Source organism: Lygodium microphyllum, chromosome 9, assembly GCF_053477565.2.
Source record: "Lygodium microphyllum isolate KBCC chromosome 9, Lygodium_microphyllum_v1.1.10, whole genome shotgun sequence".
In the NCBI taxonomy this organism is placed as follows: Eukaryota; Viridiplantae; Streptophyta; class Polypodiopsida; order Schizaeales; family Lygodiaceae; genus Lygodium; species Lygodium microphyllum.
Window position 1 is genome coordinate 93800663 of NC_141143.1, and position 72089 is coordinate 93872751.

Genomic DNA, 72089 nt, shown 5'->3' on the forward strand with positions numbered 1-72089 from the left:
AGATATAGTGAATCAAAGGGGTGTAATTATGTGATTTGAATTGGTATAGATTTTTCTTTGCAGAATCTAAGTGTAGGATGTATTAAGAGAAAGAGAGATATTCACTTTCAATTAGAGGATGAATATGTACTAATATTCAAAAGAACTATGGAAAGGGATGATGCAATAAGATATAAGATGCAACAAGAAAGAAATGCAAGGAAAGAAAATGTGGACCTTTGGATTGATGGGTGCATTTATCCACATGATCCACTCACTTAAAGGCCACCACAATTTGAAAGGCTTACATCATTTATAAAATTTATTTGCGAAGGCAATGAAAGATTGTATGGATACACATGTAGACTTGTCACATAAGGATTAGCAAGGGTTCATCAAGCCTTGATAAATATGCAGACAAGATTATAAGGGAATACACAATCTTTGATGGCGAATAATAGATTATTGGATGAGAAGGATAGGGAGAACCAAAGCCTACAACAAGTAATGTCTGTCATTGAAGATACTATGCATACTACACACATGCAGAATATAGAGTTACAGTTTAAAGTTATGGACTTGAGGGAAGGAGAATCGAAACATAAAGAGGAAGCTTGCAAAAAATTTGGAGATTGGGCCCACATAAAAAACCAAAGAAGCACGTCGGTGCATCCGATCAGTTAAACTAATTCACTAATTAACCAAAGAAAGTGGACAATATCATAGACGGATATATGCTCAATCTGCTACTATGAGAAATGTGTTCCGTTATACAGAGAATGATACTGTTGCCAAAGTCTTAAACAAAGATATAGTAAAAAAAAACATTGAAAAATCATAAATTCAGGGACATTGTAGATGGTGTTGTAAGTGAACATCTTAGGGATGTAAGCAACTTGTTTACTGCTACAGATGCTCAAGGATTAGTGATAAGATGGGAATGAGTTTTGAATCATATAGTATGCTCTTCCAACAATTGGATACATGTTTTAAGCAAGTCTTCAAAACTAAGTGAGTAATGCCTCTACTAAAACCATTTCCCATGAAGAAGGCTTGAAAACAACTAAATCAGAAAGTTTTAGAAGTAATTGGTGAGTCTACGCATCTGAAATACACACATATATTGAAGTATGGTTCCAAAGAAGTTTCCTTTGTATTGAATGCATCCAACAACTTTGTCTTGGATATATGTATGATTTAGATTGTTGTGGTCAAGTTTTACAATATATCTATGGAAGAATGTAGAGGTAAGCTTAAGTTTTTTCTCAAACATGATGAGAGAGATTATCAAGGGGCAAAAAATTAAACGTGTAAATATAACACTTATGAATCGAGCATTGTATCCCAACATCGATAAAAATCATCATTTATACTTCAGTATGCAATTAGAGAACGTAATTTAGTGGGTTGTAATATTTGAAGTACCACACTACAAGATACAGGCCTCATATCGATGTTTAAAGTGATGAAAATATTCACAAAAAAAATTGCCCCCGTCGTCGCTAAACACGTCGGTATTAGCAACACCATAGATCCATCGCTATCAGCGTTACTATTAACATCGCTAATTAAGTTGTTATTTACATTGCATTTGCGATGCAAATAACAACGCAAATAGCGATGACAATAGCGATGTGTGCAATAAATTTGTAATGCTAATAGTGATGGTTACATATATATATTTTTTGTGGTAGGATAGCTTGCACGTGTGCTATATTTGGGCCATGCAAAAGGGTTACAGTAAAGTGTAGAATGGTCGTCAAAATGAATGCAAAGTGTACTTAAATCCACAAGTCTGATACATAAAATAAATACAAGATCGCTTAATGAAAGCGCTCATGGAATCATTGTAAGATACAAAGGATGATAATAACATAGTGAATAGAAAATGCTTACATAAATCATAGGACAAAAAAAGAAGAGGATGTGCACTCCACGAATCCAAGTGCGAGCTATAGATCCTCACCATTCGAAAGTTTATCCCGTCACAAAGGAGCATCGAACAGACTCTGTAAAAAAAGAAACAACTACACATCGGTCCACCATACAATAATGCATTTTAATTAAATTAGTAACTACGGACAAGAAAGATGAGTGACTTACTAAGCTGCCGTATGCATATAATCTATCGATCAATGCATTGAGACTATGTCTCTTTGCATATCGAGTCTCTCGGCCAGTGGGATCATAGTTTGTAATGGAATGCTACAAAGAAAACAAAATACAACTATTAGAAACATGATTGTAAGTACGAGCAATGTTGCAAAAAAATAAGCGAGAAGAACAAAAGAAAAACTTACAAAGTCCTCCAGATAAGTCTTGTGACTGCTACTCCCAAGATGATGGACCACTCCTGCCTCTAGTCGTGCCTTCGCTACCTCGTACTACTGTCTCCAACATCCTAGAGAATCTGTAGCCTCCTCCTTAAGTCAGTTCTCCAGTCATCTGCATCTAGTCAGTTGGGCTTTGAAGCCCCACTCTTAAGTCCCTCTCATACAAGCTATCACCCTCCTCTTCTTATCATTCATGATGACGGCTCCTACTATCATATACAAGGCATCCATACCCCTCTAGGGTAGGTCTAAGATGTGTTCTCTTTCACTTGCGACTGCACTCTTAGGCATATCCAGGAGACCCCTGTACATTTGGTATACCCATGGGGATGGTATCTCTCAGAGTAGCACCTATAGGGGTGCCATGCACGGACGGCTGAGTGGAGTGACTAGAGTAGACATCCCCACAGGTGACGCAACTTCAGCAAAACAATGTGACATGGACACAGCATCGGTACTCGCACAACAACCACCTAAGCCACCCTCTCTCGAACCTACACAAGCGAGCAGTAGCACCTGTATCTCGAGCCGACCATGGGCTTACCATATCCACATCTCTGCAGCATCCCCAAAACCACTTCCTCTGTTTGGTCCAAGTATGGAGCGTCAACCTCGTCTACTGGAAACCAAAGCATCAGAGCGTGTCAAAGTAGATCTAACGGAACAGCTTGATGGTGTCCAAAAGATAGCTCTTGCTTTGCCATATCTTTGAATTGAGCCATCTGATCTAGAGACATACATGTGAAGATCTCCTATAGCTCCTCGTCACTTATCCCTCAACTCATTATGCTGTCCAAATATTCACAAAGATCACCTACACAGAGAAAAATTGATATTAGCATAATTAATGTAAAGGTTCAAGTAAATCATGGTAATATAACTCTAAAAAATGATTTTAGTTAAAATGCATATTCTAGAGTATTCTTATAAGCGATTCATCAACGAATTGAGTAGGTGGATGCTCCAAGTATGACGTAGCCTATGGTCACATGCCAATCTCTTGACACAACTCCACATACACTGGAAGGTTGATAGAAATGTCACCACTCGGAAAAGTTACTATGTATATATTCTCTACGTCACGTACATTCAAGGCCTATTTATAAATATCATTATCTGTGAATTTTTTCTAAATAAAACATAATCCTTTTCTATTCAATATATAAATAACCCTTTTATATTACATCTTTCTATACGTCAAAAATAAATAAAAATGGTATTAAAAATTTTCTTATTTTGAATCCACGTGATCACACATATATTCATGAGTAACTTACCCGAGGATCACCACAAAATAATGAGTCCATCTCGTTTTCAAAGAATTCTTGGTCTCTTGTCTTTCTATCATTGTTACTCAATTTTTCTTCCTCTATATGCTCCAAGCTTTGGGTGACCTCCACTCCTTGCAATATCGACCCCCTTATCTACATACATCATATACTCTGGTACTTCACATAGCTAAAACTTGGGCATGCTACATCTTCTTCATATGAGATGTCTTTACTTGACTTTGTTCACTCTAGAATTTCTTATAGAGAGAACGAAAAAGATTGTACATTTGGGAGAGAGAGGGAGAGAATGAGAACTTCTCGTCGCTCCCACCACCATTCACAAAGAAGAGGAGGAAGTGTACGAAGGGTGAAGAGGAGCCGTCATCACGAAGAGGAGATGAAGAATCCATCCTCGAGCTTTTGCGGTGAGTACATTTCTCTCTCTTGGTTTGTTCTTGTTCTTTCTCCCTTTCTTTTGTTTATCTTTGTTGAGAATGAGGTGCATTGAGGGAGAAAGAGAGGAAATGAGAGAGGGAGAAAAAGAAAAAAAAATGAAGAAAGAACGAGAAAGAGACAAACTCTGCCTCCCATGACTCTCTGCCCGCCGATCCGTAATGCGACGATCCCATAGTTTCCATTTGGATGCGTCCCACCTCTGCGTGCTGGCGACTCTTCACTTTCTCTGCTGCTTTCTTCTTGGCTTTCTTCCACTCTATGTGCGGTGGCACATAGGTGGTTGGCTATAGGCTCTACGCCCCTCCTCTTGTCTCCGCATTGACTCCCCAGTGTGTGTCATGAGGTGGGATCTTTTGTTGTGAAGCAAATCCCTCACTTTTGTGCGTTTCCAATCATCCGAGAATCGCTAACCCTCAGGATTTGGATACCTCCTATGGACTGCCCTCAGCACCTCCTGCCACAAGCCGCTTTTTTGATTCTTGAAGTAAATGAAACAATCTTTATACGTCGCATGTACGACGCTCCTCATGTATGCCATTACATCCCTTCCTTCATCATCATGGAAGATGCTACCAATATCTGTAACTCTATAGTACTGGTGTACATGCTCCTCTATGTGATCTTTTGGTGAGGGTGATCGCTCGCCACCTCCTAGGCAACCCCCACACCAGCCTTGTCCTCCCCCTCGACTCTCCCTCCTCCCTCTCTATCGACTACCCTCTGCCTCGCTGGATGAACGTGCTTCCGCAAATGCACCTGTGTCGACTGAAGCTTCTGCTTCAACCGATGCATATATAGGCGCTGCACGTGGAGTACCTGCAATTCAGGTTTGGACATTTGGTGTTTGAGAAGCAGTGCCATGCAAAGACGTCAGAGGCATTCCAGACATGATGCTGAACATCTCGTCTGTTGTGGGAGAGTGGCCAAGGTGTCTAATCATCTCTCCCATGAAGTCTTCCTTACTAGGAAAACCTCCAAAAAAAGCATTGATCTCTTTGCTGAACTGCACGTGTATTTTCACGTCTAGTATGCAGAATAGATGCGCTCAGAGATGCGATACCACCATGGAAAAACAAAAGCTTTTTTCTGAGCATGGCGCGTGTATACTTGCGTCTATCATTCAGAATAGACGCGCTTAGAGAGCGCCTGCAGACGTGATAACAGCAAACATAGCTGCGCATCTATATCTGTTAGAAATCAAGCTCACAGTCAGTGTGTCTTCATCTATATGACTGACATCTATGACGGCTAGTGTGTACAGCTGTCTATATGTGACTACATTAAATAAGTCGGGTTAGTAGTCAGTTAGTAACCTGACTAGAGTTAGTTAGTCTAGTCTACATTTACACTAGGTCACTTTATCTTGTTAAGTGTGTGCTTTTCAGTTTTAGAGTGTGAAATATGAAGAAATGAGCTTGGGAGCCTGAAGGCTCATGGATATGGAGTTTTTCCCTTTCTCTCTCTCTCCTCTTTGAACATGGTATTAGAGCCTTACTTGGTGGACCTCCTAGAGCAAGAGGGAGTGAAGATGATCTACAGTTGAAGACTTGTGTCATTTTCTCAAACAGGTTGAATGCCATTGTAAGCTGAAGTTATGCACTGAGTGATTACCTACTCTATGGGTCAAGCTGCAGGTTGTGGCTTGTTCAGAGCCTTGTGGAGGCTGTATTGAGCACTAGTGTGTGCTCCATGAGCATCAAACTTAGCAAACAGAGCTGCTGAAGCAGAGGACAGATCTGCATGAACTGCGCATGTTTCCTGCTCTCAGTTGTTGGGCTGTATCTCATCAAATGCTAGTGCATTTGGTCCTCAAATGCTTGATTATGACAGGTATGAAGTGTTTTAAGATGGCAAGAGGCAAATGCTTGACCTTAAGCTCTGACATGAGCTGAAATCAGAGTGGGAAGGTCTGGAAAAAAGGGAAGCACTGCTGTATACACAGTATACGTGGTATGTGCAACACATTGAAGAGCTTTGGAAGCTCTCTGACAAGCCCAAAAGCACTATTGGAGCATAAATATATACTGGAGATCATATGTACTTGTTGTGATCCATTGCAAGCTGATTTTTGTAATTGAAATACTCAGATCTGGAGCATTTCAGACATGCTGAAAACTGTCATTTAATATGGACAGCAAGCATTTGTTCCTTACCGAAGCATAGTGTGATATTTGGTGACATCTATGAGATGTATGTACTGACATGTGTATGTCAGAATGTTTATGGGTTGAGAAAAGCATTAAGTGCTACTGAATGCTGAAATTTTTGGAGTTGAAGCAAATGAAATCTTATCTTATTGGCTGAGTACAAATTGCAGAAGTAATGTATGACTTTGCTCATTAGAGACAGATAGTCTATGGTCACTACAGAGTCATGCATTGACCTTGTCATACTGGAGTAAATGTATGATTTGGATTGAAGACACTTTGAAGTGGTTTGGAGCTTGTTATGCTGAATTCTGGTTGACTGCAACCTGCAACTGAATTTGTTGACACTTGTATGTGCTAGTTATGCACTGTTCTGTGCCTTTATGCTCATGTCTTGACTGCCAAATGTACTAGCAGCTACCTAGGAGATTTTGAAACATGTATGACATGATTACCACTCAGTTTTGAAGTTGATATTGCTACTGGTTACTCATAGTTCACAGTTTTCAGACTGCATGTGTGTACCCTAGCAGTGAGGTTACAGAAGCTTAAGCTGAAGCAAACACATAGCTTATGTATTGATAGTTATATCTACAGTTGAGATCACTTGTTTGTAGGTTGTTTTGGGGTGTCAGTGGGCTGAAATACCCTGGTTTTTTTCTGCAATTTAGTGCAGAAAACTGTCATAAACTGTTACGGATTGAACTTAGTCAGTCATACTTATTGGACTGCAGGGAGTCAGGCACTTGATAGGCAGTCTATTGCATCATGGCTAATGCACATGGGACTGACAATATCACTCAGATAGTTGGAGAGAAGTTGGATAATAAGAACTTTGCATTATGGAAATTCAGAATGAAAAACTTTCTGGTTGGCAGAGGTTATTGGGATTTATGTACAGGAGATGAAGTTGCTCCTGAGTTGCCTGTACACAATCCAACAAATGAGCAGAAAAGAGCCTATAGGATATGGAATGAAAGAGTATGCAAGGTGCTGCATTGGTTTTCCTTATGTATATCTGATGCTATGGTAATTCAAATAACTGGATGTGAGACTCCGAAGGATGCTTGGGACATACTGATGAAAAATTATGGAACCATGACACATGCAAGAAAGATCCAGTTGAAACAACAGTTCAACAACATGTCTAGGAATGGCAAGAGCATCCAGACGTATACCACGGAGATTAAGACCATAGCTGATCAACTTGCTACTATTGGCTCAAGTGTATCAGAAGATGATATGATTGCTGTTGCCTTGAATGGCTTAGGCAAAGAGTACAAAGCTTTTAATACTTCCATTTCTATTAGAGAAGAGCCCCCTAGCTGGGAAGAGCTAGTTGCTTTGTTGCTGCATGAGGAAGTCAAACTTGGTTTGAATACAGGTTCTAGTGCATCTCAGAGTAGAGACACTGTGTTATACTCTAGCCAGCATGGCAGAGGATCTAGAGGTCGTGGTTCATTTCGAGGTCATGGTGACACTCGTAATACTTATGGACATCAGCAGCAGCAGAGTAATTGGCATGGTGCAAATACACAAGGCCAGCGTGGATCTGGTGGGTTTAGAAGCAGGGGGAGATCACCCCGAGGTAGAGGTGGTGGATTTGGTTCATGGCAGTCGTCTGATCAGTCCAACAGGGACAAGGACTGCCATTATTGTGGCCGGTATGGGCATATTGCAAAGGATTGTTACAAGAAGCAGGGAGATATGAAGGCAAAGGGCAGACAGCATGGGCACTATGCATCTTCCAGTGGTGCTCATGATGAGCTAGTTGATAGACTCTTTGCCATGCAACATGTATCTAAAAATGCATTGAGACATGATAGAGATGACAAATGGTACATTGACTCTCGAGCGTCAAACCACATGACCCCGCATGGAGAGTGGTTTGATGAGATGGTTGCAGGTACACATGGTCATGTATGTATTGGGGATGACACCCAACATGACATAAAGCATAAAGGGATTGTTCCTCTTATGATGCCTGATGGCAAGAAGAAAGGCCTGCATGATGTATTACATGTCCCGACCATAACAAAGAATCTGTTGTCTGTGGGTCAAATGGCAGAACAGAATTTGCAAGTGAGGTTCAACAAAGATGGGTGTTTCATTGAGGAGTATGGAAATGGCTGCAAGTTAATTGCCAAGGGCAGACGGGATGGCAGGATGCTTACATTGGATGCGACCATTCCGAGACTCAAGGCAGCCATGTTTGCACATGATGAGAGTGCCATTCGAGATGTAGAGATTTGGCACAAGCGGATTGGAAATGTCAATGTACAAAAGCTGAAATCTATGTAGCAGAAAGAAGTAGTACTTGGATTACCCAAATTCAAGTATAATGATTTTGGTCATGTATGCCCTGCATGTCAGTTTGGGAAGCAAGCACGGTTTCCTTTCATGAGACATGTAAAAAACAGCACTAGGCCTTTACAGTTGGTGCACTCTGATGTCTGGGGTCCTTCACATAATGCTTCTTTTGGCGGTGCATGGTATTATGTCTCATTTATTGATGATTTCAGCATGTACACTTGGCTTTATATCTTGAAGCATAAGGATGATGTGTTTGATGCATTCAAAGACTTCAAGAAACATGCTGAAAATGAATTGGGCTGTTACATATCATGCTTGAGATCAGATGGAGGAGGTGAATATGTCTCAAACTACTTTGACAGGTATCTTGCTAAACATGGGATCAGAAGACAGCTCACATGCAGTTATACACTGCAGCAAAACGGTGTTGCAGAGAGGAAAAACAGGGTGTTGATGGAGTCAGCTAGAGCTATGCTGAATGAAAAATGTTTGCCAAATGGTTATTGGGCTGAAGTAGTCGTGACTGCTGTATATGTGTTGAATTGAACCCCTACAGCAGGGATTCATGATGTCACTCCATATGAACGGCTGTATGGTCATAAACCTGATATTTCACACTTGAAGGTATTTGGCAGCATTGCATATGTGCATATACCAAATGAGAAGAGGAAGAAATTGGATCCTAAAGCAGTGAAAAGTGTGTTTATTGGATATGCACAGGAACGGAAAGCTTATAAGTGTTATGTACCATCTACGCATGAGACACTCATAAGCAGAGATGTTGTATTTGATGAGTTAGCATCTTGGTATGGGACTCCTGTTGCAGTGCCTACTGATGGCTCACCCAATATGAGTCATGCTAAAAATGCTCCTGCAGAGAGTACTTCCATGAGTGGTCAGATAGGTGATGATATTGTGTTTTATGTTGAGCGACGCATCGAGGGGCCAATCCCCAAGGTGTAGGAGAGTCGCAGTGAGGTAGTGGCAGTCAGCCATGGGAGGACCTCCTATGTTTGTGCTTCATGCTATTTGGCAATGTGTATTTAAGATAAGTTTTGATAGTAAGTTTTTATCATAAGTTTTTATGTATTTATGATAAGTTGATCAGATAATAACAGCCCATCTCACAGTTGGCGACGTCCTTCACGACCCTCCGACTCACCCAACCACCTTACACACTCATCCATAGGTTCCTAACTTGGTGATTCAAACTTGTTTTTAGCAAATGGTGACCAAAATTATGAGATGTTGTATAGTACCATAAGAATTCCTAATTGCTCAATCTAGTATATCACAATTCAACACAGTTATGATTAAAAAAACCTTGCATAATGTGTACTAAGTTTTTGTTAGAATAATGAGGGGTGTTCAGGGTTTTGAAAAAGTTGAAGCAAAATTTTCATCAAAATGGAGGGTATGACAATATTAGTCTATGAACCCCATAAATATATCCCTCAAATTTTAGTAGTATCCCTTCAATTAGTTCTTAAACGTTTATGTGGTTTTAAGACTAATATATTTGATCAAAGAGTATGATATAAGCATCCCCCCTTTTTGTGTCAATTTCAAGTTAGTAACTAAGACTCGTAAAGACTGCAATAATACTAAAAGATATGAATACATATTGGTTTGGATCATAGTAGTTTAACAAGTTTGAAAGACTAGCTAGATACTTGTTCAATTTACTTGTGAGACAAAGGATACCCCAATTGTGCCTATGATACATCATCCCCCAAAACTACATCTTTGATGCCATTTTACTCCATTTTACTTCCTCAATCAACCTCTCCAATAAAATCTTGTTTTTCAATTCTTGAATTTCTTTGAGGGTAATCAATCTGGTACAAGAGTTCACCAATCTTTCCCTACAAAGGTCCACATTCATTGAACATAGAAGCTTGCATGTCTCTATTTTGAGCACCAAATCTAATGTGTTAGGACTTCTTTTTAGGCTTGAGATGTTACACATCCACACCAAAATGTATGTCGCATTGTCTAGACGCCACTGAATGGGCATACACCATTTGAGATCTCTCACCAAGCTTGCTTGCTTTGCGAGTATGACATCCATCCATGACTATAACCCATACAAAAAGTTGGTTGTGGAAATGAAGTTTCAGTGTACAAATTTGTCAATATGACCTCGTAATGTGCCATGCTTTGGCTATCCTTTTGGTCTCTCCCTTTGGCATGCGATTTTTTTCACCAACCTTCTCTTTAATGCCTCCCTTATGCTTGTTGTGCCTAGTTGTAGAGGAGGCAAATTTTGGGGTTCTTAATTGTTGCATTGACAAGTTGAGCAAGTTTTGCTGGGCATTGCAACTACTTGGGAAAAAAACAATCTAGTTATTTGATCTTAGGTAAGATTAGATGCCTTGGTTACCTCCACTTGGCAACTCCCTTAATCTATTTTCATAACCTCTCTATTTCCATTAATCTAATGCTCGATTTTATAAGCCCCTTGTTGACCAAAGTATAGGATCTTTTATTGAGGGCCATTTGAATGGGGGATTTAATATCCCAAGTCCATTATACGTAAGCCTTCAAATCTATTCCTTGGCTAGTGTAGTCCCTTCTATTTTGAGCAACAAACTTTTCCATCTTGCCAACATATCCAATAGAATACCCTTTACTTTCACAACCAACAATGCTTGTGGACATGATTGCATTCTTATTTAAGCCCAATTTCTCCCAAAACTTGATATTTCTTGTTGTTAGAATTTCTACCATTGTAATTACCTAAGGTGCTTCTTGCTCCCCACCATAGAAGTAGCTTACACCTAATTTTATCTAATTATTGGTCAACTCTTAGCACTTGCAATCCATTGTTTGCTTGGTCATTCTTGATATGCTCCATGTTGATTGAGGTAATATACTTAATCTTGTCTTGCTTGCCCCAAATGAAGTTTCCCATCATAGATTCCTATATTTTTTGCATTCAATTATTCCATTGTGGTATTAGTAGATAAAACTGGAGTGCCAGAAAAGGAACATCTTGAGAATTTTCATTCACATATAAAATGGCCAAGATCTGGAACTTCCAATTGTGTACCTTGCTTCTGTAATATTTCCGTTGAAAAATATCACTAACCCGCGTGAGACTCATGCAAGGAAATTTCAACATCAAAGATACGAACGGTGCGATCTTTCTATTGTACACAACATGACCCTCCACTGGCAAAAAAATCGAGACAAAGGTTTAATAAAAAACTGCATATCTTCATGAGAACCTCCCCTTGGGAGGAGGTCAAGAGGATAAGGTTAGGTTTATGGCAAAATTTTTATATTCTTCTTTTTCCCCCAGCCGAAGGCCATGCTGGAGGGGAGGGAGTGAAGCATGGATGCGTAAGCTCGCTTGTTGGAGGTCGTAGAAGGGAGAATGGCCATGCAACTGGCCGCGTGGGGGAGAGAGGTCTCCTCTCTCTATCCTATATAAACCCCTGTGGAGGAAGGAAAGTAGGGAGGGCTGAAGGAGAGAGTCGTGTGCTGATTGTGACAGACCGTGAGAGAGGAGAGCTACGAACTGCCGTGAAGGGGGAGGAATTCTGCAGAAGAGCCGCCAGCTATTGCGTTAGCTGCCGCCGCCTGAATTTGAGCACGCCGCCAGCACCGTCTCAAATTGCTGCCGCCTGAAGATCGTGGCCACCATCGAGCTCCTATCCACGCCACGTATTGCCGTAACTGAAGCCTTAGAAGCTTCTTAGAAGGTTCTAAGGGGGGAAGTCTCTAAGCCCCCTTTTCTATTGCCCTTCTCCATGCGGTATCTTATACCCCCGAGAATTAGACTTTTCCCCCCTTTGCGTCCCCTATAAAGCCCACCTTAGCCCGGGTTTTTTTTAAAAACTCGTTCTTGTGGATTCACACTAGCCAATATTAAAACCCCTTTTTCATTGGCCCTACAAAGTGGTTTTTACAAACCCAGGGATTTAAGCCATTTCCCCCCTTGCATCCCACAAAACTATTTTACCCCTTCCATGGATTCCCACACTAGATGGTTTTAAGCCCCTTTTTCCATTGAATCTTCGTAATTCCACTTTATCCCTCGGCTTTCTTTTAAAGCCCTTCTCGTGGACTCACATAAAGCCATATTAGCCGGGTTTTAACCCCTGTCCCATTTCAACTCTCACAAGCCATTTTACCCTGGGGTTTTTCTTAAGCCTCTTCCGTGAAGACCATTTTATTCTTGGAACTTCTACGAAAGGAAGGGGAAGTTCATAAGTCCCCATTTCCTAAGCCCAATTCCGCAAGATGGTGCTTGGGTCAAGGAAGTCGTACCACAAAGGGAATTTCGCATACGAGGGAGATGGGCCAAGATCTTAAGACTGCGGCCAAGGCAAGAAGGTTGAGTTCACGATGGCCCCTAAAAAGGCACAAGGTGCAACCGTAGGAGGATCATCTCCTAACATCCATGTGGACATTTCACCACGAGTCCAGGTTTTCTTCCTAATTTTGTTTACGTCGTAATATTTCAATTGTGCATGATTCATTTACAGAAATTAGGATGCACTTTTTGGATTGAAATACCTTGGCTAAATTAAAGGAAATAACTTTGATCAAAGAATCAGTCATTTGTATTAAATGAATGAAAAAGAAGAGCATAAGATCTCTATGCATTCCTAGCAAGTGGTTTTTATGCATTGCAAAGTAACGAACTTAGATTAACTAATGCCCATTTTTACAAGTTGAAATAATGATGGTACACTTCAATTTTGCATGGAAAGAATAAATTGCATGTCGCATTATTAGGCATCTTTCCTTCGAAATGATTCATTAAAAAAGGTTACTAATCATCCATAGGAATTTGCAAGGCATGGAAAATGGTTCTTAAGCTGCGTGAAGTAAATTAAACCCTAGTCAATTGGCTTAAATCTCAATCAACTATGTAAATAGTTACGAAAGGTTGTGTAATGCTCATTCAGCATACGAATATCTCATTTAGAAAAGAAGTTGGAAAAAGTTGCATGGTTCACATAAAACCCTTTAGCTTAGTAACATGAATCTTGATTGCATGTTATAAAAGGAGCAATAGGAATTATGCCATAACCTAACATACGCTTTGATCTTATGCAGAAGAAGTAGGGTTTGTAAATCTACTCAAACGTAGACAATGAATCATGTGGCTACGAAAATGGTATCGTAAATATCTTCAAGTATAGATAAGTAAATTGGTTTAACCTAAACACCTAAACCGCGAGGGACTTGTTAGGAATGGTTAAATCGATGCAACATATCCCAATTGCTAACTGGGAGTTAGCACGTTGAGGACATGACCTAATCGCTCTTATTGCCAAAGTTGAAACTCTTATACCCTAAAGACTTGCCCTCATTCACGGAATGTAGGGACAATAGGACACACTTGCGAGAAACGATCTAGGGTTTTTTCCCTAAGGATCGCTCGCTAAAAGAATGAAACTCGATTTGGATTTGGACCTTTAGGACCGACAATATTGACCTAGTGCAATCAGGAACGGATTGTCATGAAGATACCCTAACCCTGTTTCCTATCTAATCATGATTTCGTGATTAGACAACGGCATTCGATGGGTAAAATAGTCCCATGATTTTGATGCCACACTCTCGCAATAGGTTGCAGAGTCGCATGATCTTGTGATTTGATCAAAAGAGAATGGCCAATTCCTCGGAATGAGATTGGCAGATTCTTACGCAAGTTTATCTTGCAAGAGGAGAAATAATCGTCGTGATATAGTACCTTTCTTGGGTAAAGTAACCAAGATACGAGGATTAGATATTTGCTTGGAAGCAAAAGACCAATTAGTAAATTGGAATAACATATTTACTGCTAATAGAACTTAAGGTATTGGTTAAGTTGGGTTAGTAGGGTATGGCCCTAACCCAAGGATATAGGGTTAACAAACAAACCCTTGGGGATCTTGCCAAGTCACAATTGATCCTGGATCGAGTGCTGGATGCATTCGGAGAGAAAGATTCACTCCTTAGCAATTGGCCAAATAAACGACCACTGGAATTGATTGTGCTTATAACAGTTTAGAAAGCACTTTTTGCATTGTTTGATCAAGGAACTAAAGGATGAAAAGATATCTAATGCTTCAGGTTGAAGGTTTGAAGGGAGAGGCAGCTTCAGTTACCCCCGACTGCCTGCCTGACCCTAACCAAGGGGGTTGTTGACCGCGCCGGGAACGTGGACCAAACCCGCCGCAAGAGGTCTCTCCATTGAGTTCTACTTGGAGCAGGAGGATGCTTGGGTGCCAGGGGGGCTCTGGCCGTAAATCCCTTGCCTTCCGGGTCCTGCGCAAGAGGCTAACGTGACTCGGGATTGGATCTCGAGGCCTGCATACTAGTTTACGGGCGGAAGCTTGGAATAGTGATCCCTGGGGATTACCGGATAGCCTTCGGGCGGATTATGGACAAGCCTACGGGCGGAACTCCTTGTATTTCAAAGATAAAATGATGAAATGTTAAAAAAAGAACTTGCTTGATATTGTTTTTCTATGTCACGTGATAAGATTACGTGAAGGAACCAGTGCTTAACAAGATTAATTAAAGAAGCTGATTGTTATATGTCAAATTAATGTGTTAGATAATTACATAACTAAAACAAATCGAGGAAAGTGCGGAGGATGGGCCATGGGTCCGTCCTACGGTTGGGTGGTCCCGGTTAGCCGGGAACTTTTCTCAAAAATCTCGAAGAACAGCGGGATGATCATCATCAGCAAAACGAATAATGAGAGCGATGACCTAGAGTTACGTCTTACCCAATTTACGCTGTTTTAGGGGAACGGAATGGGACTATGCCTTATGGCAGAGAGGTTGAGCCTTGCATCCCTCTCGTTTCCCATTCTCCTTGAACCAAGTGCAGCGTGAATCCGCTTCGGACCTGGCGTTTCTGCGTAAAGTAGTTTGCTCGGATCTGACGCTAGTTGCTGTTAGCTAATGACCAATCAGAAAAACCCCAATTCCGGTCGATCCTAAGTGGGAACGGCCAGGTTACTTCCGCTACGTGGCAGACGCGGGAAGACCTAGATCGCAAAACCCGTAACATTCCATGGGAGTGCCGGGCGGAGTTTTCTAGACATCCTTTCCGATGGACTGCTAAGACATGTTCTGGATGATACTAGTGGACACGTTACAGTTGGTATCATAGCAAACCAACAAAGGACTTGTTTTTAAGAAATTTTAATAAGAAGAAGTAAAGCAAATGTTACTGTCCCAAACATTTCCTTACTTTCAATGCTGTCTTGCAGAATTATGAAGCATGGAACAGGTTCTTAGTGTTCCGAGTCATGTTTATGACCGCGATGCATTCCACGGATTATCGATAAAGGGTTGAGATGATGAACATCCTAGACCGCATTTACAATCCATCGCCTGTGTATGTGGAACGGAGATGGATGGGTGTTTCAGGGATCTATTACATAGCTGCCCATCGACCTGCGTACCTTCAAATTAACTCGAAGACGTACCTTCAAATTAACTTGAAGAGAATCAAGTGGATGGAGGATTTGAATATCGTGAAGCTGTTCGTCTTTGTTGAGGCTCACGCAAACGTGACCCTACAGGTCGGAGGTCGAAGGGTTAACCAAAATAAGTATGTGTACGGGGAAGTGATTCGAAGAATCCCTGCCGACCGAATCAAGGTTTTGGGATGTCATGAGAAGAATGGATATCAAAGTAAAAGATACCCTAATCTTCCAATGAACTATCGATTCCTAAAAATCGATGACCCCAATCTGTACTACTACTCAGTTCCTGTAGTTGAATGCAACAACATCTTATTCTCCTCGAATTAATGTATCAACTTGTTCCATCGCCCCAAGAAATAATTGTACCTCGAAAGGGCTATGCTGATATGAATGGAATAAAACTTTTTTTTAAATCAACGATTGTCTTGACTGTGAATATTGATAAAGAAGTAAAGTGATTTTGTCACTTGGCTAAAGGAATACGCGGACGTAGTTCCTGAAGAGTTAACAGAACTCCCGCTTCAAAGTGAAGTAGATCATGAGATCAAGCTAGTAATAGGAGCTGCGCCAATTGCGAAGAGACCCTATAGAATGTCTATACCGGAAGCAATTGAACTGAAGGAACAACTCAAGCAACTGCTAGATCAGGGCTACATCCGTCCTAGCGGTTCACCATGGGAAGCACCAGTACTGTTCCAGAAAAAGAAAGATGGAACACTTCGACTATGTATTGATTACAGAGGGTTGAATCAATCAACAGTCAAGAACAAATATCATATTCCTAGAATAGATGAGCTTCTTGATAGTCTTCAGGGTGCCAAGATCTTCTCCAAGATTATCTTAGGTCTGGTTACTATCAGATAGGAATCAAAGAAGAAGATATCCCAAAGACGACCTTCAACACTAGATATGGACACTTTGAGTTCTAGTTATGTCATTAGGGATTACGAATGCGCCTGCCACCTTCAATAGGTTAATGCAGGATATCTTTAGACCATATCTTGATAACTTCGTGCTTGTCTTCTTTGATGACACTCTAGTCTATTCCAAACAGGAAGGAGATCATGAATCCCAACTTCGGATTTTCCTTGAGACAAGGAGGTCACACAAGTTGTATGCTAAGATGACGAAATGTGCATTCCTCAAACGTCAGATTGATTATTTGGGATTCATCATATCAGCAGAAGGAATCTCAGTGGAGCCGGCCTAAGTCAGAAATGTTCTAGGATGGCCAAATACCAACAACTGTCAAAGAAATACACAGCTTTCTTGGATTGACAAGATGGTATAGGGTCTTCATAAAAAACCATGCTTTGATTGCAGCACCTTTGACAGACTTACTGAAGAAGCAAACATTGCATGGTCAACTGCCGAACAAACTAGCTTTGATAGGTTGAAGCAAAGTTTGGTATCATCACCGATCCTAAAACTTCTAGACCACAGTAATGAGTTTGAGGTAGTAATTGATGCTAGCACACTTGCCTTAGGATGTGTGCTCATGTAGGAAGGTCATATTGTAGCATACTCTTCAAGGAAGCTGAAGAGCCATGAGAAGAATTATGCTATCCATGATCTAGAACTTTTAGCTGTCATCCATGCTCTAAAGCTTTGGAGACACTACTTGCTGGGTAACAAGTTTACACTAGTGACTGATCATAAAAGTCTCAAGTGGAACTTTACCTAGAACAAGCTCAACATGAGGCAATGTCAGTGGATTGAAGTGCTGGAGGAGTATGACCTTGAAATCAAATACCGACCTGGAAAGGAAAATGTAGTTGCTGATGCACTCAGTCGCAAGGCATTCCTTAATTCTCTAATCTTGCAAAATCCATCAATAGCTAGATCTCTAGCCACAAAGGTGTCCATGCCGAACAAACCAATCCTTGAGCTAGCTAGAGAGGAAGGATGCCATGTTCTAGCCTATCAAAAGATGCTAAGGGAGATCTCTATCAAGGACGAGGATCAAAACCTACAGGCTAAGTATCATGAATTCTCTATCAATAGTGGACTTGTCTACTATAGAACGAGGCTATGTATACCAGCAAGCCAGTCACTTAAGCAGAAGATATTGTGGGAAGCTCATGATTTCCTTCTTTTTTTTTTAGGACATCCTGGCTATGCAAAGACTCTCAATGCAGTTAGGAAGAGCTACTATTGGGAGAGTCTTAAAGGTGGCATTCTCAAATATGTCACTGAGTGTTTGTCTTGTCAACGTATTAAAATCAAACATGTCAAGATGCCAAGGAAGTTGCAACCACTCGACATTCTCCAAATGAAATGGGAATTCATCAGTATGGACTTTGTTGTTGGCCTACCCCAAGTTCAGGGAGGATACCACTCCATCATGGTTGTGGTTGACATGTTGACTAAGGTTGCATACCTTATTCTGGTAAAGACAAACTATAAAGCCTCAGACATTGCAAGGTTGTTTATCAAGGAGATATTCAAGCTACATGGGCTACCCAGAAGAATCATTAGTGGTCGTGACTCTCTCTTCACATCACACTTCTGGAGAGCTATCCTTGAAGCTATTGGGACTCAACTCTGTTTTAGCATAGCTTACCATCCCCAAACCAAAGGTCAAATGGAGCAAGTCAATCAAGTTATCAAGGATATGCTTAGGGCATACTGTTGTCGTGAACCAAAAAGGTGGATTCAATACTTGCCTTTGGTTGAATTTACCTACAATGCTTCTTACCAACAAAGTATTCAGATGACCCCTTTTCAAGCATTGTATGGTCATGACTGTTGAAGTCCCCTAAACTTCTCAGATCCAACCTTGAGGGTTTAAGCTTCAAGGCAGATGTTGGAAGAGATGGATGACCAAGTAAAGTCAATAAGACAGGACATCCAAGCCGCCAAGGATAGACAAAAGGCATACGTAGATTTGAAGCTTCAAGAGAGAATCTTCGAGAAAGGAGACATGGTCTTCATTCGCGTACGCCCAAAGAAGAGTTCCCTATCCTTAGAAGATTGCAAGAAGCTAAGTCCAAGGTATTGTGGACCATACAAGATCCTTAAGTGCCTAGGACCTAATGCTTATAGAGTGCAACTCTCCGAGAACCTAAAAGTTCATAATGTATTCCATATCAGCCTATTGAAGAAGTATGTACCTAATCCTAACCATGTACTTGATGACCAACAAGTTGTAATGCCTAGTCAAGGAGTCCTTGAACTACGGCCTGACAGGATCTTAGATGTTAGGGAGAGACAACTGAGATCCAGAACCTTGAGAGAATGCCTCGTCCAGTGGAAAGATTATCCCGAGGACGATGCCACTTGGGTGGATGAAAGCACTCTCAACCATCAATATCCCTAGTTTATCTCGAGTTGAGGACATCTCGAATTCCTCCAAGGGGGAGAGAATGTAATATTTCTGTTGAAAAATATCACTAACCCGCGTGAGACTCATGCAAGGAAATTTTGGCATCAAAGATACGAACGGTGCGATCTTTCTATTGTACACAACATGACCCTCCACTGGCAAAAAAATCGAGACAAAGGTTTAATAAAAAACTGCATATCTTCATGAGAACCTCCCCTTGGGAGGAGGTCAAGAGGATAAGGTTAGGTTTATGGCAAATTTTTTTATATTCTTCTTTTTCCCCTAGCCGAAGGCCGTGCTCTCGCTTCTTGGAGGTCGTAGAAGGGAGAATGGCCATGCAACTGGCCGCGTGGGGGAGAGAGGTCTCCTCTCTCTATCCTATATAAACCCCTGTGGAGGAAGGAAAGTAGGGAGGGCTGAAGGAGAGAGTCGTGTGCTGATTGTGACAGACCGTGAGAGAGGAGAGCTACGAATTGCCGTGAAGGGGGAGGAATTCTACAGAAGAGCCGCCAGCTATTGCGTTAGCTGTTGCCGCCTGAATTTGAGCACGCCGCTAGCGCCGTCTCAAATTGCTGCCGCCTGAAGATCGTGGCGGCCATCGAGCTCCTATCCACGCCATGTATTGCCCTAACTGAAGCCTTAGAAGCTTCTTAGAAGGTTCTAAGGGGGGAAGTCTCTAAGCCCCCTTTTCTATTGCCCTTCTCCACGCGGTATCTTATACCCTCGGGAATTAGACTTTTCCCCCCTTTGCGTCCCCTATAAAGCCCACCTTAGCCCGGGTTTTTTTTAAAAACTCGTTCTTGTGGATTCACACTAGCCAATATTAAAACCCCTTTTTCATTGGCCCTACAAAGTGGTTTTTACAAACCCAGGGATTTAAGCCATTTCCCCCCTTGCATCCCACAAAACTATTTTACCCCTTCCATGGATTCCCACACTAGATAGTTTTAAGTCCCTTTTTCCATTGAATCTTCGTAATTCCACTTTATCCCTCGGATTTCTTTTAAAGCCCTTCTCGTGGACTCACGTAAAGCCATATTAGCCGGGTTTTAACCCCTTTCCCATTTCAACTCCCACAAGCCATTTTACCCTGGGGTTTTTCTTAAGCCTCTTCTGTGAAGACCATTTTATTCCTGGAACTTCTACGAAAGGAAGGGGAAGTTCATAAGTCCCCATTTCCAAAGCCCAATTCCGCAAGATGGTGCTTGGGTCAAGGAAGCCGTACCACAAAGGGAATTTCGCATACGAGGGAGACGAGCCAAGATCATAAGACTGCGGCCAAGGCAAGAAGGTCGAGTTCACGATGGCCCCTAAAAAGGCACAAGGTGCAACCGTAGGAGGATCATCTCCTAACATCCATGTGGGCATTTCACCACGAGTCCAGGTTTTCTTCCTAATTTTGTTTACGTCGTAATATTTCAATTGTGCATGATTCATTTACGGAAATTAGGATGCACTTTTTGGATTGAAATACCTTGGCTAAATTAAAGGAAATAACTTTGATCAAAGAATCGGTCATTTGTATTAAATGAATGAAAAAGAAGAGCATAAGATCTCTATGCATTCCTAGCAAGTGGTTTTTATGCATTGCAAAGTAACGAACTTAGATTAACTAATGCCCATTTTTACAAGTCGAAATAATGATAGTACACTTCAATTTTGCATGGAAAGAATAAATTGCATGTCGCATTATTAGGCATCTTTCCTTCGAAATGATTCATTAAAGAAGGTTGCTAATCATCCGTAGGAATTTGCAAGGCATGGAAAATGGTTCTTAAGCTGCGTGAAGTAAATTAAACCCTAGTCAATTGGCTTAAATCTCAATCAACTATGTAAATAGTTACGAAAGGTTGTGTAATGCTCATTCAGCGTACGAATATCTCATTTAGAAAAGAAGTTAGAAAAAGTTGCATGGTTCACATAAAACCCTTTAGCTTAGTAACATGAATCTTGATTGCATGTTATACAAGGAGCAATAGGAATTATGCCATAACCTAACATACGCTTTGATCTTATGCAAGATAAGTAGGGTTTGTAAATCTACTCAAATGTAGACAATGAATCATGTGGTTACGAAAATGGTATCGTAAATATCTTCAAGTATAGACAAGTAAATTGGTTTCACCTAAACACCTAAACCGCGAGGGACTTGTTAGGAATTGTTAAATCGATGCAACATATCCCAAGTGCTAACTGGGATTTAGCACGTTGAGGACATGACCTAATCGCTCTTATTGCCAAAGCTGAAACTCTTATACCCTAAAGACTTGCCCTCATTCACGGAATGTAGGGACAATAGGACACACTTGCGAGAAACGATCTAGGGTTTTTTCCCTAAGGATCGCTCGCTAAAAGAATGAAACTCGATTTGGATTTGGACCTTTAGGACCGACAATATCGACCTAGTGCAATCAGGAACGGATTGTTATGAAGATACCCTAACCCTGTTTCCTATCTAATCATGATTTCGTGATTAGACAACGGCATTCGATGGGTAAAATAGTCCCATGATTTTGATGCCACACTCGCGCAATAGGTTGCAGAGTCGCATGATCTTGTGATTTGATCAAAAGAGAGTGGTCATTTCCTCGGAATGAGATTGGCAGATTCTTACGCAAGTTTATCTTGCAAGAGGAGAAATAATCGTTGTGATATAGTACCTTTCTTGGGTAAAGTAACCAAGATACGAGGATTAGATATTTGCTTGGAAGCAAAAGACCAATTAGTAAATTGGAATAACATATTTACTACTAATAGAACTTAAGGTATTGGTTAAGTTGGGTTAGTAGGGTACGGCCCTAACCCAAGGATATAGGGTTAACAAACAAACCCTTGGGGATCTTGCCAAGTCGCAATTGATCCTGGATTGAGTGCTGGATGCATTCGGAGAGAAAGATTCACTCCTTAGCAATTGGCCAAATAAACGACCACTGGAATTGATTGTGCTTGTAACAGTTTAGAAAGCACTGTTTGCATTGTTTACTCAAGGAACTAAAGGATGAAAATATATCTAATGCTTCAGGTTGAAGGCCTGAAGGGAGAGGGAGCTTCAGTTACCCCCGACTGCCTGCCTGACCCTAACCAAGGGGGTTGTTGACCGCGCCGGGAACGTGGACCGAACCCACCGCGAGAGGTCTCTCTGTTGAGTTCTACTTGGAGCAGGAGGACGCTTGGGTGTCAGGGGAGGCTCTGGCCGTAAATCCCTCGCCTTTCGGGTCCTGCGCAAGAGGCTAACGTGACTCGGGATTGGATCTCGAGGCCCGCATACTAGTTTACGGGCGGAAGCTTGGAATAGTGATCCTTGGGGATTACCGGATAGCCTTCGGGCGGATTATGGACAAGCCTACGGGCGGAACTCCTTGTATTTCAAAGATAAAATGATGAAATGTTAAAAAAAGAACTTGCTTGATATTGTTTTTCTATGTCACGTGATAAGATTACGTGAAGGAACCAGTGCTTAACAAGATTAATTAAAGAAGCTGATTGTTATATGTCAAATTAATGTGTTAGATAATTACATAACTAAAACAAAGCGAGGAAAGTGCAGAGGATGGGCCATCGGTCCGTCCTACGGTTGGGTGGTCCCGGTTAGTCGGGAACTTTTCTCAAAAATCTTGAAGAATAGCGGGATGATCATCATCAGCAAAACGAATAACGAGAGCGATGACCTAGAGTTACGTCTTACCCAATTTACGTTGTTTTAGGGTAACGGAATGGGACTATGCCTTATGGCAGAGAGGTTGAGCCTTGCATTCCTCTCGTTTCCCATTCTCCTTGAACCAAGTGCAGCGTGAATCCGCTTCGGATCTGGCGTTTGTGCGTAAAGTAGTTCGCTCGGGTCTGACGCTAGTTGCTGTTAGCTAATGACCAATCATGAAACCCTAATTCCGGTCGATCCTAAGTGGGAATGGCCAGGATACTTCCGCTATGTGGCAGACGTGGGAAGACCTAGATCGCAAAACCCGTAACATTCCATGGGAGTGCCGGGCGGAGTTTTCTAGACATCCTTTCCGATGGACTGCTAAGACGTGTTGTGGATGATACTAGTGGACACGTTACAGCTTCTTAATTAATCCATTGCCCAACTTGTCTTCCAATTATCACTTATCCATATCCCTATTGTATTGCCAAGATAGCATCAAAATTTCCCTTTACTAATCACCTATCAAGCCAATCTACCTTCATATTAAGGTAGTCCTCGGGACACTCAACCAAGATGATTTCAACAAATTGGTTTTAAACCTTATAGCTCTTTCATAAATTCTAAGGATGTGTATTGACATCTTCAAGTCACCCCAAAGTTGATAAATTATAGCCCAACCTACCTACAAAAGTTCGTAGCTAGACCCATTAAGCCCATTTATAGAGAAGATGGACACAATTTGTTGGGATATCATGTGTAGGAAACAGGGAAGGTGATCACCAACCAATCACCCTTCACTAGTATCAATGCCTCTTTGCTGATATGCTTGAAGCCTCACAATACCTAGCAAGTGTTTAGATCTAGTAGCACTAAGCAACAACTTTTATGGATCACTGCGACATCTTGGATGGAATTTGTGTAATTCACCATTCAATATACGTTCTCTTCTTTTTTTTTGCAATCTAACACTTGTTGAGATTTTCTTTTAGCTAGAGACTATATGTTAGCAAAAATTAAAAATATGTAAAGTCAAATCAGGATAATAAAAAGTTTCAGTGGGGTTGCAACACACTCTGAATTTGTAGTAGATAGGGCTGTGTGTTTTTGCAACATGGACATCCAAAAAATAGCACCTCTAGCAAAGGTGAAGATATTGCAAGAGGTGGACTTCGTACTGTCTACATGTCTTGCATAATTAGAGTTAGGGTACCCCATGGCTCTTGTATCCTAGCCACCATAGCATATGCACATATTTGCAGTGCCCTTAAGGTACCTCATGATATCCTTCATGACATCCCAATGTTGCTTGCCAAGTGTAGCCATATAGTGTGTAACAACTCCCATTATAAATGCTATGTCAAGATGAGTGGCTATCATGGCATATATCAAACGGCCCATTGTAGGCATAAGCGATTTTGGATATCTTGGCCTTTTTCTTATTAGACTATGGAAAATTGGCATGACTAACCTTCACATGAGAATTTAAAAGATGTTTAAGGCATACCAATGGGCGGATATTTAGAATATGTTTTTTTATAGTAGTCGAATTTTTGGAAGTTTGTTGGTCATGACTTCTTGGAATGTAGAAAGGCAAGGGTCTATCTATATATAGTGGAAGTATCGTTTGTTGGGATACACCTGTAGTGCTTGGCGGATGTTCTTTTGATTGTAATAGTATACGACAACCCAAGTTACAATTTTCTCTCTAAATGATGTTTTGTCTATCTTCTTTTTCTTCTGTTTTGTATCATTTGTTTCTAGTGTCGAGCAGTAGTAGATCTCTGTGAGATATGTGTGTACAGTTGATAGGATTTCTTAAGGTAGAAGTGGAGTGTAGGTTGACAGTTTAGATGACAGGTAGTGTAGTCAGATCAAGAAGCGTGTAGAAACTGCATTGCTCAAGCAACAATAAACACTGGCGATCACGGTGTTGATGATAGGATGTCATGGTTGAATCTATTTTCTTTTGTAGAAGGACGAGTGCCAAGAAATGATGGAGCAGCAGTTGAAATGATGACAGCAGAAGTTGGTGTGTTATCTCGGGGATTGGCCCCTTGATGCACTACTCCACATAGAGAATAAACGTACAAGCTCCACTCTTTTAAATGATGAACAATCTAGGACTTGATATTTCCTCACTAGACTTACCCCAAGGAATCGCTCTCATCTATCCTACAGCCTAAGAATCCTCACATACTCCATGTTGGTCATTTATTAGGCAATCAAGTGCTATGCATCTAGGTTTTATACCATGTGGCATGCAAAATGCAGAAGTGTATGAACATTGTGCAAAAGCATTCTATGATTAGAAATCAATCACGTGGCGTGCAAAAGAATCCTTTAATGATTGTCAATCTATTCATTGTTGTTGCGTTGTTAGAGACTAGCACCAAGTTTCCTCGTGCTACTAGTCTCCTTAAATTTAAATTTTTATCAGCCTATATGCTATAAATAAACCAAATGAGCCATAATTTTATATATTTCCAGCAATCTCTCACTTTTACAATCTCTTTTACCCCTAACCAGTTAGGTTTTGCAATGTTGCATAGGTGTAGGGTTCATTTTTATGTTTTTTTCATATGGAAAGTAATAAAAATACACTAAAACATAAAAACAAGGATGAGCTGAGGATTAATCCTCATGTCTCAACCTTGCTACACATCCACAAACATTAATCATATTTTTTTCTAATTATTTATCGTGAAAATTTTAAAATTTTCCATTTTTTTGTATTACTACTATTTATTTTCTTTAAAATATTATGAAAAATCAGACTTGTGAGCTTCCATTGATCAAAAGCACTCATTCCCATTTTTATATTCATTTTTTACTCAATGGGAACTCAAAAGACTCACTAGAACCCCCAATTTCCATGATTTCGTCAAAAATTACACTTTGCGGGTTTCACGTGTTTTGAGGAAAAATTATTATATCATCAAAATTTTGTAGTTTTTTATTTCATTTCAGAGATAATTCAGCATATGCAACCAAGATCAATCATCATCAATCATTTCCTTCAATTATCTTTCATTAAACAAAGAAAAAGACCACTTGCTCATAGAAAATGTGATTAAGGCACGTATCCCAAGATTGAGAGACCACTGACACTTCCCTCTCTAGACTCGATCTACGTCTTCTACCACTCCATCAACATCGTTTGCTTCAAAATCGTCATCACACCCCTCCCCCTTCTCTTTTTCATTGATCCATATGAAGAGTCACTAAAAGGAGAGAGGAGAGAAAAATACAATACCTTCATATATTCCATTGTAACGTGTCCCCCTGTCTACTTGTAGGACACGTCTTAGCAACCCATAGGGAAGACAGTCTAGAAAGCGCCGCCCGGCACTCCCAAGGAATGTTACAGGGTTTGCGATCTAGGTCTTTCCGAGTCTACCACGAAGTGGATGCATCCCAACAGTTCCCACTTAGGACCGACCTGAATCAAGGTTTTACTAATGGTCAAGTTCCTAGAAGGTAACTAGCGTCGAGCCCCAGATGAACCACTTTGCACAGAAATGTCAGGGTCGAAGCGGATTTATACTGCACTTGGTTCAAGGAGAATGGAAAACGAGAGGGATGCGAAGCTCGACCTCTCTGCCCGTACGGCATAGTCCTATTCCGTTCCCCTAAAATAGCATCAATCGGGACTCTAGCCCTAATGATTCTAGGTCATTGATACCTCACTGTCAAATCCTTTGAGAAAAGTTCCCGGCCAACCAAGACCACCCTTCCGTAGGACGGACCCAAGGCCACATCCACCACACTTTCCTCGGGTTGCTTTAGTTATCTAATTACCTAACACATTTAGTTTGACAAGCAAAAACAGCTTCCTTAATTAACCAAATTAATCACTAGTTCCTTCACGTAACTTAAGTACTGACATAGAAAAACAATGTCAAGCAAGTTCCTTTTCAACATTTGATCTTTATTTATCAGTCTTTGGAATACATCATATAATCCCCCCAAAGGCTATACCAGCAATCCTTAGGGATCGCTATTCCAAGTTCCCCCCGCTGGCTAGTATGCGGGCCTCGAGATCCCATCTCAAGTCACGTTGGCCTCTTATGCAGAATCCCGAGGCAAGGGATTTACGGCCAGAGCCTCCACTGGCACCCAAGCGTCCTCTTGCTCCAAGTAGCACCCACGGAGAGACCTCTCACAGCGGGTTTAGCCCACGTACCCGGTGCCGCTAACAACTCCCTTAGATAGGGTCAGGAAGACAGTCAGAGGTAACTGAAATTGCCTCTCCCTTGAGGCTCTTAACCTGAAGCATTAGATGTATTTTTCATGAATTAGTTCCTTGAGCAAAGAAGTACAAACAGTGCACCTAAGTGTACAATCAAGAACATTCCAGTGGTCATTTGTACGGCCAACTGCTAAGGTGTGAATCCTTCTCTTCGAATACATCCAGCATTCGATCCAGGATCAATCGCAACTTGGCAAGATTCCAAGGGCTTCGTAAGCTGAGTTTCTTGTTTACCCCTTTTTCCTTGGGTTAGGGTTTATACCCTGTTAACCCCAATTGTCACTACCTTAGGTGTCCTTATGTCTTAGTCAATAAATCCTAGACAACCCCGTTGTCCTAACTTGGTTGGTCAATTGCTTTCTTGGCAATTCGTAACTCCCCTAACTTGGCAAATCAGCCCCAAGGAAGGGTGATGTAGCAGGATGATTACTCATCCTCTAGAAAATTAGACTCGTACTTGGAACTCGCCAACCTTGTTCTAAGGAGTGGCAATACTATTTTGTGATTTCGACACAAAACCATACGACGTTGCAACTTGTTGCACGAGATAGGAGTGAGCACCTAACTTGTGGGATTATATCTTTCTTCGTACAGTCTTTCTTTATCAAGGATACCATTGATCGAGATAAGGGCTTGGAAGTCCTCTTGACCCAACCCAACCCTAACCCTACTAGGCCGATAACGCTTTGGCCCTAGGGTTCCTTCATTCATACGGAAGTCTAGTATTTGGTCAATTGATCCTCAGGGTGAGAACCCTAGATCGTTCTTGCATGGTGTTTAAATAATCCTAACATTGTGTAAATATGGGTAGGACCTTTGAGATTGGAAGTATTAAGTCGGCAACCCAAGTGCGATACTAGGCAGAATTTTAACATAGCTTAACCCTATCTAACACATTGAGGTGTTCGTCGTACTAACTATTTACACTTTTATGAATCCCATGTGAGTTATACAATTACAAGCGATTTACCTAATTGATCTAATTGTCTTACGACAAGAGGTGATCTTTCCTTAGAGATGCAAAAGATTTCCCTAAAAGATGTAAATAACTGCAAGATATAACATTCCATGCAAATATGTGATTTCAAGACCATAGACCTTTTCCTTCTATGCACCTATAAGATCTACAATGATCGTTAGTTTTCCTTGCCCCTAACTATAATGATTGACAATTCAGAGCTAACTCTTATAAAGCTTTCGTTGATGCAACGAAATCAAGGCTTTAGTCTTTTAATGAAAATTCATCCTTTCCCAATTTCGAACTTTGATAAAAGAGCTTCTATGCATGGATGCATCATTCTTTTGTGACAAGATGCTAATGAATACATGGTTGATTTAATCCTTCTTCTACCGCTTATTGCAACCTAAATTGTAACTAACGTTGCATGCGAATTGCATAATATCAAGTTCATAAATCTTTCCCCTTGGGAGATGCACAATTTCATCTTTTAACTTATGCATCATATGTTTAGAATTTTTAGCTACTCTTGACCATGGAAGTGCAAGCAATTGCAAATACAGGATATGCAACTAACTTGTAGATCGAATGAGTAAATAAATTACCCAATGTATTTAAACTTGCCTATGAGAATTAAACATGCTTAATGCATCCTTTCCATGCGGCACTAATTTTCAAAACTTGGGTATTAAGAATCGAGGTGTTGTCCACTCGCGTACTCGGGGTGGAAGCTCCCGTGTGTGCTCCTCTCGCCTTTTGTTTAGGAGCCATTGGCGTAGTAATTTCGTTTCAGCAACTCTCCCTTGGGTCACTTTTACATTTCGAATCCTCTCTGTCCGAGATATTCTCTTCTACGCAGGACACGGCCCTTACAGATACGACTTTAAGAAAAACTTGGGAAGGCATGGATGAACACGGCCTATGGAAGCTTCAATAGAAGCTTCCAATTAGAAGCTTCGAAGCTTCTGGGGAACAGGGATGATGTGGAGAGAGAGTGTGATGAAGAAGATGGAGATGACGACGGTGATGATGATGATGATGATGATGAAGATAAAGGCGGAGGCACAGCAGCAGGCGGCATGGCCTGGTGGTGGTAGCAGCACGATGGCGGCAGCAACCGGTAGCACGATCTCCTCCTTCCTCCCTCTCTCTAGCTTGGGGAGGGTTCTTATAGGCTTGAAGGGGGGGTAGCCACACACGTGGCAGGGTGCATGCCCTCCTCTCCATGCACCTCCACAACTTAGCTCATACTCCCTCTCCCCGCCATGCAACAGTTGAAGGGGAGGGAGTTTATCCATAAAAAAATTTGCAACAATTATTCCTTTATTGTCCCTTGAAGGGGTGTTCCCATGTGGAACTACGGCTTTTGAGCCACGACCTCCTATACGCGACACGGGGCTGGTGTTTGTTGATGCATGCGGAGGGAGCACTTAGCCCAAGGTTTTTCCATTGCGGGGGATTACTTTGAACCGCTTTTGCGCGGGATTTAGGGTCTTGAATATTTTGTAGTGGAAATATTACATTCTCTCCCCCTTAGAGGAATCAAGATGTCCTCATCTCGAGAAGATCTGGGGGTATTTTTGGTTGAGAGTACGTTCGTCCATCCAAGTGGCATCCTCTTCGGGGTAATCTTTCCATTGGATGAGGTATTCTCTCAAGGTCCTGGATCTCAAATGCCTCTCCCTAACATCTAACCGTAGCTCAAGGACTCCTTGGCTAGGCATTACAACTTGTTGATCATCAAGCACGTGACTAGGGTTAGGCACATACTTTTTCAATAGACTGATATGAAATACATTATGAACTTTTAGGTTTTTGGGGAGTTGCAATCTCTAAGCATGGGGCCCTAGGCACTTGAGAATCTTGTAGGGTCCACAATACCTTGGACTTAGCTTTTTGCATTCACCCAAGGATAGGGAACTCTTCTTTGGACGTACGCGAATGAAGACCATATCACCTTCAACGAAGGATCTATCTTGACGTTTCAAGTCTGTGTTAGGCCTTTTGTCTGTCCTTGTGGACTGGATGTCCTACGTTATTGATTTGATTTGGTCATCCATGTCTTCCAGCATCTGCTTTGAAGCTTCAACCCTCAAGGTTGGATCCGAAAAGTTCAAAGGACTACGACAATCATGCCCATACAATGATTGAAAAGGGGTCATCTGAATGCTTTGTTGGTAAGAAGCATTGTAGGCAAACTCGACCAATTGGCAAATACTGAATCCACTTTTTGGGTTTGCAACAGCAGTGTGCCCTAAGCATATCTTCAATGACTTGGTTGGCTCATTCTGTTTGACCATCGGTTTGGGGATGGTAAGCTGTACTGAAATAGAGTTGAGTCCCAATGGCCTCGAAGATAGCCCTCCAGAAGTGTGATGTGAAGAGAGAGCCATGATCATTAATGATTCTTTTGGGTAACCCATGCAGTTTGAATATTTCCTTGATGAATAACCTTGCAATATCTGAGGCTTTATAGTTTGTCTTAACGGGGATAAGATATGCGACCTTGGTGAGCATATCTACTACGACCATAATGGAATTGTATCCTCCCTGAACTTGGAGCAGGCCAACAACAAAGTCCATACTAATGAATTCCCATTTCATTTGGGGAATGTCAAGTGGTTTTAATTTCCCTGGCATTTTGACATGTTCGGCCTTAATGCATTGACAAGACAAACATTCTATGACATATTTGAGAACGTCACTTTTGAGCCTATCCCAATAATAGCTCTTCCTGAGTGCATTAAGGATCTTGGCATAGCCAGGATGTCCTGAGAAAGGGGAGTCATGAGCTTCCCAAAGTATCTTCTACTTGAGTGATTGGCTTGCCGGAATACATAATCTCGTCCTATAGTAGACAAGTCGACTATTGATAGAGAATTCTTGATACTTTGTTTGTAGCTTCAGGTCTTGATCCTTGATGGGAATCTCCCTTAGCAATTTCTGATAGGTTGGGTCATGGCATGCCTCTTCTTTAGCTAGCTCAAGAATTGGGTTGTTTGGCATGGATACCTTTGTAGCTAGAGATCTTGCTGTTGATGGATCTTGCAAAATCGGAGAATTCATAAATGCCTTGCGACTGAGTGTATCAGCAACTACATTCTCCTTTCCAGGCCAGTATTTGATTTCAAAATCATATTCTTCCAACACTTCAATCCATCGGCATTGCCTCATATTGAGATCATTCTAGGTGAAAATCCATTTAAGACTTTTGTGATCCATTACTAAGGTAAATTTGTTACCCAGCAAGTAGTGTCTCCAAAGTTTGAGAGCATGGATGACAGCCAACAGCTCCAGGTCATGGGTAGCATAGTTCCTTTCATCGCTCTTCAGTTTCCTTGAGGATTATTCTACGGGATGACCTTCTTGCATAAGCACACATCCTAAGGCAAGTGTGCTAGCATCAGTTATCACTTCAAACTTCTTACTAAGATCTGGAAGTTTCAGGATGGGTGCTGATACCAAGCTTTGCTTTAGTTTGTCAAAGCTGGTCTGTTCAGTAGGTGACCATACAATTGATACTTACTTCTTTAGTAAATCAGTTAGAGGTGCTGCAATCAAAGCATAGTTTTTGATAAAGACCCTGTACCATCCTGTCAATCCAAGAAAACTACGTATTTATTTGACAGAAGTTGGAGTTGGCTGCTCCAAAACGTCTCTGACCTTAGTCGGGATCTACTGAAATTCCTTCCGCTAATACAATGAATCCCAGATATTCAATCTGTCACTTGAAAAATGCACACTTCTTCTTCTTGGCATAAAGCTTGTGTGCCCTCATTTTTTCAAGGATGATGCAAAGCTGGGGTTCATGATCTTCTTCCTGTTTGGAGTAGACTAGGGTATCGTCAAAGAAGATGAGTACGAAGTCATCAAGATAGGGCCTAAAAATATCCTGCATTAGCCTTTTGAAGGTAGTAGGAGCATTTGTCAGCCCGAATGACATGACCAGGAATTCAAAGAGTCCATACCTTGTGCTGAATGCAGTCTTTGGGATATCTTCTTCCTTGATCCTTATCTGATAATATCCAGACCTGAGATCTATCTTAGAGAAGATCTTTGCACCTTGAAGACGGTCAAGAAATTCATCTATTCTTGGAATGGGGTATTTGTTTTTTAATGGTTGATTGATTCAACCCTTTGTAGTCAATGCTTAGCCGAAGTGTTCCATCTTTCTTCTTCTAGAACAGTACTTGAGCTCCCCATGGCAAACTGCTAGGACGGATGTAGCCTTGGTCTAACAGTTGCTTGAGTTGCTTCTTCAGCTCAATCGCTTCCGGGATGGACATCCTATATGGTCTCTTTGCGATTGGTGCAGCTCCCGACGTTAGCTTGATTTCATGATTGACTTATCTTTTAGGAGGAAGTTTAGTCAACTCTTCAGGAAATACGTCTGTGTATTCCTTTAACCATGAAGGTTCTTCCCTAGATTCCTGATCCTGATCTAGCTTATTTAGCTTAATCAAATAGACATGTAGCCCCTTTCTAACTTCTTTTATTATCCGTGTTGCTTTGGCTAGCTGAATTTTTGGCTTACTAGCCTCTCCTTGAGTTGTAACTAGTTCCCCTTCAGAATTTCGAAAGGAAACTTAGCCCTTTCCACAGTGAATGTGGGCATCATTGGGTATTAGCCAATCCATACCGAGCAAACATTCGTGGACTCCTAGGTTGATTACCCTGAATTTGATTGAAGTCGACTTTCCACCCAATAGGAATTTCACCTTAGCAGTTTGCCTGGTAGAAGAAACCTCACGACCATTTGCTAATTCCACAAGTAGGGTAGGTGCATCTTTTGTGGCTATTCCTAATCTTTTTGCACAAACTGGTGAAATGAAGGAATGTGTACTGCCACAATCAATCAAGGTTTTGAAGCTTTTACCTTGATAATCTGATGGAGTTTGAATCACCGAGAATTGGCGATTCGGGCCTTTCTTGTGAAGAGTGGCATGAACCGTTGCTCTCTCAATGTCAACTTCCATGGATGGGTCTCCTTCATCACCGAACTCCTTGTTTGCAACACTAGAGGTTTTCCCTCTAGTCCTGACGATGGCTCCTTGTCCATGGGCGGCTCCTTGAAATGACCCTTGACGTTGTCCTTTGCTAAGCTTGGGACACTGCCTTTTAAAGTGACTAGGCTCATTGCAATGGAAACAACGGAGATTGCAGCCATTACCTTGGGTAGGAACAAAATTATTGACAGTGTTGGCCCTAGCTTTCTTCCTTTGTCCCTGGTTTTGGCCCTACGCTCTCTTAGCCTGAGACCTATACACTCCCTTGTTCCTATCCCTGTAAGACCAAGTCATGTTATTTCTTGGCTTGGTCTGCACCTCCTATATTATTGGTCCAGCTCAAATGAGCATGTCTTGAAGGTCCGTTGGGCGCATTGACTTCAAGCGTGTGTTTATGGGTGGGTTTAATTTGGCACAAAACTTTGACACTTGTTGTGTCATATCCATTTGTGGCACATACTTTAAGAGAGAGACGAATTTTGAATAGTATGGATCAAGAGATAGTCCAAGCTGCTTTAATTCATAGAATTCATTCATCTTTTGTGTGCAGTAGGCAGGTGGCACATATCTCCCTCGCACAGCTCTTTTAAGCTTCTCCCAAGTAACTAACCCTTCCGAGATCCCTTGGTCTTTGCACCATTGCTTCCACCAAAGCCTTGCTTCGCCAGTAAGCTTTAGTTTGGCGAGCATTGCTTGGTTAGCTAGTGCAGTTCCTGATGCTTCAAAGTAATCCTCCATGGATTCGATCCAAACCTCGACGTCAGTTTGGGCGGTCCTTCCCTTACCATCGAATTCTGGTTGCTTGATTTGTTTGAGAAGAAACTTCTCCTGAATTACAGATGTACTTGGTACAGGGGTCGGACTAGGAATCTGCACTTGAGGTTGCGCCTGGGCAATAAAATTCTTGGCATTAAAAACTTGCTACACATTTCTCACATTACATTACATGCGGAGTTCAGCTTTTAGCCAAGTGACCTAATCACTTGACTCCTTTATCAACACTTACAGCCATGATAGATAGTGATAAAATAGACATTTATTTTGGGAAGGTAGAATAAGCTGATTGGCACATTAGTTTGAGGAAAATAAGATTGTGTTACATTTGGCTACAGGAACCGAGTAATAATATGGAGTGGGGTCATGGATTTTCAGGAATCGATAGGTCATAGGAAGCTTGGGATATCCCTTCCTTTGATACCCATTCTTCTCATAACATCCCAACACCTTGATTCTGTCGATAGGGATTATTCGAGTCACTTCCTCGTACACATACTTATTCTGCTTGACCTTTCGACCGCTGACATGTAGGGTTGCATTTGCGTGAGCCTTGACAAAGATGAACAGGTTCACGATCTTTAAGTCCTCCATCCACTTGATTCTCTTCAAGTTGGTCCAAAGGTACACAAGTCGGTGGGCAGCTATGTAATGAATTCCTGATTCTCCCGTCCATCTCCGTTCCACATACACGGGTGAAGGATTGTAGATGCGGTCTAGGATATTCATCATACCTAGCCTCCGTTGATAATCCGAAGCACGCATTGCAGTCATAAACATAACCTCGAACACTAAGAATTTGTTCCATGCTTCACGACTCTGCAGGCCAGCATCCATAAGTAAGTAAGGAAATGTTCTTAACGGCAACATTGCTCTACTTTTCCTCATTCAGTTCCCTTGTAAATATTAGATTCCATTGGTTCGCTCTGATACAAACTCTAATGTGTCCCCCTGTCTACTTGTAGGACACTCTTAGCAGCCCATTGGGAAGACAATCTAGAAAGCATCACCTGGCACTCCCAAGGAATGTCATAGGGTTTGCGATCTAGGTCTTCCTGAGTCTGCCACGAAGCGGAAGAATCCTGGCCGTTCCCACTTTAGGACCGACCTGAATTAGGGTTTTCCTAATGGTCAAGTTCTTAGAAGGTAACTAGGGTCGAGTCCCAGACGAACCACTTTGCATAGAAACGTCATGGTTGAAGCAGATTTATAGTGCACTTAGTTCAAGGAGAATGGGAAACGAGAGGGATGCAAAGCTCGACCTCTCTGTCCGTAAGGCATAGTCCCATTCCGGTCCCCTTAAATAGCATCAATCGGGACTCTAGCCCTAATGATTCTAGGTCATTGATACCTCACTGTCAAATCCTTTGAGAAAAGTTCCCGGCCAACCGGGACCACCCTTCCGTAGGACGAACCCAAGGTCACATCCACCACACTTTCCTCGAGTTGCTTTAGTTATCTAATTACCTACCACATTTAGTTTGACAAGCAAAAATAGCTTCCTTAATTAACCAAATTAATCACTAGTTCCTTAACGTAACTTAAGCACTGACATTGAAAAACAATGTCAAGTAAGCTCCCTTTCAACATTTGATCTTTATTTATCAGTCTTTGGAATACACCATATAATCTACCCGAAGGCTACACTAGCAATCCTCAGGGATTGCTATTCCAAGTTCTGCCCGTTGACTAGTATGCAGGCCTTGAGATCCCATCTCGAGTCATGTTGGCCTCTTGTGCACCTCTTGTGCAGGATCCGAAGGCAAGGGATTTATGGCCACAGCCTCCACTGGTACCCAAGCGTCCTTCTGCTCCAAGTAGCACCCACGGAGAGACCTCTCATGGTGGGTTCAGTCCACGCACCCGGCGCGGCTATGAACCCCCTTGGATAGGGTCAGGCAGATAGTCGGAGGTAACTCAAACTGCCTCTCTCTCAAGGCTCTTAACCTGAAGCATTAGATGTATTTTTCCTGAATTAGTTCCTTGAGCAAAGAAGTACAAACAGTGCACCTAAGTGTAGAATCAAGAACATTCCAGTGGTTGTTTATACGGCCAACTGCTAAGGTGTGAATCCTTCTCTCCGAATACATCCAGCATTCGATCCGGGATCAATCCCAACTTAGCAAGATCCCAAGGGTTTCGTAAGCTAAGTTACTTGTTTACCCCTTTTTCCTTGGGTTAGGGTTTATACCCTGTTAACCCAAATTGTCACTACCTTAGGTATCCTTATGTCTTAGTCAATAAATCCTAGACAACCCCATTGTCCTAACTTGGTTGGTCAATTGCTTTCTTGGCAATTCATAACTCCCCTAACTTGGCAAATCATCCCCAAGGAAAGGTGATGTAGGAGGATGACTACTCATCCTCTAGAAAATTAGACTCGTACTTGGAACTCGCCAACCTTGTTCTAAGGAGTGGCAATACTATTTTGTGATTTAGACACAAAACCATACGACGTTGCAACTTATTGCACGAGATAGGAGTCAGCACCTAACTTATGGGATTATATCTTTCTTCGTACGATCTTTCTTGATCAAGGATACCATTGATCAAGATAAGGGCTTGGGAGTCCTCTTGACCCAACCCAACCCTAACCCTACTAGGCCGATAACGCTTTGGCCCTAGGGTTCCTTCATTCATACGAAAGTCTAGTATTTGGTCAATTGATCCTTATGGTGAGAACCCTAGATTGTTCTTGCATGGTGTTTAAATAATCCTAACATTTCGTAAATATGGGTAGGACCTTTGAGATCGGAAGTATTAAGTCAGTAACCCAAGTGTGATACTAGGTAGAATTTTAACATAGCTTAACCCTATCTAACACATTGAGGTGTTCGTCGTACTAACTATTTACACTTTTATGAATCCCATGTGAGTTACACAATTACAAGAGATTTACCTAATTGATCTAATTCTCTTACGACAAGAGGTGATCTTTCCTTAGAGATGCAAATAATTTCCCTAAAAGATATAAATAACTGCAAGATATAACATTCCATGCAAATATATGATTTCAAGACCTACAATGAGCATTACTTTTCCTTGCCCCTAACTATAATGATTGAAAATTCAAAGCTAACTCTTATAAACCTTTCGTTGATGCAACAAAATCAAGGCTTTAGTCTTTTAATGAAAATGCATCCTTTCCTAATTTCGAACTTTGATAAAAGAGCTTCTATGTATGGATGCATCATTCTTTCGTGACGAGATGCTAATGAATACATGGTTGATATAATCCTTCTTCTACCGCTTATCGTAACCTAAATTGTAACTAATGTTGCATGCAAATTGCATAATATCAAGTTCATAAATCTTTCCCTTTGGGAGATACACAATTTTGTCTTTTAACTTATGCATCAAACATTTAGAATTTTCAGCTACCCTTGACCATGGAAGTGCAAGCAATTGCAAATACACGACATGCAAGTAACTTGTAGATCGAATGAGTAAATAAATTTCCCAATGTATTTAAACTTGCCTACGAGAATTAAACATGCTTAATGCATCCTTTCCATGCGACATTAATTTTTGGAACCTGGGTATTAAGAATCGGGGTGTTGTCCACTCGTGTACTCGGGGTGGAAGCTCCCGTGTGTGCTCCTCCCGCCTTTTGTTTAGGAGCCATTGACGCAGTAATTTCGTTTCAACAACTCTTCCTTGGGTTACTTTCGCGTTTCAAATCCTCCCTGTCCGATATTTTCTTTTCTGCATAGGACACAACCCTTGCAGATATGGTTTTAAGAAAAATCGGGGAAGGCACGGATGAACAGGGCTTATGGAAGCTTCAATAGAAGCTTCCAATTAGAAGCTTCCAAGATTCTGGGGAACAGGGATGATGTGGAGAGAGAGTGTGATTAAGAAGATGGAGATGACGATGGTGATGATGATGATGATGATGATGATGATTAAGGCGAAGGTGGAGCAGCAGGTGGTGTAGCCTGGTGGCGGCAGCAGCACGATGCGGCAGCAACGGGTAGCACGATCTCCTCCTTCCTGTCTCTCTCTAGCTTGGGCGGGTTCTTATAGGCTTGAAGGGGGGGGGATAGCCACACACGTGGCAGGGTGCATGCCCTCCTCCCCATGCCCCTCCACCACTTAGCTCATACTCCCTCTCCCCGCCATGCAACAGCTAAAGGGAGGGAGTTTATCCATAAAAAAATTTGCAAAAATTATCCCTTTTTTGTCCCTTGAAGGGGTGTTCCCGCGTGGAACTATGGCTTTTGAGCCACAGCCTCCTATACGTGATGCGAGGCTGGTGTTTGTTGATTCACGCGGAGGGAGCACTTAGCCCAAGGTTTTTCCATTGCGGGGGATTACTTTGAACCGCTTTTATGCGAGGTTTAGGGTCTTGAATATTTCATAGCGGAAATATTACATCCATGCTATCTTGGATGCTATATATAGTTCCAATCTGTGCATTGAGCTCATTAGCATCTTCCATCTAAGGTATGCAAGCTCTAAGGGTTGCTTCTCTATAGATTTCTTCCTACTTAGCGATGATGTATTTATAAGTGTCCAACAGAATGTTACATGGAGACTCCCCATACAAAGCAATGCCTAGATCATTGGATAGATTTAGAAGCATCTCCTAGCACAATCATTGTGCTTTCCCTTCCTTAGAATACAACTTGGGCCATATGGTTGGTGAATATGTGTTGCAGGGTATCAAATGTGATCTTCCATTGTTTTCTTTGGTGTTGCTTATGTTATCTCCCCTTATCATGCACTTTACCCTTCTCTTGAGAAAGCTGAAGTCTACTTTGTGCTAATAGGAAATTCAATTCAATAGTTTTCTTACTCAGTGCATCATTATCCATTCTATATTCTTGTAGACCTATCCTTGCTTCTTGCAACTCAATGATGATGTCTCGTCGAGATCTTAGGGCACTCTTCTTCCCTTCCAATGTCTTGTGTTGCTCTTTCATCAATACATGTATGCTTCTTGCAACTCAATGATGATTTCTCGTCGAGATCCTAGGGCACTCTTCCAATGCCTTGTGCTGCTCTTTCATCAATACATGTATATTTTCTTGTGATCTCCTGGATTTCTTCTTGTAAATATTTTTTCTTTTCTTGTAGTTTTTTTTCTATTTTTAAAAAGGTAAAAAAATATTTTACAAAAGATACATATATAATATTATTACGAATTTGTGTTATCAATATCTATTTTTGGCCTCTTATATTTGTGATTATGACATTCTTTGCATGAATGATATACAGTTTGAGCCTCTTTTATTTAATGATATGTATGAATTAATGATAATGACAGGTTTACTCTAAATTCAAATTAGTAAAAACTTTGGCAGATATTTTTTTCCCTCCTTTCTTTTGTCCCTCTCGTGGTAGCCTAGTCTTCTATGTGTGTGTGTGTGTGTGTGTGTGTGTGTGTGTGTGTGTGTGTGTGTGTGTGTGTGTGTGTGTGTGTGTGTGTGTGTGTGTGTGTGTGCGTGCATGTGTGCGTGTGTACTATGGATACAAAAATTCGATCTTCAACAAGGCGTCCAAGCTCCCAAATCGCATCCATATCAGTGTTTAACTCATTCCAAGAAGATGGAAGATGGATTCCTACAATCATTAGCAAAGGTAGTTGGATCACCATGAAACAGGCAAAATGTGGGAAAAGGCAAAGATATGAGAGCTCATTCATCTCTACTTGGAAGGGTATAATCCTAGATTTCAAGCTTAGAGTAAATAAGAATGGCATAAAAGAGGTTCTAGTGCAACATGTGTTTATGCATAGAGAGCTATATTAGGAACCTGGAAGTTCAAATGTTCCAATCCACAAACCAAATTGTAAGGATTTAATTCTTAAAGTCTTTCTTTTCTTGAACTTGATTTAAGGTTTTCCATTATAACATTCGTTCATTTGTCATGTAGATGTCTATCCCTCTAATCTTGAGGAATGGCAACCGGTCGAGTCTATTGTTGATGTGATGCATGACTTGATTGGAGAAGAGATATACAAAGGTAGAAAAAAGACAGAGCTTGCAAAGAATGGAATATTCTTCTATGACCATTCTTATATTGTCCCCATGCAGCGTACCCAATGGGGATCAATATCCCCCCTTCCTTTGCCATATTTTTCAAGCTTTGATTGGCCTTTGCCAAATTCGAGCTACTAGTGAGGGCTATAGATGTAAAATATTTTCTGAGATACATAGAGCATTAAAACCTAGTATCTCAAGTAAGCTAAGAAAAGTAACTTTATTCATGCCTATTAATATATTTGTTGAATTATTTTCTAATGTTGAGATAAGAAAATCAAAGGCTATTCTTTTAGTAAAGAGACTAACATATGATCATGTTATACAATTCGTTATGAGGGATGGGACACTAGGACAGAAGGGAAAATAATATGTAAGATAAATCAAGACTCTATAGCTTGTAAATATATGATTGCTACTCAAAGTTTTATCCTTAGCTTTTATTATAGTAGATGTCATTATGTTAGCAGTAGTCTGGTTGCTTTAGACCAAAATATTAATAATTTTAGCAAAGATCCTATAGTGGATCTTGATGTTTGGTACAATGAGGACATTATTGCAATCCTAAAGTTTAGATCATCATGTATGCTACATTAAGTGAGGATGGATTTACAGAATGAAGATATTGAACTACCATACTCATTTGTGCTCCAACCTAATAACAAACAAGTAAGTTTTTATATTATATTATATTCATTTAGGTGTATATCTGATTTCACTTCTTGATGAATAAACATATGCAATATATATTTTTTACAGATATCAACGAGGAGAGAGAAGAATATACAATGCAAGGATATTGAAGAAAAGATCTCTTTACTATCAATATAAAATACATGTACAAATTTTTGTTAGCCATCTCCATGACTTATACACAAGGGCTTACAATCTAAGGCAAAGCTACTTTTTTTAGAAGGAACATCCTTTCTAGGAATCCTTTTGCCTATCTTTGATACTTTGGTTGTTGAAGGCATAGCTTCATTTGGTGTAGCTACATGCACCTTCTCTCCTTCAATATCCAAGCCCCCACTTCTTGTCAGTTGTATACAATTGGTCATTACGTACTTCAAGAGCTTTGCTCTTATATACCAAACATGCTCACTTGTATACCATTCCCTTGTAAACTGTCATACATTAGTAGGAAAATATTTTTAGTTCATTGTTATTTTTTACAATGGACTATTTTGCAATAAAAATCTATCTTAAAGTTTAGTATGTTTTGCATTACCTTGATAAGTTTATCATCATTGAGATAAATAAACTGAACCAATCTTCTGGCATTCACAATTACTCTCCAGCCACAAGAGTAACTATCATCCTGATGAGGACACTGTAATCAACAAGAGTAACTTATTTATGGTAGTTTTTAGAATAAATTTCTTAGTATGTTCCAACCATATTAATCAAGAACTTACTGCAACTTGTCTATATTGCATTGTTGCAAGTAAGTCATAAGGCATGGGAGGCATTTTCTCTAGCACGTCAATCAATCTTTTGCAAACTCTGTACCAAAAAGGCAATAAAATTTAGAGTTATTTCAAAATAAAGATAAAAATATTTAGATTACCTGCAATAAAAAGATCAAAATATCAAGGAGACCTTAGATTATATAACTTACAACTTGGCATTTCCATGGCTTCCTTTTATAGAATTGACGAGGAAAATTTGCCTCTCCACACAGTCTATTTCAATTAAAATCCAATGAGAAGTGAAAATAAAAATATTTCAATCATCTAGCAAAACAAGATCTCATAAAATCTAAAAAAATATCAAATTACTTACTTTTCATTGTATGGAATTAAAAGAAGCTCCAAAGATACAAAGTTAATTGAATAAAACCAATGGTCAAAAGCACTTGCATCAAGCTCACTCCTCATATAGTATGAGATGGATGGATCAAGAACCTCAATCTTTTGTTGTATATCGAAGGGGAGCTCATGCATTACACACCTGACAAAGGAATGGAGATAGTAAGCATCAACATGAAAGTCTATTACTAGAAAAATATGGCGAGTTTAAACAAATTTTGGTAAACTATACCTCATCCCAGCAAGAAGAATTGAGTCATTTACTTCTCCCACTTTGTTATGGAGAATTTGAACACAATCAGGGTCCCAAAATACCATATCAGATATTTTGTTAATATCAGTAGGTAAAATGCAACAAACATTGAAGCCCTTATGGTCAACCCTTTCAAGAAGGGTAGATAACTCCTCTTCAAAGATGGGAGTTTTTCTGTTTCTTTTTCTGAATCTTCCTTCATTCTTTTAAACTCCTTCCATTTGTCACCCTTCTCTACTGTGGCCTTTTCCTCTTTCTCATGCTATCTTGTGTCATTTTCATGCGTAACATCTTCAACCTTTACACCAGTATCATTTTTCTTCTTTCTATATGGAGGCACATTTAAAATATTGAAAGCCTTAACATCAGAAAGAGGGATTGGCTCAAGGACCTTTGAAAATATGTGTCTCAATATCTTGAGAATAATCATGTCTTTATCCATAAGCGTAAGCCTATGTGCATGAGCCGCACAGATATAAGAATCTTGGAAAAACTCAATCAAGAAATCCTATTTAGCCTCCTGAATACAATTGAGGCATGCCCTAGTCCATTTAAAACTCTGTAGACTATGCTTGTCACAGATTTCTCTGACAAGCCTCTGAAAAGATAGCTTTGGAATTGCATTATTCAGAGCCTTCATTGCACTTCTAATCCCCTTAAGGCACCTTACATACTGCGAGAACCTTCTTCTTAGCTTTGATTGCCTTGAAATTTTGAAAGGCTTGGAGGACTGATGATGGGACCTGGAATGGGCCGGCACTGGCTATAGCACTAGCCGGACCTCATGCTCATGACACACAAACACCCTCATGGCCTCGCGGACCAAGAGCGTCAATCTAAATGCTGAAGGACAAACTGCTCTAAAGCTTAATTCCTGCGTTTATAGTTTATAGTTCAACGTTTTCCTAAAACTCCTCAGAGGGAGATCCCAAAGTACTTAGGCATAATGCCTCGTCACACACATATAGGAGGCACTCCACCAACTAATAGTCGGAGCCCCACTGCAGCTCTCCTACATCGCAGGGATTGGCCCTTTGATGCACTGCTAAACATATAGCACAAACGAACATAAACTCCTCTCTTTTATATTTTTCATATTTCCAAGAGATATACCATGCTTCCTCACTTCACAGTCTCTTAGGAAACCGACCCTCTATCCTACGACAAGGGATAACCTCACACTCTCAATCGTGGGTCAAAGTCCTAAGAAAAAAATTGCTATGCAGTCCAGGAGATTTTTCCTTCGATACCATGAACCATGTATAGTGCATAATGTGAATGATTTAGTGCACAAACAATAGAAAATCAGCATTGTGCATTGTGCGCAACCAATCTTTTCATGATTTCCATGCTAACGTTTATGTATTGAAACGAGGAGAGACACCGAGCCTTACGCTCATGCTGCCTTTTCCTCTATTTTAAAAACAACGTCCTATAGCCATGATGCAATACATAAATCAGATTTAGGATTGTACTTTGATGCTCAAACTCCCCTCTCACCCTACCGTTTAATGTTTTGCAATCGTTGATAGGTGTAAAGTCGTTTTATGTGTATTTCTTTGTAGAGAAAGCAATAAATACGGACAAAAACATAGAAATGAGGGTAAACCAAGCCTAACCTCGTGCTCTACCTTCATTATACATTCCACAAACACTTATGTGATTTTTTGGAATTTTCCTTTTATCGTTTCCTAATTTTCTCCCATTTAAAACCAAAATTTCACCATTTTTTGGTATTTTTTCTCTATTTTCTTCAATAAAAATCACTAGAAATTGAGATTGATTGTGGGCTGTGGCCCTTAGGTTCTTTGATAGCAAAAAATTAGATTTTATTGATGTTACATCTCATGTTTCCCCTTTACTTTGCAAAAAACCCCCATTTTGCCTCTTAAACGCGTGTTTTACGGGTTTTATACCATTAATTTCAGCCATAACACTTATGATTTTCTGATTTTTTGAGCATAAAACTGATCAAAATCATAGCAAACAACAACATATTGCATAATCAGCCCATGGGAACAATATTTCATCAACCAAATAGCATAAAAACTCATTTTTTCTTCATAAAAATTGAATTACCGCTTATGCTTCATGTCTCGGGATCTCGGTTTTGCTATGGGACTACGTGTCAGCCCTCATTCAATGTCCAGCATCTTCAAAATCAGCATCCTTCATATCTTCATCCACCTGGGAGCAATCCGGTCTCATTCGGACAAGCTTTCCTTCACCATTCTTCATTGTCTTTTTCCACACAAGAACAGCCCCTTAAGGGAGAGAGAGGGAGGAGAGAGAAAGACTGAAATCAGAGATCTCCATTGAGGCCACCATTTGACGGGCGAAACACGGCGATAGAGTCAGCATACAGAGGGGAATCACTGCCAATGATCATTGGGGGGGTTGTTCACAGCCAGCAATGATGATCATGGAAGGATGAGGCACAAATTTCGGCCGCCTGATGGCGCCATGTTCTTCTCCTCTCTCCACGTTTTTTCCCCATCTTTTGATGTTAAATTAAAATTTTGGCCTCCAACCTCCAAAAGGCACATCTCATTTGGCCTCTCTAATGTCCACCCTTTCAAATCTTGCCTAACTTGTGGCCATTTCTCCGTTCGGTGTCCAAATCGAGCTCTGAACAATCCTGGGCGTCCGGCTTGACATCCCGTATTGGCCGGCAACTCTTGACAACCCGCACAGTAGTCTGAAAAATTATCAAAAATCAACAAGTGTCGCTCGCGTGTCTTTAAAGCACTTTGACGCTTAAAATCGTCCTAGGTCGAGCCGCCGCCTTCGACTTTGAATATTTTTTCCTTGATAATCGTTATTTTTAGCTATTTTTAAGCACTTCTCGACATCAAAATTCCGCTCTCATTGGCGACCACGGGATAGGGTGACTCAGCCCGTCGAATCCCACAGTAGATCTGCACAAAACAACCAAAGGAAGCATCAAGCTGATACAAAATAGATACATACTAGACACAGCACAACGCGCACCTTACCCCCTGACGGAACCAAGGCATGACATCCACAAGGAGTAGGCCTAGCATAATTTGATAAAAGGTCCGAAGCTAGTCACTAACCAACTGCTCCAACACGGCCAAACTAAAAAAACCTGTCAAAGAGGTTGCCCTAAGTGGTGGTCTGAACTACCTACCTAACTAAGGACAACACAACTAGGAGCTCCTATTAGGTGAGGACTCCTATAGCCTGATCAAGAAGTATTTTCTTTTAGCACATTTCTTCTTTTAGGGTTTTTATTTTTCCATACTCGGGCATGTAAAAAGGAGGGAGCTGAGCGTAGTGACCCAGGGAGATCAGGGCATCGGCCTCAGGACCTGTCTCGATACCCAAGAACCTACTAAGCCCTCGCAAGGCGACACTTAATCCTTTTCTGACGCTCACTTTTATTTTTGCTCCAACCTTCCTTACTTTCTTCTTTTCTAGCAAGATGCCACCCCTAGGAAGACAAGGCATCGGCCCCGGGTCTGACTCGTCCCCAAGAACCTACCAGGCCTTCACTAGGCGATGATCAACTGCTTATAAATTTTCCTTTCTTTTCTTTTCTTTTTTAATGGGGGGTTAGAACCCCTTTTTACACACCTTTGTATATATTTATTGTCTTCAAGTTATTCAAGATTTTTTTTTTCATCATCATTATTTTCTTATGGCAAGCTTCTCTAACTGCCTCACAACTAACAAGAACTCCTAGAATGGTTGCCTAGCAGGCTAGCAAAACAGGGTCACTAGGGCTCCCATCTAAAACAGGTCTTTTGATGCTTGACAATGTCTTTACAGGAGGCAATGACTACTCAGACCTCCCTCAGACATACTTACCCTAACCCTCCGGACTTCATACCTTGGACACCGGTCACCAACAAGAAAAGAAAAATCCCTTACAAGCACACAAACAAATATAGTACAACAACCACAGTACTCATAAAGGAGAGATATCACCTGGATAGGGCCACGAGAAGCTTATGCGCAACAAAGGCTCCTTCCAAGCTCTTCTTCCGAACTTGTCTAGCACAAAACTCAAACAAAAAACCATTAACCGTACCTGCACTAAACAGACAACTGGCCCTCTTGGCCTAATGAAATAAAACACTTCACCACAAAAAATAATCGGCCCTCTTGGCCTAACGAAATAAAGTAATAACACCTCACAACACGGACCCTCTTGGCCTAATGAAATCAAACACAATAACACCTACACATCCCTCCTTGAAAGAATCTAGATATACAATAATAGGCTTCTTTCCAAGGAGAAAACCACAGGGCTCGTAGCCCTAAACTAAATGCATAAGGTTATGACCCATCCCTCCTACATATATAGCAAGAGGCGTACGCATAACATGTTGTCTAATCAACCTATGGGTCCAGGATAATAACGGTAGATTGGTCTCAGCTACTCTTTGCATCACCCATATCAACCATTGTCTGCCATATATTGCATTCTCTGATAACATTCCCCACAAGCGACCGGGTCCTGTTTCATTAATGATAACACTATCCAAACTAGGACCACAATTAAAGAAAATATTTTCTTCATAAGCAAGATTTGCCAATGAATCCGCAAACTAATTCCAATAACGTGGAATCAGCTGAAAAGACACTCTCTCAAACTCCTCAAGTAGGGTCATAGTAGTCCAATGATACATACAAAGAATGGGATTCCGCACTGTGTATGTCCCATCTAGCTGATTCAGGATCAACTGGGAATCCCCTTTTACTAACAACCGACGAATACCACCTTGTTTGGCAATAAGCAATCCCATAATCAAGGCTTTATACTCCACCATATTGTTAGTGAATCCTACCCTGAGATAAGCAGCTAACTTCATCGTAACTCTACGTCAGGGATCTCGGATTACTACTCCAACACTCCCTCTTTTATTAGGGCCCCTGGATGCTCCGTCAAAATATAATGTGTATGTCCACAATGGGTTTACACAGCCTGCCATCACGAACTCCTCTATTCGTAATTATGGTAATCAAAGTTTAGCATGTTGAGAGGATGAACTAAGAGCTCCATCCCACCTTCTTCATTGAACTCAACAGGGATACTCGTCAATAGTTGTAAGCAGTGATGGCAGAAGACTTTGATCTCCCACACAAAGGTTCCGTCTTCTTGCTCAATCACTTTGTATCCTTTGCTCCACCAGATGAGTTTCCCCTGATGGTATCTCTGCTCCAGATATGGGTGCTCCAAATAAGGTATTAACCGACCCATCAACCAATTTTTAAGCTCTTTTGCAAGTCTCAAATCATCCCCAGCGTGGACCTGCAATGCATTTCTCTATATTAGCATACTTAGAAATAATAAGGTTTAATCTTATTAAGATTAACCTTATTTTTAAACTCTACTCTCTGTAGATCAGCTAATAGAGCCGTAGACCTATTTTTCCCGAGCCTCACAATCTTGTAGGGACCATCCCATTTAGGTTCCAGCTTCCCTGGAAACAACTCCCTACGCGCATCATAATATAGAACTAATTGCCCTTTTTTAAAGGTATATTTCTTCGCTCTAAGGTCATGCAACTGCTTCATCCGACACTTGGCTACCTCCTAGTGTAATAAGCTCTGCAACTTCAGCTCATCTAAGTGGACTATAGTCATGAAACGTTCAAAAAGGGAATCCTCATCTCCCAAGGAATGGTTAATTGCAAATTGTATGGTTGGCAACTCAATTTCAAGGGGTAACACACACTCTTCCCTATAAACTAATTTAAATGGAGTATGGCCGGTAGCTCGCTTGAACGTCCTATTGTACGCCCATACTGCCACATACAACTTCCTGTCCCAGTCTTGTTTCTTCTCAGAGACTATCTTAGACATTTTATTATGCTTGATTTGTTGAGAATCAGCAATCACACTCACTAAAACAGCCTCTTTGTATGGAGCTTCAGGGTCAAGGACATGCAGGCTAACCTATCCCATATGCACAATGGTGCCTACTGCAGTTTCCTACTTTCCTATAAAGCATTGTACTTGCTTCCTTTTCTTAATGCAATGATAGTACTCTTTTCTTTTCAGTGAAGTGTCAACGTCATTGTCTACATACACAAGATTGTGTTTATGAGTCCAAGTCTCAATCTTGGAACCTAATTCACTTGTGTAACAAACAGTGTCTTTTCCATCATGAGTCCACACTTCTCCTTTCATCCTCCATAGCTTCCGCCTTTGCCATGCTCTAGATCCCGCATTTCTCACATGGTATCAGAGCCCAGTCAGGCATGGTTCAGCTCTCCTTTGCTCTCTCTCAGCTCATGTTAATCTCTGGTCAGCTTAGTTCCATCTCATGACTTCATCTCCCAACTCTATCCTCACTGAAGCTTCCATGGCAGCCATAGCCAGCAGCACCTTGTCAGATTGAGCTGCTTATATCTCACTTCACAGGTCAAATCTCTTGGAGCTTCCTTCTGGAAAAGTATTCCCCAACTCATAAATCTTCCCTGTGTCACATCAATCCAAGACATTTGACCATCTGAAGCTCAGCATTGTGAAAATTCCCAGTCACTGCCATAGTCTTCAACTGTGACCTGCAGGACATACCCTCCATGGAGCCTTCATATCTCTCTCTGTAGAGCATATCTTCAGAAACTTCCTTCTAGACATATCTTCCTTCACTCAGGGCGCTCCCTCCTGGCACAACAAACAACCACATTGGTGATCTACAGCCCTGGCATTGCACAAATTTGTCATCACTGTCCTGAACTGCGCCGAATCTGATCGAGCTGCCTGCGCGCACCATACTGCCTGCAATCTAATCGATTATCATGGGGCTTTGATAGCCCATGAAGTAAGCTTCCTAGGCATGTAAATTTTTTTGAAAATGATCAAGTATAGCTCCTGCAATCTGAGAAAAACCAGGCCCCTGCCTCAGAAACCCTAATTCCACCATAGCCAAAATTTCTCAAGCTGTTTTTCCTCAGTTTTTTCTCACTCCTGACACTAAACCAAGCTAAAGCCCACTCTAATCCATTAACCCAGCATCAAATCAAGGAGGGGAAGGACCTGAGAAGATTGAAGAACGACCAAACGATCCCGAACAAGAAGAATCAAGCTCAACATCAACACTGACATAGTGTGTTTTCACACTGTCACTAACTGTGTCTCTTGACACACTGCATTCTGCTCTTCCACTGATAAAATCTTAGAATTATGGTGTTCATTTGCTGCTGATCTTGCAACCTCAACATGGGAAAAGACTCTCCAAATGCTCGATTCAAAGGAGTCGGGTTTCACACCTAGCAAACCCGCATCAAGCTCATCTTGATGAAAAAGGGTCTCTGGGCCATCACAAATGGCAAAGAGAAGAAACCTCGGGACGCGGACCTTGAAACTACTTGGAAAAAGAATGATGACAGAGCCCAGGCCATTATCAAACTGGAGCTAGACGACAGTTATATCCACCATGTGGATAACTGTGAGACCTCACAGGATACATGGAAAAGACTTGACACCCTGTTCGGTGCACAATCTAAATCATCAAAGTATGGTCTCCTGATTGAGTTCTTCAGGCTTGAAATGAAGTCTAGCACATCACTTGCTACACATCTCAATTACATGGAAGGACTCCTAACCCAACTTGCAAGAATCAACATTAAAATGGATGAAGATGTTTGCATCGGTGTTCTACTTAAGAGTTTGCCTCCTGAATATAATAATGTATCAACAACTTTAATCAACATGCCAAATCCTGAACTTGTTGATATCCAGGCATCACTGTTAGAAGAGGAAAAGAAGCTAAAAACTAAGGAAGAACCAAGTATCTCTAGAGATGAGCATGCATTATATGTTGGCAGGTACAAAGGCAAGAAGGATCAGCTCTTCTGTGACTTCTGCAAAAGGACCGGACACACCGAGAAGTTCTGCCACGCAAGAAAGAGATCCCAAAAGGCCTATCTAGTCGCAGTCAAAGAAGAAGAAGAAAATGGAGCAAAGGAAGAAGAAGATGAAGATGAAGACCACCAGGATCGGAAGGACAAGACTCATCAGTCCTTCTACTCTCATAACTCTGATAGACTGTTTTAAAAGCCTTGTATTCCCTTGCCCTAATGCTTCCTGCCATAAGCTTTGTAAACTCCTTATGTAACTTGGCATTACAGTCCCTGTACACTTTGTGAGGCCCCTGTTATAGCCTCTGGATGTCCATCATGTTTTGGTGTCCACACTTAGCCTTTTCTGCAACAGCCTCTAGTGTCTACCATGTTTGTGGTGTGCCCACACTTTGCAGATGGTTCTCATTACAGCCTCTACACACTTTATGCCTTTCTAGTTGTGATTGAGGAGGGGTGTTGAGAATCAGCAATCACACTCACTAAAACAGCCTCTTTGTATGGAGCTTCAGGGTCAAGGACATGCAGGCTAACCTATCCCATATGCACAATGGTGCCTACTACAGTTTCCTACTTTCCTATAAAGCATTGTACTTGCTTCCTTTTCTTAATGCAATGATAGTACTCTTTTCTTTTCAGTGAAGTGTCAATGTCATTGTCTACATACACAAGATTGTGTTTATGAGTCCAAGTCTCAATCGTGGAACCTAATTCACTTGTGTAACAAATAGTGTCTTTTCCATCATGAGTCCACACTTCTCATTTCATCCTCCATAGCTTCACCTTTACCATGCTCTAGATCCCGCATTTCTCACATGATTTGCCAAGCTTCTGTCAGGCTTTTGATCACTTTGTTCAAAAAATGGGTTCCACGGTTCGACACTAATTCTTTCGGTGGACCAAAACGACAGATAATCTGCTCTAAAAGGAAACTTGCAGTCTCTTTTGCATTGTCCTGCCTCGTCGCCCGCGCTTCTGACCATTTTGTAAAATAATCAGTGGCTACTATAATGTACCTCTTCTGAGTAGTAGATGACGGGGTAATAGGACCCACAAAATCAATGCCCCACTTCTCAAATGGAAGAATAGCCATGATAGGCGTAAGTGGGCATTTCCTATTCTCTCTACTGTCATGCCTCTGACAAGTATCACATCTCTTAACATAATCAAAGGAATCTTGGAAGGTGGGCGGCCACCAATACCCAACTCTTAACGCTTTCTGTGCCATCAACCATCCAGCAAAGTTCCCTCCACATGCAAAGTCATGACACTCCTCCAATATAAAAGGAACCTCGTCAGGCATCACACATCGGCGATAGATATCATCAACACCTTGCCGATATAGTGTCCCTACGATCAAGGAAAACTTCAATGCCTGTTGTTTGATTTTCCTCTTTTCAGACTTTGATAAACCATCTCCCGTCTCTCCTGTTGATAGATAGTGTGTAATAGCAGCATACCAAGATGGAATAGAAGCTGTATCAATTTTAAACATTTCCTCAATATCACTTCCTTCAGCCAAAGTCTCTTTCGGCTCCCCAAAATCCACAAAGCATTCCATAATACCTTGCAACCTCGCTGGCTTACTCTTAATCTCATAATCGAACTCCTGCAAAGTGATTAACCACTTTGCCAAACGGTTACGCGGCTGCAGCTTGTTCATAAGCAATCTAAGTCCTTCTGCTTTCGTATAGAACACTATCTTTTCATAGAGGATGTAGTGCTTGAATTTCTTAGTCCCAAAGACCATCACAAGACACAACTTCTCCATGTAGGTATAGTTGATCTCTGAAATGCCCAATTTCCAACTAGCGAAAGCTATCGGATGATACCACTTTTCCTCCCAGATTTGGGCTAAACAGCAGCTGATACTATGCATAGTGGCTGCTGAAAATATATAGAACACCTCGCCTTTTTTATGTGCTTTTAAAACGGGTGCTTTTACTAGCTCCTGCTTCACATCCTCGAAAGCTACCTTACAAGGGTCGCTCCACTCAAATGGACAGCTAAAGGATAATAGATTCATTAATGGCAACGTTCTTTCTGCCAAGGGATTTATAAACCTCCGATAGTACCCTATCGATGACAAAAAACTATGAACCTCTTTTGGAGTGCGTGGTGCACTCATAAGGACTATGACCTTGATCTTTTCAGGGTTAGTTGCTATCCCTACTGAACTGACCACATGGCCCAACAATAGCCCATAAGGCACTCCGAAGACACACTTCCGTGGGTTAAGAGCGATACAAAATTGTCTGCAACGCTCAAAGCACTTTCTTAAGATGACCAACATCCTTTCCCTTACAGTGGCTGCCCCCAGGTCATCAATAAATACTTTCAACTCATCTGGAGAGATGTCACCAAAGGTCTTATCCGCTGTTCGTTGCCACAATCCAGGTGCATTGCACAAACCAAAGGCCATCACATGGTACGCAAAAGTACCAAAGACAGTAATAAAAGTCATTTTCAACTTGTCCTCCTCTGCAATTGCCATCTGGTTATATCCTGCAAAGCAATCCATAAACGAATATATTTTCCTACCCGCTAATTGATCCAAAATTTGGTCAATAAATGGCAACGGGTAGTAATCCTTAACTATCTGCTTATTCAGCTCTCTAAAATCTATACATAATCGGATCTGGTTGTTTTTCTTCTTCTTGATAACAACGGGTGAACACCATTCTGTGTGTTGTACAGGGAAGATTAACCCAGCTTTCCTTAACTTCTGTAACTCCTCAAACAGCCCGTCCCTTAATTCAAAAGGCATACGCCTTACCTTCTGACGCACAAGACGACTACCATCTTTTACAGGAATAGTATGAACATCCAGGCTGGGAGGGATGCCTCTCAGCTCATCATAACTCCAAGCAAAGATATCGCGGAATTCTTGAATCAAGGATACATAGTCCTCCCTTTCTGCTGAACTGAGCATGGATCCTAATTTAATTGGCTGCGAATCATTCGGCGTGCCAAGGTCCAACTCAATCACATCCGCATCTCTTATCCTATCTTGCGGCTCTATCGGCTCATTTAGAGTTATCTGATAGATATCCTCTGTAGTGGACCCCTCTTTAGATTCGTCACTGGATGATGTCTCACTACCAGATGGATCATCTGCTGTCTCTAATTCAGTAGAAGATAAAGGAGCTCTCTCACTTTGAGGAGACTCAGGATAAGCATCGACTATTACTCGATTAGCACCTCTACCTAGAACCACGCGATCGGCAGGTATATCGACTTGACAGTCTGTTCATAAGATCCAAGGCCTACCTAGCAAGACTCAATAGCTAGGACGTCCTGCAAATCTGATCACCCTAAAGTCCAAGAAACATTCTACACTCGCAACTGTAACATGGACCTTAGTAACGCAACCTTCTGGTTGTCTTAGACTATCATCAGCCATTCTTAGAAGGGTGGAGCTGTCTTTCTAGATGCCTAGACCCAACCTCTCCATCAACTCTGAACTCATAATATTGACAGATGATCCAGTGTCTACAATGGCATGTTCCACTAATATTCCATCCACATAAGCTGGAACCCTAGGGCAGTTCTTTTCAACATGCTCAAACCAATCTTCCCCTACTCGTGCTATGCCCAAGGGTTCTACAATATACCCAATACGCAAGATCTTCTTGAATTCCTTGCGTACTCCTGGAGATAATTTGGTCAATTACAAGAGATTCACATCTGGTTTGACTTCGCAAAGAGAACTTGCTAAATCAAAGTCATGATAAGTAGCCAAATCTCGCTTTTCTCGCCAAACCATCCTCTCTTTTGGTCTTTGGACCGGTTTTGGTGCTTCTTTCTTGGCTCTTGCGTTCTTTCTTGGCACTTCCTCATTCTTCTTAGGGTTGCCTTTTCTGTCAATCGGCCTTAGCGGTCCCCCTTCTATGCTAGGACTCTGGACTTGCGTCCCCTTGTTTAGGGTTTGCCTCAAAAACCAGTTTTGTATTATCTTTGTCAACCTCTTTAGCCTTTTGGCCTCTTGTCACGGCTCTTAAGCTAGAGGTTTCAGCATCATGGACTCGTACAGCCTCAATAAGGCTGACCCCGTTGCGTTGTGGCAACTCTTCTATATTTGTTTTTCCCCTCTGTAATATTTGTCTTGGTGCATCATTCTGCTACAAGTTATTTCCTTGCGCTCTATGATTCACTGGGCCCGGTTGTTTACTCCCTTGTTGGAGAGAACTAATCTTACTCCAACAGGTGGCAGCTAAATGGCTTGACTTCCCACACATGTTACATTTCACATTTGGACAGTTTCTAGGAAAGTGCTGTCCACCACACCATTTACAACTGAATCTAGAGGGTCCACCCTCTTCAGGGCGTTGACTCCCTATCAGATTTTGTTGCTTCTTCAAGAAATTAACATCGACAGCTATTTGTCGATATTGTTCGGAAATCATATCGATATAATGCTTCATCATGTCCTTAACTTCACTAAGGACATCAGATGCACTCGACTCGTAGCCTTGATCATCAACCCGTCGTTCCATTGGCCTAACAATCAGATTTGGAATTGGCTATTGACCCACAGGAACAACATTAGAACTCGAAACTTGGCCTCCAACATTTAATGGAGCCAACTGACTTGCCATAGGCATAGTCACACTGGGAGGAGCCGGTAATAAAGTACATTTGAAACCATACTCCCTCTCCCAATAGGGTTAGTCATAGGCATCCCTTGACTTCCATTCGTCAATGATGGATTGCCGTTAGATACTAAACCCCCATTAACATTCATTCGAGAGGAGTAGGCCATTTGTAATCGTACTTCTACTCCCTCTGCCCGTGTAATAGAGGTGTCTATGTCTGCCAAGGCCACACTGCTCAATTGTACTTGGATATTAAAATCCAACCCATGCAAAAAGTATTGCAACTGGGCAGCCGGCGGAATGGGAATGTAAGTTTGCAACTTACGGAATACTTCCTTCAACTTCTTAGCATATGCTTTCACATTCTCGTGAGGATCTTGACGTGTTACATTCAAGACCCGCAACCAATATTGGCCACCTCTTTCAGGGGCATATTCTGCTCCGAAAGCTGCATAGAATTTATCAATGGTGGTTATGGTTCCAGACTCTATGCTGTGATACCATACCGCATCCCTTCCTTTTAACGTCATATTGAAGAACATCATGAGATGTCCCTCGTCTTGGATGTGATAATTGAACATCAATCTCTGAAATTCACAAATTTGAAATTCTGCATCCTCTTTTTCTAACCCATTAAAAATGGGTAAGGGAACTCCTAAGGCTGGTAAATCTGGCGTCCCTGTAGGAATCGCAATAGGCTGTGCCATGGTGACAATCGGATTAGCAATAGGAGCTTGAATGGGTGAATTCACCCTCCCACTTGAAGTGAGTAGACTTGTTGGAGGAGAGAAAGATCTTACACTTCCTCCTGTACCTAATGGAATAGGTGGAGTAGTTAAATGACTAAGACCGCTGCTTCATATATGTACTGGGCTACTCCTTTGAGGAGAATAACAGTTTACAATCTCTAACCACCATCTAGCCCTCTCAGCACGTTCTGTTTTCTGGATTTCGGCTTGACGGTCCTTGTCAAAGGACATAAACCAACTTCCCTTTGGTCCCTAGAAACCCTAGATCCAAAAGCCACCACTTATAAGTGGCTCTCGGTAGACGCACCACTGATGGGACCTAGAATGGGCCGGCACTGGCTATAGCACTAGCCGAACCTCATGCTCATGACACACAAACACCCTCACGGCCTCGCGGACCAGGAGCGTCAATCTAAATGCTGAAGGACAAACTGCCCTAAAGCTTAATTCCTGCGTTTATAGTTTATAGTCCAACGTTTTCCTAAAACTCCTCAGAGGGAGATCCCAGAGTACTAAGGCATAACACCTCGTCACACACATATAGGAGGCACTCCACCAACTAATAGTCGGAGCTCCACTGCAGCTCTCCTACATCACAGGGATTGGCCCTTTGATGCGCTGCTAAACATATAACACAAACGAACACAAACTCCTCTCTTTTATATTTCTCATATTTCCAGGAGATATATCATGCTTCCTCACTTCACAGTCCCTTTGAAAACCGACCCTCTATCCTACGGCAAGGGATAACCTCACACTCTCAATCGTGGGTCAAAGTCCTAAGAAAATAATTGCTATGCAGTCCAGGAGATTTTTCCTTCGATACCATGAACCATGTATAGTGCATAATGTGAATGGTTTAGTGCACAAACAATAGAAAATCAGCATTGTGCATCGTGCGCAACCAATCTTTTCATGATTTCCATGCTAACGTTTATGTATTGAAACGAGGAGAGACACCGAGCCTTACGCTCATGCTACATTTTTCTTTATTTTAAAAACAACGTCCTACAGCCATGATGCAATACATAAATTAGATTTAGGATTGTACTTTGACGCTCAAACTCCCCTCTCACCCTACCGTTTAATGTTTTGCAATCCTTGATAGGTGTAAGAGTCATTTTATGTGTATTTCTTTGTAGAGAAAGCAATAAATACAGACAAAAACATAGAAATGAGGGTAAATGAAGACTAACCTCGTGCTCTACCTTCATTATACATTGCACAAACACTTATGTGATTTTTTGGAATTTTCCTTTTATCGTTTCCTAATTTTCTCCCATTTAAAACAAAATTTTCACCATTTTTTGGTATTTTTTCTCTATTTTCTTCAATAAAAATCACTAGAAATTGAGATTGATTGTGGGTTGTGGCCCTTAGGTTCTTTGACAAAAAAAACTCAGATTTTATTGATGTTATATCTCACGTTTTCCCTTTATTTTGCATAAAACCCCCATTTTGCCTCTTAAACGCGTGTTTTACGGGTTTTATACCATTAATTTCAGCCATAACACTTATGATTTTCTGATTTTCTGAGCATAAACTGATCAAACTCATAGCAAACAACAACATAATGCATAATCAGCCCATGGGAACAATATTTCATCAACCAAATAGCATAAAAACTCATTTTTTCTCGTAAAAATTGAATTACCGCTAATGCTTCATGTCTCGGGATCTCGGTTTTACTATGGGACTACGTGTCAGCCCTCATTCAATGTCCAGCATCTTCAAAATCAGCATCCTTCATGTCTTCATCCACCTGGAAGCAATCCGGTCTCATCCGGACAAGCTTTCCTTCACCATTCTTCATTGTCTTCTTCCACATAAGAACAGCCCCTTAACGGAGAGAGAGGGAGGAGAGAGAAAGACTGAAATCAGAGATCTCCATTGAGGCCACCATTTGACGGGCGAAGCACGGCGATAGAGTCAGCATAGAGAGGGGAATCACTGCCAATGATCATTGGGGGGGAGTTATTCACAGCCAGCAATGATGATCATGGAAGGATGAGGCGCAAATTTCGGCTGACTGATGGCGCCATGTTCTTCTCCTCTCTCCACGTTTTTCCCCATCTTTTTATGTTACATTAAAATTTTGGCCCCCAACCTCCAAAAGGCACATCTCATTTGGCCTCTCTAATGTCCACCCTTTCAAATCTTGCCCAACTTGTGGCCATTTCTCCGTCCGGTGTCCAAATCGAGCTCTGAAAAATCTTGGGCGCCCAGCTTGACATCCCGCATTGGCTGGCAACTCTTGACAACCCGCACGGCAGTCTGAAAAATTATCAAAAATCAACAAGTGTCACTCGGGCGTCTTTAAAGCACTTTGACGCTTAAAATCGTCCTAGGTCGAGCCGCCGCCTTCGACTTTGAATATTTTTCCCTTGATAATCGTAATTTTTAGCTATTTTTAAGCACTTCTCGATATCAAAATTCCGTTCTCAATTGATGTATCTTTGAAGGAAGACATCTAAGATCAAATTTTCGCTTCCTTGCAGTGGACTTAGTTCTAGCCATCTAAAACATCCAAAAAAACAAATAATACTAAAAAGTTAGGAAAGATCTCCTAATCTCTCATATCAATATATCTACAATCATGAAGCAGCATGAAAATACTAATCACAAAGTCTAAATCCAATTTCAATAAAACAGAATGCAAGACGTATGAAACACGAGTAGGCCTTGAAGACCAGGGAAATCAACACCATATCATGTTTCATACAGCACAAGGGAAACGATGCAGGCTCAAGTTGGATGAAAGGCAATATGGCCTTACTCAGAAAAAAGAACATAACACCATTCGTGTTTCATACGTCACATAACAAACATGGTCGGCCTAGTCGTATTCAACTCATCTATTCTATGAGGTATCTTCACATTTAACCTTCTACGAGAATCGACTTAGCTTTTAGACTACTTTTTGGGCAAAATTATTTACCCTAAACATCTTTATCCTTCTTGATTGGTAATTTTTTTGAATTTTGACTTTGTAGTATATGTTTTTCCAACAGACACACATGCATTTGAAGATTAAAAGAAATTATTTCATTTCAACTTAGTTATTTACTTGAAGCTTAAAGTTCTATAACTTATGCAACTTAAAAGAGATTCCAAGTTCTATAACCTGCATGAAGTTAAACGTATGAAATGTGAGGATGGCTTTAATGGACAAGAGAAACCTAGCACCCATGTTACAATAGAAACTTGCACGCCTTAGTTGTATGAAACATGAGGAGGCCTCATGTGGACAAGAGAAACCTAGTACCCATCGCGTTTCATATGTTTGGCATTTTTGGGGATGATTTAGTAGGAGTGTTCAAGTGATTCAAAAATTACTCATATTTTAGAAAAAACTTACATTCTTGAGTGTTGAGTGTGTATGCTATCGATGAAACCTTCTTTAGCACCCTTGCACGGAAGAATAATTTTGTACTGCAAATTAGCGTTGTGTTGGTGTACTTGAGCATAGAGAGGGATTTGTCTTCAGAAAAACTCTTTTGCGGCTCATAAATTGGGTTTATAACGATGTTGGTTTATATGTGTGGTAGCTATAATGCATAGTTAATTTCACACGTGCGATTGAAGACTGTTTTGTATGGGAAGTTGTGCCACATGTCACTTAATTTTTCGGCATGATAGCACTTTTATGGATCTAATTTTCAAGTTTTTTTCTTTTTATTTTTCTTTTTAAGTGCATGTCCTCCGAATTAGTGTAGCTTACTTTTTGATCAAGCGTGTGGTGATTGTTGGCATATATATATGAACACTCAGGTTCAAGTTTTGGTTACTATTTCTTTCACGTTTCTTGTCTTGTCTATGACCAACTTTTTATCTTGTAAGTGTCACAAGCCAAACCAAGCATATGCTTACAATAAACCATTTATTCTCAAGAGAAAGACCTACAAGTATCAAGTATCACACTTTTCTTAATATTTTTCTCTGCAATCCTGAAGTTCCAGGCATTGAAGATGTTAGTGTTGGGGGTAAAGGCGTCTCCGCCTAGCCGCCCATGTATTATTACACTGACAGTCACTGCCACTGCATACTGCAGGTGGCAGGCGCCCATCATTATCACTTTATTCTTTATTCTTTTAGTGATAGTTTGAATAAAGGAAGGCCCGATCACACATTGTGACTGTTGGAGGTCCCATTTCTTGTCTCCCTCTTTCTTGCTCTTGCTCTCCCGCCATAGCTCTCGAGTGCAAGCTTCGATCCTTCTCACCTTTCAATTGGTATTAGAGCATGGCTTCCCAACTCTTGAGCTTGGCTCGTGGCATTCTCAGTTTCCCATCGACTCCCCACTCGCATTGGGTCTCCTTTTCGGCAGCCATAGCTCATTCTCTTGAGCTCCTATCACTCCCCGGCTTCCCGAGCTTCTTCCCCCGGCCTATAGAGACACCATCAAGGCATTGACATTAAGGTATTGCTTCATTATTTCATAGATTTATCACAGTCCACAAGTCTAGGTAAACAGGGTTTTCACAGGTTGTGGGCAGCCATAGCTCACACATCTTGGAGCTTCCTTCACCTGGATCTTGCTTCCAGCCTATCAAGGCTTGCCGAGGCTTGGTGTAGGCCTTCTTTGGCCCCCATTTGTGTCCCCTTTGGGACCCATTGTTGACACGTGGGACAGCAAATCCCCCCAGCCAGTTCACATTTTTTTTGCACCTATTTCAAAATTTGGCCCAAAAATCACTCTTTTTATCATATCTCGGGCATTCAGAACTCGATTCAGGCAAGGTAAGAGTCTAAGTTGGGGTTTTGGCATGCTCTAGACGTGATAGTGATATTGAATTTGCTAAATTTTGATGAAAGAATATTCTGCAATAGATTTCAGGTCTGAGACAACATGTATTTGTATGCCTATGGCTTATGTGATGCTTCTACTGATGTCTATTGATACCAGATCACTTGTGGATGTTATGCCTCTTATGTGAGATGAATTTGGAGCTGATTTAGCTCAGACATTGACTATTTTGAACAATCCTAGATCTTTCCAAAACAGGGCAGCCACATGTTACTTCAATTTTATGCTTACAGGTCTTGGCATTTGATGCCCGATTATGCCCAGTTGGTGTCTATACATACGGGAATGTATGCCTATGGTTTGCCTATGGATTTGAGCTTGGATTGAGCACTGATTTTCTTAGTTTATAGAGGTTATGTGCTGCTAGAAACTTTAGGGCTGAAGCTATTTATGCTACAGTTGGGTTATGCATATTGGTCACGGGGTGCTCCCGGCTACTCGGTATGATATCATGATGTATTTTGACTATGCCACATGTCTTGTTTATGCTTTGGAATGATTTTGAGCTGAGATTAGAGCTTGATTTGGGTTTGACTGTCACTTCTTTGCAGTTGTTATTTCATCTATGACATGGTTTATGCCTAGGGCTACCCAGTACGGGTTATGATGTCTTGGTGAATGCTTTATGCTTTGGCTATGGATGGCAGTTGTTTGAGCTCGTCTCGACATTCATTTGACTATTCCCTTGAGCAATTGGACATTGACTTGGATTTTTTCGTTACGACTTGGCTTTTTCCATTATAACCTTGGATGCTATTGAGGCATTGTCTTGGTTACCTATCTTTGGTACTTTGATTTGGTTTGATTGAGCTATTGAGCTCATTTATCCACCTTTTGTGCCAATGGGACAATCTTGTATGCTTGACCGACATTGAGCATGAACTTTATGCTATTTTGAGAATTTTGCAGATACTTGAGACTTTGGGATTTCTTACACTTAAATGTTGCATGGTTCATGCACTAATATCTTGGAGTTGCTTTTGAACTGAGATTGGGCTTTGCACTCTTGTGAGCATACACCTACTGGTGTCATGTCTTGCCAGTGTTATGTATACTTTACCCTATTGTCCAGGGGGTATGGCTACTCATTGAGGATGCTTTGGTGACATGTTTGGGTGTTTGCTCAGGGTCTTGATGACTGTTTAGTGTTGATTTATGCCGGTTTATGGCTAGTCATGTCTTGGCTGTCATTTCTTGACTTGGTGCAGTGATTTGGTCCACAATTGCCTCTCACAGTACCCTACTGTCATTTATTACAGCAAGCATATAACTTTGGATTGACATGGATTTTTCATGCTGAAATATTCTGAAATGATGTACTTTCACTAGTATTTGGTGGGCAGCAGCTTTGGTTACACTTTTCTCGCCATTTTCTCTAGATTTTGGTGATTTTTTGTCATTTTTTGCAGTAAACAGCAAGCAGTTTTGAACTGTCTACAGTCTTCCAGCCTGCATTATGGCGAGTTCATCCACTGATCATGCTATTTTCAACATCACTAAGCTTGATGGTACGAATTACTCTTATTGGAAGAGCTAGATTTAGCAGGTATTGGTGCAGAAATCACAGATTGAACCATTGAGGTTCAGTAGCCGCCTGCAACTATGCGAGATGAGGAATGGTTTGAGCTTGATGAGTTATGCAAGTCCACTATTGTATTATCTCTCACAGAACAGGTTCATTACAATGTATTTGAGGAAGAACAGAATGCATGGCAGTTGTGGGATAAAATCAAGAATCTCTATGACAAGAAAAGCCCAGCGAGTCAGATGTATTGGCTGAAGCAGCTTATGGATCTGTGCATGAGGGAGAATGTGACCATGTCTACTTACTTAAGCCAATTCCATGCTATACTCAAGAACTTGACTTCGCAGGACATTACTTTTGCAGAGGATGTCACTCCTCTTTTCTTGCTTGGTACTCTTAATGAGTCATGGGATGTATTCCGCACTGCATTATGTGCCGCTACTGCTACCATGAAATTATCTGATGTTGAGTGTGCTCTTCTGCAGGAAGAGGTTAACCGTAAGAATTTGGATGCCTCTCATGTGTTGCATGATATGACAGCTAGAGGCAGGAATGATGGATATGGAAAGCATGGCAGTGGTAGTGGCCGTGGACGGGATTCTCAGAAATCTCGATCCAAGTCTCGTGGGAAGTCATGTAGCAAATTCCGTGACAAGAATGTAGATGTTACTTGTCACCATTGTAGGAAAAAGGGCCATATAAGGCCTTTATGCCATAAACTGCACAATGAAAGGCGCAAGGATAAGGGAAAAGACAAAGTGCAGGATAAGTCTTCTGATCGCAGCATTGTGCTTGCAAAGTCCGGTGTGAAAATTGAAGAGATCAATGTTATGCAGCCTGAGGATGTTGATGATGATTATATCCTTGCAGCTTCTTCTAGTGCTTCGCAGATGACAGAGATACACTCTATGTATGCACAATGTTGGCTCTTGGACTCAGCTGCATCCTTTCATGATGTGACACCTTGCCGAGAGTGGTTTCATTCATACCATACTGTTTTGGGTTCGGTGCACTTGGGTGATGACAGTTCACTTGATATTGTGGGCATTGGTGATGTTAGGCTGCAGTTTCCTTCTGGCAGCAGTTTTGTTATGCAGGATGTACGTCATGTATTTTCTTTGACACGCACTCTTATGTCAGTTGGACAGCTTGATGACGCAAGTTATCATGTATCTTTTGGAGGCTCTGCATGGAAGATCACTCGTGGCAGACTTGTGATTGCGAGAGGTGCCAAGACTGTATCCCTTGATTATATTTGCTTCTTTCCTTGATCAAGTTTTGTCTGTGGGTTCTATCCCACATGTATCTCTTTGGCATGCCCATTTGGGCTATATGTCTTTGAAGGGAATGAAAATGCTTTCTCGTTTGCAGTACTTACCACCCCTTGATTATGCATGTTTTGATTCATGTGAGCATTGTCTTTATGGCAGGTAGACTAGGTCTACACATAAGAAGTCTGGTAGGCCATGCATGAGTGAGCCCTTTGCATTGGTACATTCGGATGTCTGTGGGCCCATGCCTTGTCAGTCTATGGGTGGTGCAAAGTATTTTGTTACTTTCGTAGATGATTTTTCACGAAAAGTTTGGGCTTATCCCATTAAGCTGAAATCCGATGTCTTGGCTATGTTTCAGAGATGGCTTGCATTGTTTGAGAACCAATTTGGGTATGGGCTAAAATACCTAAGGATAGATAATGGGGATGAGTATGTCTCACGTTCTTTTGAGCAGTTATGTGATGAGAGGGGTATTAAGTGTCAGTTGACCGCCCCCTACAAACCCCTAGAATGGTTTGGCTAAGCGGATGAATCCAACCATCTAGGAGCGTGTACGCAGTATACTTAGCCATGCAGGCCTACCATAGAGCTTTTGGGCTGAGGCAGTTAGTACAGCCATTCATATCATAAATAGATTACCTTCTAGTGGTTTGGATTTCCTGGTTGCCGAGGAGGTATGGACTGGAAAACCTCCCTCTTATGAGCATCTCCGTGTCTTTGGATGTGAGACATTTTGCTATGTGCCCAGGGACAAGAGAAGTAAGCTGGATCCTAAGAGTGTCAAATGCATTTTCCTTGGTTATAGAGATGCAGGCGAGATGGGTTATCATCTCTGGGATCCGCATGTGCAGAAAGTCATCCACATTCATGATGTAGTCTTCCATGAAGACAAGATGCATAGACAGCCTGAGAGAGTTGTTGAGATCCATAGGGCCATATTTCAGGAGGAGCTGAGAGCTCCCGCACAGCCAGTTGGACAGCCTATAGCTGCAGCAGATGCTCATGGTCAGGGTGTTGGACAGGCAACTGGGCAGGCAACAGAGCCTGCCATGAGACAGTCTACTAGAGACAGACATCCACCTGCTAGATTTCAGCCCTCGATGCATTATGTCTTGGTTACAGATGCAGGAGAGCCTTTCACTTATGATGAGGCTATGCACAGGGGTGACAATCACTCCTGCGATAGGGCTATGAAGTCTGAGATAGACTCCTTGCATAAGAATGAGACTTGGGATTTGGTTTCCTTGCCTAAGGGCAAGAACCCTTTGCCATGCAAGTGGGTGTACAAGCTGAAAAGTACCCCTGGACACCCCAAGCTGGCATACAAGGCTAGATTGGTAGCAAAGGGTTTTAAGTAGGAGCATGGTGTGAACTTTGATGAGGTCTTTTCTCCTATCATTAAGATGACCACCCTACGCTTAGTCTTGGCTTTGGTTGCTCAGCTTGACTTGGATTTATACCAAATGGATGTCAGGACGACTTTCTTACATGGGGACTTGCATGATGAGATTTATATGGAGCAGCCTAAGGGCTTTGTAGAACCTGGTAGGGAGCAGCTAGTGTGCAAATTGAAGAAAAGTTTTTATGGCTTGAAGCAGGCACCTAGGGAGTGGTATCATAATTTTGATGCCTTTATGCAGTCATAGGGATAAAACAGGAGTGGTATAGATGTGTGTCTTTACACGAAGAAAGCCCCTGATGGTTCTTTATTGATTTTGGTACTCTATGTGGATGATATGCTGATAGCAAGGAAAGCTCATGCTCAACTCAAGAAGCTCTTTGAGATGAAAGATCTGGGACATGCCGCTCACATACTTGGTATGTGGATTAGACGAGACAGGCATCAGGGACTCCTCTACTTGTCACAAAGGGAGTACATTCATAAAGTCCTTGAGCACTTTGGTATGCAGAACGTAAAGCCTATTGGCTGTCCATTGCCTTTTTATGTGAAGATATCACAAGCTCATAGTTCATAGATAGATGATCAGAGGGCCGAGATGGCCAAGATTCCCTATGCATTCGCAGTGGGTAGTCTTATGTATGCCATGATCGCCACTCGTCCAGATATTGCCTTTGTAGTTGGTGTTGTGGCACACTATATGGCTACACCTGGCAAGAAGCATTCGGATGCCGTGAAGGGTATCATGAGGTACCTGAAAGGCTATGCAGATATGTGCATATGCTATGGAAGCCAGGATACAGGAGTCGTGGGGTACACTGACTCTGATTATGCAAGACATGCAGATAGTAGGAAGTCCACTTTCGGCTATGTATTCACCTATGCTGGAGGTGTTGTTTCTTGGATGTCCAGGGTGCAAAAATGCATGGCCCTTTCTACTACAGAGACCGAGTATGTTGAAGCCACTGAGGCTTGCAAGGAGGCCATTTGGTTGGATCATTTGGTTGCTGACCTTGGTATTGATGCTATCCCTACACTGCATTCGAATTCTATGAGTTCAGTTGGCCAAGAATTCCGTCTTCCATGCAAAGACGAAACACATTGAGATGAGGTATCACTTCATATGTGGGGTCATTGAGGACAAGTCTATTGACCTTGTCAAGATCTCTACTAACCAGAATCCTGTAGATCTGCTCACGAAAAGCCTCTCTATAGAGCACTTTGCCTTCCTCAGGAGGTTGATGGGCGTGGGATGAGATGACGTCTTTCCTCATCCTGTTGTACATGTGTACATGTTGTACTGTCTTTTTCTTTTTTCTTTTCACTCCTCACTAGGGCAGATTCTCCTTTAAGTGGGAGGTTGTTGGGGGTAAAGGCACCTCCGCCTAGCCGCCCGCGTATTACTACACTAACAGTCACCACCACTGCACACTGCTAGTGGTGGCAGACGCACGTCCTCACTGTCACTTTATGTTAACAATTAGAGACAGAGACAAGAGTGAAGAAGTCAAAGCAGAGTGCTCTCTCTCTCTCTTTTTATCATTCCACACACTACTTAGTGAATGTGCAACCTAAGGTTACAAAGGACCATTCACACCAAAGCAGTTAAGTCCTAAGCACCAACTTATTTAATGTCCGCATAGTGTGGTATAGCTGGACAACTTAACTGTCGGGTATGGTCATACCAAAGATTGTAGATTGATCTTGAAGTCTTAATACTCCCACTTAAGCTCAAGACAGCATCTGCACACCAAGCAACTGTCTAAAAACACTGAACTTATCTTTACCTAAGGACTTGGTAAAGATATCCGCAACTTGCTCATCAAGCTTTACATGCATGAGATCAACTCGTCTTGCAAGAACCATCTCTCTGATAAAGTGGTAGTGTACCTCTATGTGTTTCATTCTCGCATGATATACTGGATTCATGGCCAAGAGTACAGTACTCAAATTATCACATAGTAACTTCACTGGAGCATCTACCTGTATGTCCAAATCAGCCATAAGCTTGAGCAGCCATGAAATCTCACATGCTGCTAATGTAGAACCCCTGTACTCTGCCTCAGTACTCGACAAAGCAATCGTAGGATGCTTCTTGCTGCTCCAGCTAATCACGCCGCTACCAAATCCAAAAGCATATCCACTCGTAGATCTACAGTCATATGAGCATCATGCCCAATCTACATTTGTGTATCCAATGATTTTCAAGGGCTTATCTCTGACATAAAATACCCCATACTCTACAGTGGACTTAACATATCTCATAATGCCTCTAACTTCATCCAAGTGCAGCTTTCTTGGCTTTTGCATAAACTGGCTTATGAGCTCTACAGCATAGCTCAAGTCAAGCCTAATGATGGTCAAGTAAATCAGACTGCCAACCATCTGCATGTACATAGTCACATCCTCTACTTCAGCTCCAGTGCTCATGTCTAGCTTGACATTCTGATCAAGAGGTGTATCCAATGGTTTGCATTTAGCCATTCCATACTTCTTCAGCATTTCCATGGCATAGTGCTTTTGCATCAGCCATAAACCATTTTCAGCTGGAACTACCTCAATGCCCAAGAAATACTTCAGTTCTCCTAGGTCCTTCATGTCAAATTCAGATTTCAGTATCTTCATTACATGTTGTATGCCCAAGTCATCATCACCAATGATTATCAAATTATCAACATATATTACCAACACTACCAAGCCACTGTCAGTCTTCTTTGTAAATAGGCTGTGATTAGCCCTACCAACAGCAAATCCCAATCTCTGCAAGTAGTTACTGATCCTAGCATGTCAAACTCTCGAAGTGTGCTTCAGCACATACAATGCCTTTTTCAACCTACATACATAATGCTGAAAATCAGGGTGAACATATCCATCCAGTTGAACCATATAAACATCCTCTGCTAAGTCACCATTAAGAAAGGAATTCTTCACGTCCATCTGCTGCAATTTCCAGCCTCTAGCAGCAGCCAAAGCAACAATACGTATGGTTGCCATATTGGCAATAGGGCTGAATGTTTCCTCATAATCAAGTCCATACTATTGGGCATACCCCTTTGTGACCAGCTTGGATTTGTATCTCTCCACACTGCCATCTGACTTGCATTTGATAATGGTCTTTTTCCCTTCACGAAGTGGCACAAGATCCCATGTCTTTTTTTCAACCAAGGCATTCATTTCTTTGTCCATAGTTGCACACTAGTTCTCATCTTTCACTACTTCAGCATATATACTTGGTTCTTTGATCTCCATCACTTTTGTCATGTAAGCATAATGCTTTGCAGATTAGCCACTGTATGTCAACCTATCAACAGGGTATTTGACCCTCTGCGAGCATCTAGGCTGTGGTGCACTGCTCGATTCCCCTCTCTCATGAGGCGGAATGTACATGCTCTGTCTCATGCCAAGCGTATAGACAGTCGGAATACCAAGTTCACTATTTAAAGTATCAGCAGACTCATAGTCAGAAGTCATTCTACCAGGTGTCATCATACCAGATGCATCCTCAGTAGCTTTTTCTTTTTCTTTGATGTCCAAGACATCATATCTCCCCCTCACAGACATACTGGTGTCAGTGGATGGTGAGCTCCTCAATCTCCCTATCCATCGGGATACTGTCTGACTACTAGGTCCTGTCATAGTAGTGCTCTGCTGCAAATCAACTGTAGATACATGAGTGGAAGGCATATCCGATGGCACTGTAGCTGGTCATACATATCAAGAACCCACCTCATCAAAAATAACATTCCTGCTCACCAAAGACTCCCTAGTAAAGGGATCATAGCATTTGTATGCCTTCTTCTCCTGCGAATATCCAATGAAAACACACTTATGCTCTTTTGGATCCAGCTTCTTCCTTTTCTCATCTAGAATGTGCACATAAGCAAGATAGCCAAATACTTTCATGTGACTTACATCCGGCTTATAGCTGTACAGCCTCTCAAACGGTGTCATCTCATGAATACCTGCAGTGGGAGTCCGATTCAAGATAAACATGGCTGTCATGATAGCCTCGGCCCAATAATAGAGCACCATCTTCTTCTCATTCATCATGGCACCAGCAGCTTCTATTAAGACCCCGTTCTTTCTTTCAGCTACCCCATTCTGCTGAGGAGTATAGTTGCAGGTAAGCTACCTATGTATGCCATTTTCAGCTAGAAAGTTGTCAGACTCATTTGAGACATACTCCCCACTGCTATCTGATCTCAAGCAAGAGATATAGCAGTCAAATTCCTTTTCAACCTGCTTTTTAAACTGTTGAAAAATAGCAAACACCTCATCCTTTGTCTTCAGAATGTAAACCCAAGTATAGCGACTGTAATCATCAATGAATGTCACATAATACTTCGAGCCTCCCATAGATGCATTATGGGCTGGCCCCCAAACATCAGAGTGCACTAACTACAATGGACGTGTACTCTGCCTTACATGCTCGACAAATGGCAACCTTGACTGCTTACTAAACTAGAAAGCATCGCATACATGACCAATATCTGAATATTGAAACTTGGGTAAACCTGTAACAAGTTGTTTCTTCTGCATAATTTGCAGCCTTTGCAAACTCACATGCCCCACTCTCTTGTGCCAAATTTCCAAATCTCTGATAGTGCGAGAACCATGGGCAAACATACCTGAATTCAGCTCTAGTAAGGTAGCATCAAGAGTAAACATTCTGCCATTCCTGTGACCGCAAGCTATCAACTTGCATCCATTTCCAAACTCTTCAATAAAGCAGCCATGCTTATTGAATCTAACCTCCAAGTTCTGCTCCAGTCATCTGACCGACAGGTAGTAAGTTCTTCGTAATCGATGGAACATGCAGTACATCATGCAAATTTTTCTTTCTGCCATCATGAACCACAAGAGGCACTTTGCCTTTATGTTCAATGCTATGATGCGTGTCATCACCTATACAGACATAGCCATGTTTTTCAGCCCCATCATATCAGTGAACCAGACACCGTGAGGGGTCATGTGGTTCGATGCCCCTGAATCAATATACCAAACTGCATCATCAGTGCATTTTTCAGCAGCTGTGTCTTTTACATACTGCATGGCAAACAATCTATCTCCTGAAGTATCATTTGCCTGACTAGATGTAGCAAAGTGTCCATGTTGTTTGTCTTTTTGATTGCCCTGCTTTTTCTAGTAGCTTGGCAATATGACCATAATTTCCGCAGTAATGACAATCCTTATCCTTAATCAGATTGTCATATGGACACTGCTATTGCCAAGAGCCTCTCCCTCTAGGGCTAGATCTCCCCCTGCCTCTAAAGTTTCCACCACCTCTTGTGTTTGATACCTGTTGGTTGTTATTGCCATAGGATGCATTCTGCTAGCCTCCTCTACCAAATCCATAGCCTCTACCTTGGCTGCCACGGCCGCATTGATTGGAATAGAAAACTGCATCCTTATTTTTAGAACCACTTGACCCTGTAGCCAAGCCAAGTTTAACCTCCTCATGGATAAGCAATGCAACCAACTCATTAAAATCAGGAATTTCAACCCTCACAGACACAAAAGTGTCAAAAGACTTATACTCAGGTCCCAAGCTATTCAAAGTCATAGCAACCATGTCTTCATCTTCAACCTGTGAACCAACATATGCCAGTTGATCCGCAATGGTCTTAACCTCTGTGACATAATCCTATATAGATCGGCTCTTTCTCTCCATGTTGTTCAACTTCTGCTTCAACTGTATCTTCCTGGCACTTGTGGTTGTGCCATAGTACTTGACCAAAATGTCCCATGCATTCTTAGGAGAGCTACAGTTCATTATCTGCATTACCATGGCATCTGAGATACATAAAGAGAGCCACTGCAAGACTCTATGAGCTCTTTCTGTCCAAGCTCAGTGTAATCATCTCTGATCAGCTGTAGGTCATCTGGGAGCTCAGGTTCAGCTTCTGCTCCAGTCACCAACTCCCAGTAGCCTTTCTCTATTAAGAAGTTCTCCATGTGGAACTTCCATATGGCATAATTGTTACTGTCAAGATTTTCCCCCACTATCTGGGTTATGTTGTCAGTCCTCTCTACATTAGCCATATTGTACCAAACAATATTTAGTCACTGCCCGACTTCCTGCAATGACTTCCTGCAAGCCAACAAGTATGATTGACCAAGTTCAATCCTCAACTATTTATGACAGTTTTTTGCAATTAATTGCAGTAAAAAACCAGGGTATTTTAGCCCAGTGATAGCTCAAAACAGTCCACAAACAAGTGTTCTAACCTGTAGGTATAACAGTCAATACATATGCTATGTAGTTGCTTCAGCTTAAACTCTTGCAACCTCACTGCCAGGGTAAATACATACAGTCTGAAAATTGTAAACTGTGAGTAACCAGCTGTAATTTTAAGCCCAAAAACATTGAGTATACATGTCATACATGTCCCATAACACTTGCAATAGTTCAGAGATCTATCTCTGCATATGAGTTCATAGTCAAGTCACTCTGACATAGAGTATAACATTTGTTACAAGTACAAAACAAGATATACTTGCTGTATATTTCAGCCACTAAAAAAAAAAAGTCATTGTCAAGGTATTTTAGTCCCAAAGACTTTTCAAAATGCCATAACCTTATGCTACCATGCATAGAACTCAATACATGATCTTGACCTCATCCAAGAATGATCTGTCTCCAAGAGTCAATAGCAATGAAGGCATTTACTGGTTATTTACTATTCATGACATTCAATAACCATGTCAAATCATCTTGCTTCAGCTCCATACATTTGCTTCAACTCCCTTTTCAATGCTCATAGCATTTGAGAGACATATGCAAGTCACCGTGTACCTAGAGCTAACTAGAGTGATTGACACACTTTAGAGTGTAGTGATACATGTAGCCCACACTGCTCATGACAGATTTCAGCCTGTCAATGACTTCCCAAAACTGAGCATTTTAGTCAATAACTTTAGTCCACAACCATGTCAGTCAATACATATGGTTCCCAGAGCATGTATATGCTTCAACAAGTTCTCCTGAGCATGCCAAGAAGCTCAAAGCTCTTGAGTAGAATCAAGTGTATGTTGTATACACCCTGATTACAGTAGGTCTTCACTATTTTTAGATTTGTGGTCAACTGTCATAGCTCATAGATGAGCTCTACATCAAGGGTTAGCATTCCAAGACAATAACCCATCTTCAAATGATGATTTAGCAAGCATTTAAGTGCTCCATTCCCTTCCAATATGCTTATCCAGCCAGCATATGCAGATCAACAACCTGGCGCAGTTTGTGTGGACAGATTTGGGCTTCTCCTTCTTCACGCTAATGACCACTTCGATGTATATCCACTAAATGATGATCAACCAAGCCTTTACAAGGCTCCAAACAAGTCACAGGTCCTCCTTCAAGCAACGACAAGTCACAGTGATAATGCCTACCTTGTAGCATAGGAAAATGACAGACAGTCCTTTGTTCTCTTCAACCCTGTCAGTTCAATCTTCAGGTCTTCTTCCCGTATGCACTCCATAGATCCCAGTCATGGGTGCTCTGGTACCATATTAACAATTAGAGACAGAGACAAGAGTGAAGAAACAACAGTCAGAGCAGAGTGCCCTCTCTCTTTTATTATCATTCCACACACTACTTAGTGAATGTACAACCTAAGGTCACAAAGGACCATTCACACCAAAGCAATTAAGTCCTAAGCACCGACTTATTTAATGTCCACATAGTGTGGTACAGCTGGACAACTTAAGTGTCGAGTATGGTCATACTAAAGATAGTAGATCAAGCTTGAAGTCTTAACACTTTATTCTTTATTCTTTTAGTGACAGTTTGAATAAAGGAAGGCCCGGTCACACATTGTGACTGTTGGAGTTTCCATTTCTTGTCTCTCTCTTTCTTGCTCTTGCTCTCCTGCCATAGCTCTTGAGTGCAAGCTTCGATCTTTCTCACCTTTCAGTTAGTCGGTTTAAAAGGAGAAAGATACATCAGGGACTTAGAAATTCCATAA